Source organism: Triticum urartu, chromosome 1A, assembly GCF_056163025.1.
Source record: "Triticum urartu cultivar PI428250 chromosome 1A, HENAU_Tu73, whole genome shotgun sequence".
NCBI lineage: Eukaryota > Viridiplantae > Streptophyta > Magnoliopsida > Poales > Poaceae > Triticum > Triticum urartu.
In genome coordinates this window covers 127,009,652-127,081,740 of record NC_141873.1, presented here as the reverse complement: position 1 = coordinate 127,081,740, position 72,089 = coordinate 127,009,652, and the positions used below count along the sequence as shown (strand labels likewise).

Here is a 72,089-nt window from a genome sequence, read left to right as displayed (position 1 = left end):
GTGATTTCCATTATCGATTTTTCAATGTTTGCATTGGTTTTCCTCAGGTTTTTTCTCTTTCTTTCTTTTTCTTCATCTTTCATTGTTTCTTTCTTCGGCTTCCACCAGTTTTTTTTTCAGCACAGGATATTTCATGTATACATCAGGAATATTTTTATGCATGTTTAATTATGTTTAAATACATGATTAATCTTTTCTCAAATACTACCACCGTAAAGAAATAGTATATAACAGCATTTAGATCACTAAAGTAGTGATCTTAATGCTCTTAGATTTCTTTACGGAGGGAGTATATATTTTGATGCCTACCTTTTTAATACACATTATACATTTTCGTATACATCTGAAACATTATTTATATAGTCCGTACATGTTTAACATATTTTTTAGAATTCATTTTTTTGAATATATTTTTTAATATGTGTTAACCATTTTTTAAATACAGGATGAAACATTTTTCTGAATGGTACGAAATATTTTTCTGAATGGTACAAACATTTTCCTTAAACTATGTGAACATTTTTGTACATTGTATAAACATTTTTGTTAATTTCATGAACATATTTTTAAAATGTTTGAAGTTTTTAATGGTAGAAAATAATTTATTAATCACACTAACAATTTGTACAAACTATAAGATTCTTTAAGTTTTAAATTACATTTTTATGAAATGTATGAACATTTTTTAAATGTCACAATGTTTTTTCAAATGATATCATATTTTTTAGTTATGCTAAAAATACATTGCATTAACACTTTTCAAATTCATGGTTTTTAATTTATTTTAAGTAAATCTAAGTTTTGAAATATATGTAATCTTAATGTTCTTAAAAATATGAAAAAAAAAACAAAAAACACATAAAAAAACAAATGAAAAAACAGAGAAGAAAAATAAACTAGGCTGTCGGAAGCTACTTCGACCGGCCCATTAGTAGTGACTCCTAAGGCGAGACAAGCTTGTGTATCGCCATAAGCGAGACAAAGTCGGGCTCGCCGACGTGTTGGGTCCAAGGTTTTGGATTTCGGTCAGTCCTATTTGAATTTTTGGTTCGTTCTAGCCTTCGGCCTAGTCTACACTTCCCATCAGATGGTGTAAAAGGCCCATACAAAGCTCCCATACCTTATTTTCAGTTTCACCTATGTTTCCTCCTTGAGTGGAGGTGTCTTCCACGTGCTAGATGTGCTCGCGCCACCACGGCGAGGGGCACCAGGACGACCACAGGGTCAAAGGCCTGGGGACGCAGCCTGCGAGGCAAAAAGGCTCAATGGCCCTTGTGTGTCCTCTCCGCTAGTTGGGCCATGCTTGTTCGGGCGGCCAAAACGAGACCTTACGTGCCTAGCGGGGCGATTGATGATTCGGAGATGAGTACTGGCGTGAGAATTCTGCTAATTGAACTATTTGGAATTTGTAATGTATTTTCTCTATGAATGGTAGATTTTTATTAATTCAAAATATAGCATTAAGTGAATGCAAATACACAGTCAATACCAAAGCACCCACACACACAAAACTACACCGGCAACTAGCATAGTCATACATGATCGAAGTTATGCCATGGTGAATTAAAAAGAAAAGAATCGATCAAAACAATGATCAACAAGCTACAATAGTGACCATATCCGTGCCAACCATATCTTAAAATCACAATTACAATTCTTCAACAGCAATGCGTTCGGGAAGGGAACGACGCTCAAGCACCACTGTCGCCTAATCCAACCACCGAATGCGAGATCATGGGTTTTCACCGTGAAAAACAAGTTCGAGCAAATCTGAGCAATGCATTCAACAAAATAATGACACAAAAAACATCGTCATTGCCAGATATAATCAAATAGGGTCAGATATTGGATTTTCACCCTGTAGCTCGAGGCCAGTACTTGAGAAGTACCAACAAATCAAAGTCATCATGTACTAAACCGAGTTACTGATTGGAGTTTAAGCAACTTCGGATTCCTGATTCCGTGCATTTCTAGATTGCTCTATTGCCAAAATTGTGTCTCTTCGTGTAGTCTGCTTAATTGGAGTTATTTCTGTGTGTATAAGCAACTAATGGATCATTTTCCTTTCAATTTCATTGTGCTATATTTCATTGTTGCTTGAGTTCAAAATTTGCATGTTTCTGTTCAAATTTTTCTCATTTTTTGTTTAAAAAAATATCTAATTCTTGATTGTGCTTTTTGTTCGAGATTTTCTGAGAAAATCCCAAGAGGCCGAATTTCACCCATTTCATGGGTCAGTAAAATTTGCAAAGCGACTAGAAACAAACAAACATCTATTCTTTGATTGCAACTTCGGTGTGAGCAGTTGGAACTCAATCAATATCCATTGGGACAATGCATTAGGCTAGTCATATTGGGAGTAACTGTAAGTGCATCTAGTGCCACCCCTAGTTGGTTTTGGAGTATTGACGACAAACCTAGTTGAGGGACTAATGTGTTTGTGAGAATTGTAGGAAAACACAGGTAGAAGTCCCTGATTGATTCGGTTTACTACCAGAGATGACCCCTAAAAATGTATGAAGACATTGAAGACAAAGGTGGTATATGAAGATATTCACATTGAAGACTATGACAAAAGAAGACACGTTATGAAGCCTATGGAGCTCGAAGACTTAGATCTTTCGTAGTTCCTTTTATTTTGTGTTGAGTCATAGGAACCACCGTACTATTAAGTGGGGTCCAGGAGAACCAGTCAGAATGACTTAAGTGATGCCTAAATCAAAAACCTATGTCTTCGAGCGAAGACAATGAGAGCAAATCTTGCCCAGAGCCGGACAAGTCAGCTTTGCTTGTAGCCCAAGTAAAGTTGCCATGAGAGTTCGAAATCTGACCGTTGAGACACGTGTCAGTTCCTTAGTGACCCAGGGTCATTTCGGACAAATCAGGTCGGGTTGCCAAGTGGCTATAAATAGCCCATCCCCACAACCATAAACGGTTGGCTGCTCGGATTTCAGTGCACGGCTTTTGTCGTTTAAGAGCAACCCACCTCGAAGCCTTTGAGAGAAAATTCCTAGTGAGGAGAAAAGCCCTAACCACCCAGTGCCAGAGTAAATTGGGCATCACTTAAGTCTTCGTGTCTGAGTGATCTGAAGACTTATTACACTTGAGGACTGTGCATCCTCCAGACGGTTAGGCGTCGCGTTCTGAGCATCCAAGAGACATTGTGGATTGCCAGTGAACGAAGTCTGTGAAGGTTTGGAAGTCGCCTGAAGACTTACCACGAGTGATTGGACGAGGTCTGTGTGACCTTAGTTCAAGGAGAATACGGTGAGGACTGGGTGTCCTGGACTAAGTGTCCTTGACTGGGTGTCCGGGACTGTGTGTCCTAAGGTTTAAATACCTAGCCGCTCCAACCAGACGTACAGTTGTCACAGCAACTGGAACTGGTCCAACATATCATTGTCTTCAACGAGTCACTGGTTTCATCTTCACTTCCTTTGACTTACTGTTATTCATTGTGAAGTCATTGCATGCTTTCTTTATCATTTGTCTTCACAACGTGAATCCATGATCTGTTTGGCTTCATAACTTCTTCCTACTTGATCCTTATTACACTGAAGCTGTTTGTCACTGTGCTTTCACTCTATTGAATACATGACTATGGCTGGCCTAGTGTAATCTAACTTCCGCTGCATAGTAATAGGCATAATCTTCACTGTTTGTCTTCATAACTCCCAAGTTTTGAAGACTTTCTTAAAAATCGCCTATTCACGCCCCCTCTAGTCGATATAACGCACTTTCAATTGGTATCAGAGCAAGGTGCTCCCTTGTTCTGTGTGATTCGATTTAACCACCTGGAGTTTTAGCTATGTCGACTGCAGGGATAATCAAAGTCTCCGCTGCTTGCCCCGTCTTCGATGGAACTGAATATCCCTACTGGAAGAATAAGATGCGCATGCATCTTGAAGCCATTGATGTCGACCTATGGTATGTCGTCGAGAACGGCGTTCCCAAGGCTGGAGAAGGTGTCACTGCTGCTGATGTCAAGAAATTCATTCAACTGGACTCTACTACCAAGAATATCATCTGTGGTCATCTGACCAAAGGACAGTATGGCCGTGTGAGTGCCTTGAAGACATCCAAACTAGTCTGGGACTGGCTCTCCAAAGTTAATGAAGGCATCTCAACCCAGAGAGATCAAAGAATCAGTGTCCTTCGCAATCTCTTCAACCGCTTCAAGCGAAATGACAATGAGAATGTCCAGCACACATTTGACAGACTCACTGACATCAACAACGAGCTTTAAGCCCTCGGCGCCACTGAGATCACCAAACATGAAATCGTCAAGACGCTGCTGAGATCACTTGATAGTTCGTTTGACATCCTGGCCCTGATGATTCAAGAACGTCCTGATTTCAAGACACTCGATCCGTCTGACATACTTGAGAGGCTCAGCACACATGAGTTTCAGCTTTTTGAGAAAAGAGATATCTACGGTCCAAACTATGGGCGAACTCGCGCCTTGAAGGCAAAAGCTGTCTCCTCATCTGAAGAAGAATCTGACTGCAGTTCTGATGATCCTGAAGACATTGGAAGAGAACTTGCAATGCTAGTGAAGAAGTTCCAAAAATTCACCAAGAAGAAAGGCTTCAGAAAATCTTCACGATCAAGCTCAAGGAATGATGAAGCTTCTGCTCATGACTACAAGAAGAAAACATGTCACAAGTGCAAGAAAACTGGGCACTTCATCTCTGAGTGTCCACAGTGGGACATTGAGAACAGAAGGAAGAAGAAGAGCAAGGAATATGATTCTGACGACAAGAAGAAGAAGAAATACTCAAAGTCTTCTTCCAAGTCTTCATCAAAGTCTTCATCACACAAGAAGAGCTCATCTGGCAAGGCACGTGCGTTTGTTGGAAAGGAGATGGATTTAGAGGAGGAGTCCGCATCTGAAGAGGCAGAGGTGGAGTCTGAGGAGGAGTCTGATTCTGGCATTGCGAGTCTGGCTACAGCATACGTCGCCAAGTCCATCTTCAACACTGAAGATAATGACTGCATCACCGACACCGACGCAAATGACAAGAACGACTTCACTCCTACCTACTGCTTCATGGCACGCGGTGCCAAGGTAAACACACGCACTACTCGCTATGAAACATCTAGTGACGATGACTCTGAATGTGATTCAAAACCTAGCTACAAAACACTTGCTAAAATTGCAACTGAACAACAGAAAGCTATGGAACATATTCAAAAACTGTTAGACAGAAGCGATGATCTGTTGGGTGCTGAAATGACTCGATCTGAATCCTTAATTGAAGACATAAAAAACCTTCACGTTAAGTATCAGGAACTTGAAGATCGTCATGATACTCTCTCAACAACTCATGAAAAGCTTTCCTATGATTATCTTCAAAGGAAGCAAGAACTTGAGAAATTGAGGGTGGCTCATGAAGATCTTCAAAAGGAAAACGAGTCACTTCGCTCTGAACAGACCAGTCCCGCTCAGGAAGGATTTGAACCACCATGTCTTAAATGCATTGAGCGTGATAATGCTAATTCTGTTGCTGAATGTTCCACTGCTACTGCTGTTGCAATATCTTCAACTGTTGACGTGGTAACTAACCCCTCTGCTGAGGATACCACTGCTATTGCTAATGAGAATGCTATGTTGAAGACATTGCTTGAAACAGGGATGTACAAAAGTCTCAAAGGACATCAGACACTATGTGATGTCCTCAAGAAGCAGATCCTGAATCGAAACCCTAGGAAAGAGGGTGTTGGATTTGTGAGGAAAATCAATGCAGATGGCTCTTACTGGAAACCTGAGCAGTACCCCAAAACCACATGGGTTGCTGCAAAGGAACTTTCAGCAGATCCATCCAACTTATCTGGCTTCACTTGTGCTAACCCCATTATCATTGATGAATCCTTTGATGCAAACTATAAACTGTTTAAGAATCAAAATGGTGAAGTGTTTGCCAGGTACATTGGTACTAACTGCAGGAATGGACCGCCTATGAAGAAGATCTGGGTTCCGAAAAGGTGTCTGAAAAATCTTCCTGTGAATGTCTTCATAACACCTCACTTAAAGAAGACAAACCTCAGACCGAAGGCTTCATATGGTCCAAAGGCTTCATACAAACAGAGGACTCACCTGAGTCGCACTAACGCAAATATTTTGCAGGGAAACTATACTCAGGCATATGAATATGAGAGCGGTTCATCGAATCGTGTTTATGTGACCAAAAATTATTCTGCTTATTCCTATGAGTATTATTGTCCACCTGCTAGACTGTTTGCTAAGGCTTCAAAGCCAAAATTCTCAGATGCTGCACTTAGACTTATTGCTTCTAAGCCACCCTTGAAGATGTGGGTGGTTAAGAAAGCTTAACTCTCTTTTGCAGGGAAAGGTCTCCAGTAGAAAAAACAAAATCTTCTGAGCTATTGCTGGGGACCTTAAAAATCTTGTAGGGCGCAAGATAAAATGCCCGAATGGCATCATTATGTACTTTGCTCCTGAATCGCATGCTACTCTCCCTATTAGTCCTAATCTGGATCTAAGTTTTCATAACCCACTGGTTCGTCAAATGTTTATGCTTCACAATTCTCTTCGTGAAGCCTATCCCCCTAACTACACTGTAGGGTACGACACCAGCGACTTCAAAGTCTTCAGAATGGATTATTGACAGTGGGTGTACAAATCACATGACTGGCAGAAGAAGCCTTCTTATGGACTCAACTTTACGTCCATCCGACAAGAGCCACATCACATTTGCTGACACTGGTAAAAGTAAGGTATTGGGTCTAGGTAGAGTTGCAATCTCAAAGGATCAACACATGGATAAAGTCATGCTTGTTGAATCCCTTGGCTTCAACTTAATGTCTGTCTCAATGCTTTGCGATTTGAATATGATTGTAATGTTTGGAAAATATCGTTGCCTGGTGCTAATGGAATCTGACAAATCTCTAGTGTTTGAAGGGTATCGGAAAGGTGATTTGTACGTGGTAGATTTCTCAGCAGGACCACAACTTGCAGTATGTCTTCTTGCAAAAGCTTCAGAATGCTGGTTTTGGCATCGAAGGCTTGGGCATGCTGGCATGAGGAACCTCCACACCCTTGCGAAGAAAAAGCACGTCATAGGCATCGAGGGCGTCAAGTTCAAGAAAGATCATTTATGCGGTGCCTGTGAAGCAGGGAAGATGACAAGGGCAAAACATCCTTCGAAGACAATCATGACTACTACACAACCGTTCGAACTGCTCCACATGGATCTTTTCGGTCCCACTCACTACTCAACTTTTACTACTACTGCTTGCCTCTATGGCTTCGTCATTGTTGATGATTACTCTAGATATACTTGGGTACACATAATCCTTTACAAGACTGAAGTGCAGGATGTCTTCAGACGCTTCGCAAATCGAGCTATGAACAATTTTGGCGCCAAGATAAAGCACATCAGAAGTGACAATGCCACTGAATTCAAGAACACTGGCCTTGATACATATCTGGATACCTTGGGCATCACACATGAATTCTCGGCTCCATACACGCCACAGCAGAATGGCGTCGTCGAACGCAAGAACAGAACACTCATTGAGATGGCCAGAACAATGCTAGATGAATACAAGACTCCAATAAAGTTCTGGACTGAAGCCATTGATACTGCATGCCATACAATCAATCGTGTTTATCTTCACAAGCTTCTGAACAAGACATCTTATGAACTCCTAACAGGCAAGAAGCCAAATGTCAGTTACTTCAGAGTATTTGGCGCAAAATGCTGGATCAAGGACCCACACCACACCTCAAAGTTTGCACCAAAAGCACATGAGGGCTTCATGCTTGGATATGGAAAGGATTCACACTCCTACAGAGTCTTCAATCTCTTCCATCACAAAGTGGTCGAAACAATGGATGTATGGTTTGATGAAACAAATGGTTCACAAAGAGAGCAATTGCCAAATGTGCTAGATGAAGTCCCAGCTAGTGAATCAATCAAGCTTATGGGAACTGGAGAGATTATGCTTCTGAAGCTCATCCTGAAGAAGAACTCATCATCTCAGCACCTGATCAACATGAAGACAATGCTCAGCATGAAGACATTCCTCCAAACAACAACGCAGATCAGCAAGAGCAAAGTCTTCGCCTTATACATCCTCGTGTTGCAAATGAAGTACAGATTGACAGAATACTTGATAGCATCAATGCACCTGGTCCACTCACTCGTTCAAGGGCAACTCAGCTAGCAAACTTCTGTGGGCATTTCGCATTCGTCTCAATATCAGAACCCAAGAAAGTTGAAGAAGCCTTCATGGAATCTGAATGGATTCAAGCTATGCAAGAAGAGCTTCAACAGTTTGAGCTGAATAATGTATGGGAACTGATTAAGCGTCCTGATCCACGGAAGCACAACATAATAGGCACCAAATGGATATACCGCAACAAGCAAGATGAGCATGGTCAAGTTATCAGAAACAAAGCTCGGCTCGTTGCTCAAGGATATACTCAAGTGGAGGGCATTAACTTCGATGAAACATTTGCTCCTGTGGCTAGGCTTGAAGCCATACGCATACTGCTGGCCTATGCAAATCATCATAACATACTTCTATATCAAATGGATGTGAAAAGTGCCTTTCTCAATGGCAAGATTGAAGAAGAAGTGTATGTTGCACAACCACCTGGCTTTGAAAATCCAAAACATCCTGATATGGTATACAAGCTCAACAAGGCACTGTATGGCCTCAAAGAAGCCCCGAGGGCCTGGTATGATACACTCAAGTACTTTCTGAAGAGCAAAGGCTTCATACCTGGTTCCCTGGATCCCACTCTTTTCACGAAGACATACGATGGTGAACTGTTTGTGTGCCAAATATATGTGGATGACATTATCTTCGGCTGCACCAATCAGAAGTATAGTGAAGAGTTTGATATATGATGCAAGAGCAATATCAGATGTCCATGATGGGGGAGCTGAAGTTCTTTCTTGGTCTTCAAATCCGACAATAGCGCAATGGCATCTTCATATCTCAAGAGAAGTATCTCAAAGATTGCCTGAAGAAATTCGGTATGCAAGACTGCAAAGGCTTCACAACACCGATGCCAGCCAAACATCATCTAGGTCCTGACGACAATGGTAAAGAGTTCGATCAAAAGGTATACCGCTCCATGATTGGGTCTTTGCTTTATTTATGTGCATCTAGGCCAGATATCATGCTTAGTGTTTGCATGTGTGCTCGATTTCAAGAGGCACCAAAGGAGTCGCATCACTTAGCTGTGAAGCGAATTCTTCGATATTTGGCTCACACCCCAACTCTAGGATTATGGTATCCAAAGGGCTCAGAGTTTGATTTGGTTGGATTTTCGGATGCTGATTATGCTGGTGACAAAGTTGATCGCAAGTCTACATCAGGCACATGTCACTTTCTGGGACGATCACTTGTATGTTGGTCTTCAAAGAAGCAGAACTGTGTATCTCTATCCACTGCTGAATCTGAATACATTGCTGCTGGATCTTGCTGCGCTCAGCTTCTGTGGATGAAGCAAACACTCAAGGATTATGGCATTCATCTGAAGCAAGTGCCACTTTACTGCGACAACGAAAGCGCCATCAAGATTGCCAACAACCCAGTTCAGCACTCGAAGACAAAGCACATTGAAATTCGTCATCACTTTCTCAGAGATCATGTTGTGAAGGAAGACATTGATATCATACACGTCAACACTGAAGAGCAATTGGCAGATATCTTCACCAAGCCCTTGGATGAGAAGAGGTTTTGCAAGTTACGGTGTGAGCTAAATATCTTGGAATCCTCAAATGTCCTGTGATCAGGCACACATCCTAACACTTATGCATATTGATGATTTAGATGTGCAACACACGAAGTAACGTATATCTTCAATCAATGAAGACATACATTCTAAGTGTGAATACATTAATGTGGAATTTGACTTCAGAGCGCCATGATAATTGTGCGCCGTATCTGGGTCTAATACTTCCTATACGGTGGGTAACGCCACCACCAAACGTTCTATTTTGAAGTGTTTCACTCATGGCGTTACCTCGTAATGTCTTCACATTTGGTTTGGCTTCAATCTCAATATGTCTTCATGATTATCTTCATTGCGTTGATTATATAGATATATATATATGTACTGGTGTTCTGTCCTCTACAGCATTCACTTATAGCTATGTCTTCTTATTTGAATCTTTTGAACTAAGTGAATGTGATCGGACCCTTACCTCTCTATGCTTTCTATCTCAAACTCTATCTCTCCAAGTCATATGCATTCTGTTGAAACTGTCGAATGTCTTCACTGTGTCCTTGTCAGCTGAAGACACAGAGACAACCATAAAAGTCCGTTTTTAATGCTCATTCCTCCATATAAGATCCGGAGAAGTAGGAACGACCGCCCGACAATTTAGGCGAGCGTGGGACGCGGAACTGCCCCCAAAATACCGCATGATGGCCACGTGCTGTTCAGATGCGAATCGCCAGGGGCACCTGAGTAATAGCACAATGCCACCTCTGAGTCTATAAATTCACACTTACCGCAGTCATTATCTCCTTCTTCCACCCTCGCACGAACCCTAGCGCCACCGCTAGCTCTCGACGACGAAGCGCTTCACTGCCGCAACCTCTCCGACGCCGTTTTTCACGCCGACAGCGGACATCGCTCTCTCCGCCGTCACCGTAGGTGTCTTCCGTCGCCAAGTTAGGGCACAAAGGATCGAACTTCTCGGCCTCAACTCCCACTTCGTCTAGCAGTTCCAAGTGTGGTAAATAAAACCTCTTTTTACAGCCTCTCTTGATCCTATAGTTCAGTCACTTTCTGCCATAAGAAGTTTCTGCTCTCACAAGTTACATCTCTCTCAGTCTGCATCTCATAACCTACCTAGATATTCACTTGTGCATTACGAAGTAGTTCGATTCCTCACTTGTACTGATCTGTGGGTTCGTACAAATCTGGAACCAACTTCTTATCTATGAGTGAATGTCTTCGCACGATGAGGTCAATGTCTTCTAAACCAATTTATCTTCAAAACCTTCTGAGAATGCATATGACCTCTTCCCCTTCCCTCGCACCTTAATGCTGTCACAGGTACTTGTCCGTGGGAGAATCCTTTGGTTCTCATAGTCTGCATTCATTTGCAGAGTACTTGCAGCATCACATCAACTCTCCTGAAGCCAGTTCTTGTTGGTCAAGCAAAAGGAAGCCTTTGAAGACTTTGAACATCTTGAAGCCTTCCAAGTTAAGATTCATGGCTTCAGAAATAGCAGCAAGGAAGGGAGGCAGACAGAGACGTGGTGAAACGTCCAAAGATCTGCCTGATGAATTGGCAGAGATGTACAAAACTGATCCTGAAGAAAGCTATGGTCAGCGCAAGATACGAATCCAATGGATTCGAAGATATTGGGCAGAGCAATGGTTTCAATACCGCTTCGTCACTCAGGAGTATGCCGAAAAGTGCGCCATCAAGAGACCGTGGGGAGACGTATTATACAAAAATCTCGTACCCAGGTCCAGAGACGAAGCCATTGCTCAAGGCTTCTATCCATGCATGGTGAGAGGACCACAGCCAGCTGAAGCACATCCGTCATCACTTCTCTGGTGTCGCGATGACAATCTGTTCAAGCGCAACTTCCAATTTGCTCAGAACTCTACAAAGCAAAACAAGAAGAAGCTGGGATTAGACTTCAACCCTGGTCCCTCTGAACCAAGGGCAGATGGCACACGCGACGCCGATCCCAATATCATCGGGCCGTATGCCAATCTTGCAGGCCTCATCACCCGCATCCTAGTCCAAGGGACTGCCGTGAATGACCCTCTAGCAGATACTGAGTCTGATGACGCCCCTGCTGCGCCGAAGCCAAAGCAGAAGAAGCCAAAAGCTTCAAAGCCAGCCGCTTCTCCCAAAATCTCAAGAGCGAAGCCATTGGCAACTGCACCTCCTGAAGCCAGTGTGCAGTCTGAAGACTTATCACGAGTCTCCAAGCCCCAAGAAGCCAAGAAGCCTCAGCCACACACAGGCAAAGAGCTCACAGCTGCTGCCATTCTGCGCTGCGAAACCATTGATCTATCAAGCGATGAAGATCTTGGAGATGACGCTCTTGAGCAGCTCATCAAGAGCAAGGAGGAGGCTGAAATCTTCAACAATCTGCCTCTGTTTGATGTCGCCATCATCCACAACTTCATCGATGAATGGTTTGCCTCACCGGACATCAGCTTCGACGATCTGCAGCTGCCCATAGGCCTCAGCGTTGCCTTTCAAGGCGCAATTGCTTCAGAACTTGCAATAGCCTAGCGCATTGTTGAACTGAAGCAGAAAATTGATTTTGAAAAGGCTCAGTTCAAGAAGCACGTGGCCAAGCTCAGCATGCAAGAAGTGAAAAACTTCAAGATCATGTTGCATGAGCTGAAAGAGAACTTTCTGAAGATGCGTGCCGAAGCTCAAGGCTCGCGAGAGCGCATGAAGACTCTGGCTGATCGCTGCGTGCAGTCCTACAATGAGGCCGAAAAGCGCAAGGCACTTGGGCGTCCCGGCATTGACCCCAGGGTGGCCGCGAAGAAGAAAAAGAAGCCTGCTGTGCCTGAACCAGAGGCGCCAAGGTCAGAAACTGCTCCGATTGTCTTCCCCGCTGCAACGACTGGCTCGAAGCCAAAGAGTCGATCAACCGCCTCAGAACTCAAGAAGACACGGACTGCAGAGGCTGAAGCTAGGAAGAGGAAACACTCTGAAGCCTCTCCTTCTGACCCCACCATCAAGAAGCGCAAGACCAAGAAATCTCGGGCTGCTCCCACAGAGCCCTTGATAGTTGAACCCCTCTCCGTCCGCTATCCTGACGCAGATCGTCAGTTAACAGTGCATGAGCCTGCTTTCATAGAGGCTCCGCACGCTGAAGACATTCTAGCAGCCGACCCCAACGCTGCTGAAGACATTGGTCTCCAAGACAATGTCCAAGGTGATGCAGCTCTTCCTAAGCTTGAGACAAGCGAACTGATCAGCATTGGTTGTCCATTGACGCCAATCACACAAGATGCATCGTGGGCAGATCGCCCACAGGAGGAAGATAATGAGCCACAGCCCACTGCAACTCCACAGGCGTCGCCTACATTCCGTAGGATTCGCAAAGGGCCAAGGGCTCAGGCTGCTGACGACATTCCGGCTGCATCAGCCGAAGAGCATGCAGAAATACCACAAGCTCCAACTCCCCCGCACCAACAAGAAGCAGTTCTCCAGGAGAACGTGCCTGAGTTCATCCCTCCCACTACACGTGTGGAGGCTGCAAATGTTGAGGCTGCCACAAACAATGCCGAAGCAAATGTGGAGCCCTCCCCAACAACAGCTTCAGAAGACAATGAAGCTACTGCTCCTGAATCTTCTGTGTCTGAGTCTGCTGCCGGTCCCCAATTCAATTATCATGTTGCGCACAGGCCCCAGGTCCAGAAGCCGATCCCGCGACTGCCAAGGTTCCCAGGTCCTGCATCAGCTCCTGGATCCTTCAACATCAACAGCTTCAGGGCAGACAACACGTTTTTCAACAGCTCCAAGAACCCTTATTCAAGGGAACGGATTGTATCAGATAGGTTCTGGAGCTATCAACAACGCAGCTATTATTCATGCATCCTATACAATCAAGGCCGCATCTTTCCTCACAAGCGCCTTGAGGTTGAAGCTGTTGCTGGCCTGCCTAGCCTGGAAGACGCACTGGATTGCTTCAAGCAAGTGGGTCTGCTGCCGTTTATCACCGATGAAGAGCACTGGAATGAAGAGCTTCTGCTCCAGTTCTATGCCACCCTGCATATCAAAGGCTACAACAGAGATCCGAAGACTTGGGTCCTGGAGTGGATGACCGGCAATGTCCATCATGAAGCCAATGCTTTCGATATCATTGAGCTTACCGGCCTTCCCACTCCTGGCGAATTCTTTGAAGAAGGCTGCCAACCCCATGCTGAAGCAATTGAGAGCATATTTCAGTGTCCTGAGCCAAATATGAGTCAGATGCTCTCAATGATGAAGCCATTGCCTCAGGATGCACCCTATCCAATTGAGTTCTTCATTGAAGACTTAGAGTACCTGCCCAGAACCATATATCACATCGTCAGGCGGACTCTATGGCCCATTAAGGGGCACTCTCCATATGCCAAGGTTGAAGGTGCAATGAAGACTCTCATCTTCTGTATTCTGCATGGCAAATGCTTCAACGCACAGGATCTCTTTATACGCCAACTTGCAGCATCCGGCTCAGATCTCTTTGGTTTGAAGTTTTATGCTCCTTGGGTTATGAGGCTGATCAAGATTCACTCTGCAACTTCACATCAGCCCTCAGCCCGCAACTATCGGATCTTCTTGCCAGATGTGGACACCTCTGCTGAAGCAATATACCCTGAGCCTGCCAAGTAACCAATAAGTCTTCAAAATGCCGAACACCAGAGCTTCACTCAGAATGTCGAAGGTGTTGAAGCCATCTCAAGAGTCTATCCGATGGCTGGCACTACACGTGCACCAGCATCAACTGAAGCCACAGATAGCACAAACGCTCCAAGACCCAAGAAGCGTGCTCGTGTCCTCACTGACCGAGAGCTTCTTGTGGCCCTTCACCAAAAGCAAGATAGGCATCACGACTGGCTGAAACGTCAGATGAAGAGCCTCTTGGTGGATGTCAATCGTCTTCGAAACCTGGCCACCAAGAATGCCTTCGTTACGCATGAGACTTGCTGTCGTACGTGGAAAGGGCTCTCAATGATCTGCACTAAAGCTGAACTTGAAGAGGATGGCTTCACAGAGCGCTTCAAATTTGACACCACACCTCCTAGGAGGGCTGTGATGCGCAATACACCGTCACTTGAAGACTCTGAGTATTCCTCATCTGCTGCCACCGTCACTGCGAGGATCATTGATCACGATGATGATGCTACTTCACCACCACCCGCTTCAGCACCTCAAAGCTCAGCACCGCCAAACAACTCCACCGACCCTGCTGCGTCTGGGAACGCGTAGAAAACTCTATGTCTTCAAACCTTTTTGGTCATTCCTGACAAAAGGGGGAGAAGCATATGATGTTTATAGTCTTCAAGCGGGTCAATATGGGCGGGTGCCTTATTTTGTTATACTTGCTTCGTGTTTGCAACTCTCGTTTTACTTCATTTGGTTCTTTTGAGTTGTAAACACTAAAACTCGATGGTCGTCTGCTACTTGTTTTACCACTCCTTTTGCGAAGATAAATTCCGCATGTGCGACGATAAATTCCGCACTCATCTCATTCTGCAGACGTCCATTTTCCATTATGCATGTTATTATCTTCATATACTTTCACATGCATAGTAGATTGTCATCATAAGCTGAAGCTGATCTCCACAAGTACAACCTGCCATGTGCATTTGCATTCCAAAAGCAAATTAACTTATATGCACATCTTCAGGGAGAGCACTTGCAACTTATGATGACAATTCCTTTACAGACTTCACACTTTATATTCCCCGTTGAAAACTTCAACTAGTTTGTCATCAATCACCAAAAAGGGGGAGATTGTAAGTGCATCTAGTGCCACCCCTAGTTGGTTTTGGAGTATTGACGACAAACCTAGTTGAGGGACTAATGTGTTTGTGAGAATTGTAGGAAAACACAGGTAGAAGTCCCTCATTGATTCGGTTTACTACCAGAGATGACCCCTAAAAATGTATGAAGACATTGAAGACAAAGGTGGTATATGAAGATATTCACATTGAAGACTATGACAAAAGAAGACACGTTATGAAGCCTATGGAGCTCGAAGACTTAGATCTTTCGTAGTTCCTTTTATTTTGTGTTGAGTCATAGGAACCACCGTACTGTTAAGTGGGGTCCAGGAGAACCAGTCAGAATGACTTAAGTGATGCCTAAATCAAAAACCTATGTCTTCGAGCGAAGACAATGAGAGCAAATCTTGCCCAGAGCCGGACAAGTCAGCTTTGCTTGTAGCCCAAGTAAAGTTGCCATGAGAGTTCGAAATCTGACCGTTGAGACACGTGTCGGTTCCTTAGTGACCCAGGGTCATTTCGGACAAATCAGGTCGGGTTGCCAAGTGGCTATAAATAGCCCACCCCCACAACCATAAACGGTTGGCTGCTCAGATTTCAGTGCACGGCTTTTGTAGTTTGAGAGCAACCCACCTCGAAGCCTTTGAGAGAAAATTCCTAGTGAGGAGAAAAGCCCTAACCACCCAGTGCCAGAGTAAATTGGGCATCACTTAAGTCTTCGTGTCTGAGTGATCTGAAGACTTATTACACTTGAGGACTGTGCATCCTCCAGACGGTTAGGCGTCGCGTTCTGAGCATCCAAGAGACATTGTGGATTGCCAGTGAACGAAGTCTGTGAAGGTTTGGAAGTTGCCTGAAGACTTACCGCGAGTGATTGGACGAGGTCTGTGTGACCTTAGTTCAAGGAGAATACGGTGAGGACTGGGTGTCCTGGACTAAGTGTCCTTGACTGGGTGTCCGGGACTGTGTGTCCTAAGGTTTAAATACCTAGCCGCTCCAACCAGACGTACAGTTGTCACAGCAACTGGAACTGGTCCAACATATCATTGTCTTCAACGAGTCACTGGTTTCATCTTCACTTCCTTTGACTTACTGTTATTCATTGTGAAGTCATTGCATGCTTGCTTTATCATTTGTCTTCACAACGTGAATGCATGATCTGTTTGGCTTCATAACTTCTTCCTACTTGATCCTTATTACACTGAAGCTGTTTGTCACTGTGCTTTCACTCTATTGAATACATGACTATGGCTGGCCTAGTGTAATCTAACTTCTGCTGCATAGTAATAGGCATAATCTTCGCTGTTTGTCTTCATAACTCCCAAGTTTTGAAGACTTTCTTAAAAATCGCCTATTCACCCCCCCTCTAGTCGATATAACGCACTTTCAGTAACTTAGGTAGTAACATAGCGCATTTCAAGAAAATTTTGCTTATGTGGCATGTAGTTAATGAGGAGAGAGGTGCTTAGAGTAACATAATATGTTACTGTAATATAGTGCTTCCTGAGAAAGGTGAGTCTACAAGATAAAAAATGAAGTCATCTATGACACTACTACTATGTTACTTTGCACTACGAAGGTAGTAACTTAGACTAGTGTCATATGCACGACACCAGTATAAGTTATTCCCCACTATGATCAGCCTTAGAACTCCATCAATATGCTAGTCTGGCGAGTCCTCCGCCGAGATACCGCGTCGCGAAGGCCTGGCTGATTGGCCCGATCTGCTCCTCTGTGGACCGAAGGCCCGACGGAGGCCTGGATTGCGGCTAGTTGTTTTGGCCATGTCTGGAAAAATGGATCGGCGACCGCACCAATCACCGGAAAAATCCCTATGCACAGCCTCCCCTGGTGGCAATGACACCTAGCACCGGCGGAGCGTCACTGCCACCCAATGGTGCAGAGCTGCAGAACGTGGCCAGTTTGGCTGTTGGCGCTCATGGCTGGCATGGGGCATGCATCGGGCTCTCTACGGTCCACGACTTGGTGGTGGTGATTCAGATCTGGTCGGCCGAATGGTGATGGCTGCAAACTATGTTGCAGCGACCTCCTACGGCTCCACGACGGCGGTGGTCATTGAAAGATCTTCGGGAGTCTTCGGCTCAATATTCGGTGGTTGACTTCGGCGGTGAGATACAAATTATGGACGACGACTTTGACACATAGGGATGGTTGTGCAGCGGCGCCAGTCGCATCACATGTAGCTTCTAAGATCGCACAGAAGTGGCGGTGGCAACACTTGATGACTTTGATGGTGGTGCTACTCGAGCATTAGGTCGCGAGCTCCAAGGTGAAAGCCTAGGTCTGGCTCGAGTTGGTTATACCTGGCAATGGTGATGTTTTTACATTGTTACCTTGCTGAAGGCATTGCTTGGATATGCCCGGATTGATTCTTCAGGGTGAAAACCTAGATTCTAGCCTTGGTGGTTGGATCCGGTGACGGTGACGTTTGAGTGTCGCTCCCTTCTGAAGACGTTGTTGTTGAAGAACTTCGTCATCTGTGTGGTGCCATGAGATCGTTGGTGTGGTTATGGTGATTGTTGTAGTTTGTCTATAACGGATCTTATCACTTTGGATTTTTTTTCTTTTTCCTTGCCAGACGTATTTTTTGTGTGCGTGCATTGGTGTTGGCTATGTGCATTCTAGCTATGCAGGGGCCGGGGTGTGTGCTCTTAGGGTTTGTTCCTCTTGATGGTCCTTTTTGAGCCAATAAAATCCACCCTTTATCGAAAAAATACACTTGTGATGACAAGTTGTAGTATTTTGTCTTCCAAACCTTTCTTAGTACTAACTTTGAAGTCTTGAACCTTTGTTTTTCTTTTACAAGACTGTGTGCTTTATGGAGATGGATATTGCAGTTGTAATTGAATTTCAGTATGTGGATTTGTGCTTTATGGAGCTGCTTCTTATATGAAATATTGTGTGCCGCAACTTGATACATCTAATTTTTGAAGCCAAACTATGTGTGGGTTTATCAACAATTCTTGCCAAAATGACAGCCAAACATCATGATATGGGAGTCATTGCAATTTACAAATCCTTGTAGCAGCCAAACAAGTTTTTTGCAATTGGATTTTCATTTCAACCAAATGAAATCCTAACATAGATTTCATTTCGTTTCTACCACATGAAATGAGGAGTGTCAAACGAGTTGTAAAGAAAGTACAGTCCTATGTCATGCATCTCCAAATCCAAGCTTCTTCGATCTCACAGTAGAATTGGATCGGGCTGGTACTTGAATTCAGGCAAATCCTGGAGCCTGCAAGGAAAATAAATGCCACCCATTTAATCTTGTCTGTTTGGTTAAGGATTGCACCACATAACAATGAAAATACAGTGCCGTCCAAAACAGGTTAAGAACAATAAAATAGTAATTAAATTTAGACAGGTGTTCTTTTGCAACAGAGAGTTGAGGGCAATACATTACACGTACCTTTGCCTGACTTTGAGGATACCAGTGCCGAGTTGCATGGGTATGCCCATGATGATGCATTCACTAACTCCCTCTATCTGATCCTCGCGACCAGCGTACAAAGCGTTGAAGAGATGCTCCGAAGCTCTCTCGAATGAAGACAGCATCAGCACGCTGCTTTTCATCTTCGCGATGCCGCCAGCCGTGATGCCCAAAATTTCGCCCTGCGAAACCGGCAGCATATGCACAGTTATTAATCATCCTTGAGGCAGATGGATGGATGATTAAAATGGTGATCAGTGTAAGATGATTCTACAAACCTTGTATGTCATCAGGTCTGCCAGAAGCATCATATGTCTCAGATCAATCATCATGTTGTTATTTTCAAAGGTATACCGAATTTCATCAATGATAGATCTCCTTGCAGCTTCAATTCCAAGTGTTTTGTTCACTTCCAAAATGTGGTTACTTTTTGTTCTCTTAGCATCAACTCCAGGAGTACCCAAAACTTTCATGAGGTTTGTTCTGCAATAAAAAATTGTTTGGTTGGCATATTATCATCTCAGACTAGCATTGAAGAAGTCACAGTGATTCTTATAAACAACTTACAGAAGCAATAAATAAGAATCCTTACCCTTCAACCAACAGGTTGTATCTGTCGAAAGTTCCATCGCGTCTTAAAACAGGGTTGACAACAGCTCTTTCAACACTTGAAATGCCCTGCATTGATCAATAGGAAGGTCAGCTACATCATCATAATGGAAGAAAATTTACGTCATACTTCGTTTACCTTTACAATCAGTTTTGGAAGCATCGATTTGAGATTGTGCAGCTCAAGCTGAAGTTTGGACTTATCTTTTCCAGTTGGATATATTCTCAACTTGGCTTCATCGATGACACGAACATGCTGTAAATATGATATATCATAAATACAATTGCAGAGAAAATATTGGGCACATTACGCAACCACAGAGCTTTGTTTACCTCAGACTTTAACTTTATTTTTGGATCATTTAGTATTGAAAACTGCACAGTGTCAGAAGAGATTCCCATGTACCCTTCTGTGCGCTGCATATCGAGTTCAACAACCAAATATGGCTGGTTTGATTTTAAGACAATCTTTATGGCTGCTGCCACCTGTTGAACATAACAAGGTTTGTCGTCAAGTTGAGTGCTTCCTTACAAAAGTTATCTGTTATGCCGGGGTTTCAACCTCCTTTTCGAAGAAAAAAATGCACAGGGCATATAGCATGCGCAGATCTTTTTCTTCATTTTGAGTTCATGCAAAAGCACATGACTAGACAAACTAAAACATTCAACAATCTCGGCTCAAACCAACATATGCAAATTCACACATAATAATGCAAGACTTGTTATATTAAACTAACAAATTGTAAACATTATCTATACATAGCTCATAAAACACATACATGAATATTTTTATAATATATTTGCTAGACAGCCAAACAACAAATCGAAGATTTTGCATCCATAGCAAAGCCCAAAGATTGATGAAGTGCATGTATATTTAATGCCTGGGAGAATGTCAAATGACAATTCTTTGTAACTATGAATGCACTAAATTTATGTGACATGTTTAACAATACCCAGAGCAAAATGCAAGCACACAAACTTCCTTTAAGTGCATATACAAATTCAAAAGAATATAATTATCTGAATAACTTACCTCACCCAGCACTACTTTCTCAATTGAACGTTTCACTTTGGCTGCAAACAACTCATCCTGCTCAGACAAAAGTTCTGTGGTGATAATTGGTGTGCTTATCTTTTTAACAGCATTGATGATTTCCTTAATGCGGGGAACTCCAAGAGTAACATCTTTGTTGTTCTTAAGGAAACAAATCTTTGAAGGATATTGAACTGTAGTAGATTCAACGTCCTATATTTATATTTCTGCATTTTGTATGCCATAGAGCCCTACCATATCAACAGTAACCATAAAACTTCTTTGTATGTATTGTTGAAATTTTTTATCATACTCATTAGATAATAAATCATAGTAGCCCCCTAATGATAAGTTTCAGAAAATAAACTTCCGCATCATTAACATGCCACAATGACTATACCATTTTATTTAAATACAAAGTAAAGGAAGGATACTCATGCTAGCTACTCCTGCAAAATGGAAGGTTTTCAATGTCATTTGGGTCCCAGGCTCTCCAATACTCTGTGCCCCAATTGCCCCAATTGATGCTCCTGCTTCGATTATTTTTGAGTGATAACGAGATAAGCAAGTGTCCAAGAAAACCTGTGCCAGGAAAAAGGATATAATAATCATATAGCAGAACCACAGAAGAACAAAATGCACAAACAAACTGATAAAAAAATCCTTGTACCCTGGTTATTTAAAATTGTTCGTCACAAGAATGCCACTGTTTCTACCCACAGGCCGACTTTTATAGGGCTCTCATTGGTCAGCATTTGGTGGACTAGAATGAGATAGTCCTAAAGGTTGCAGATGTGCAGATAACTATAGACCATGACCTTAATAAAATGCCACTGTTTCTACCCACAGGCCGACTTTCGAAGGGCTTTGATGTTTTTAGAAATGCAGTCACTTAATAACCACAACAATATAACGTTACCAAAACGATCTACTTGATGGAACATTTTACTGCACAAAATCTAGTTTCATCTTGCAGATACACAATCATAGGCGACGTGCTTAAGATTACAGTAGTTTGGTAAAATAATGATGATTTAGTACATGCAAGATTTTATACACACCTGCAGTTGTTTCGCGGATATGCCAGAAATATCAGCAGCAACGCGTTCTTCAATGCTAGAGTCCCTCTTTCCCACACGATCTTCATCTAGTTGAAGCGCTCTCCTTGTGCTTCTAAGCATTTTGATGCGGTCCTCAAAGAATTTTGTTAACATCTCCTTGAACTTATCGCTACAACCACCAGATGAGGCATCTTGTCTGGAGAGCTTATCATTAAACATTTGCAAGATTAACTCTGGAGATAACGTGTCATGTCCCCTTTGCGGACATGTGGCCTACAAAGTTAAATCGTCACCGATCAATGCTCAGAGCACAAGGAACCCTTATCTTCGTCAACCTAAGAAAGTATTCATGCATGTTAAAACTAACCATGACTTTCATAAACAATTGGTCCAAATTTAAGGGACGACCACCTTTTCCTTCCATCTTTACAGGATCCATACCATCATCTCCATAGACAAACTGAACAATACCGCCGCTAGCGTTACGGACAGTCTGATCATAGAAAACTGAGAGATCTTCAAGACCCTTCATTAGTCTGCGGGACATATATCCAGTTTCTGCTGTTTTTACCTATGATTACAAATTTAAGCAACCATAACAAAAGAAGCTGAGATAGAGTACAAATTTGGAGACATGCAAGTATGGAACCAAAAGATGGTCTAAGTTTAGACATACCGCTGTGTCAACAAGACCTTCTCGTCCACCCATCGTATGGAAGAAAAACTCAGTAGCAGTCAAACCCGTATAGAAGGAATTAGCAACAAAACCTTTCGCCTGCCAATGAATGACATAATAATAACTTACCCGAAGAGAACATACATTTGCACTGTAAAAATATGCTGATTTCATGCACTGAATACAAATAAAATGGCAGTTGCCACGAGTAGAAGGTAAAAAGTTGCTGCAACAGAGATAAATATACATGTAGAATAATTCAGACTAAAAATTTCCTATCATGTAATAGCGTATGGAAAATACTACCGCTACTGCAAAACAAATGGCAACATTTATCAATATCATCGAGAGAACACAATGTTCGAAAATATCATCCAATGTACACGCCGTACAAGTCATCCTCAAAGTCAATGGGATATTTAAATTTATGCATCTTAGTGATGGTACTGAGCTAATCTTGACCTGAAAGTCCCCTTTCTACAAGATATCACGCAATAGAATTGACGGACCATCCTCAACAAGCAAACTTTTGCCTCACCATTCAGCAAAGTTTTAGGTGTCGTAGTATATGGCATATGAAAAGGAGCTGATATCAATTAAGGAGTGCTCAGTTAGGAAGTTACATAAGAACATAAGATGGCAGTGTGTGGTTTCAGTATGTTCATAACATTTGCAGAACTTCTTTTATTGGAACAGAATTAGGGATAGCCAACACAAGAAATGGTTGCCTGAGCAAATCATATTTTTAAGACCTGTTCTTACCGCAGGGGTCTTTGAATTAATAGGAAAGTGGGGAAGTGTTCGATCTATAAAACCGTTTGGGGCACGGCGTCCTCCAACTGATTGTTGTCCAACACATACAACCATCTGACTAATATTGATTGGAGAACCTTTAGATCCACACTGAGACATAATCAATGGGCTGTTCCTCCAGTGAAGCGTACTCATACAATCCTGAAAAATAAGTTCCAACTCAAGTCACTCAATACACAAGTATGGTGAAGTCAAAATGGACATACTGGGTTAGTCACTGGACTGAATTAATGCATCCATCAATTTTTTCACTAAAGCCTCACTTAAAATTAGGCTAGTGATGAGAACATCCATACAAGAGAATTTAACTCAGTAACACTGCATAGTTGTGATGATTTACCTCTAAAACGCACCTAAAGTGTGTTACCTTGTATTAGAGAAACCGCTAAATAAGGCGACAAGTACACAAAGCCACCAAGTGACTGCAACCTAACATAGAAGCTAAAAAGCAAGCAAGGAAAAACAAAACTGCCTAGCTAATAAAAACAGAGAAACAGAGAAGAGGTTTTCACATAAAAAAAAGGAAGGTTTGAATTTCAGGAGGTCTGGCATGTGCAAAGTTGTGATAATTTCCAAAATTTCTTTAACAAATATAATACTGAAAGGCGGTCATCCTTCACTGACACTATATTTTGAACTTGTATACTATATGCAATACAACAAGAAGGATCAGATTCAGATTAGAGATAATTCACAAGCTAATTAGTTAACTTACATCTCCGGCCGTTTCTCTTAAATTATTTAGAACACAAGATATCTGAGACTCCAGTGTTTGAGCTCTGTTGCAACCAGGTTGCGGTATGAGGTCACCTTTGGAATATAGGGTAATAAGCTCATGGCATTTTTCATACCCTTCATCTATTGTTATTTTCTTTTTCTGATTTAAACTTTCTCCTGGTTGGACATCATCCACACCAATTGAGAAACCATGATTCTCTATAAATCTTGCACTGCAGGTGAAAAGTATGCAACATGGATCAGAACAATATTTCATGCACTTCTTTTAGCGGAAAAAATTTCACATACTAATTTCACACAACAATTTGGCAACATGATGCGAGTGAGCAACTATAATTCAGAACCTGAAAAAATCCAATGAGACAGACAGATATATGAAGAAATTGGGCAAAGTTTTCACCAAGCATGATCTCTGAAACCTAAATGAGAGATATAAAATGGATAGACAACTTAAACCTAGACAGACGCCACCGCCCTAGTCCCAATCTCATCTTCCTCCCGTGATCCTCCTCTTTCCGTGACCCTAGCCGGCCACCGCCACCCTCCTCCCGATCTCTCTCTCCTCGCCACTCCCGGAGGCCACTGCCGGACAAGGCCGCGCAGCGCCCATGATGGGGGCGGCGGGGATTTGATCCCCAGCGGTCTCATGGGCCACCTATGGGAGATCCTCTCCGGGGAGGCGGGTGGTCGTCGCTGGACCATCGAGCGCGGCAGCCAGGATGGAGTCCCCTGGTCGGGCGGCGGCAGCGGTCGCCTCCATGGCCGGAGGGTCAATAGGGATCGGTCTCCGGCGTGCTCTCAAGCGATGGTTGGTGGTCATGGATCTGATCCCCGTTCAGATCCGTCGTGGTGTGGCCCTTGGCCAGCCAGCGGCGTGTGGAGGGTCGGTGAGGTGCGGCTGGAGGTCCTCTACCGACGTTTCGGCGGCTGCGTGCATCTTCACGGCGTGGCTCCACGCGGATGCAGTCAGCTGCGGAGTCAGGGTAGCACGGATGCCGGTGAAAATCATCCCAACTTCGGCCATGGCGGAGGATAGCGCCGTCTTTGACGTCGTTTCCTTGTCGAGGCGTCATCGTTGCAGTCCGTGTCAGCTTGCTCGGGCTGCTTCAGGGGAAAGTCTAGATCTGGGTCTCGCGGATCAGATGATATCACCGCTTTTGATGCCGTTTTCCTTTCTGGGGGCATCGTTTTGGAGGAGGTGCTGGCTGGAGGGGCCAAAAGGTGGAGTGGCGTTGCATGTACCGCATCGACCATAGTGGGTCTTGGCGGCGTGGCGCTGTTGAGTCCCGGCGATGGATGCATGTGGCTGTATGCACGCAGGGTGGTGACGTTGTCTGGCGTCGACGGCAGTTGGGCCTCGCAAGGTCAATGCATTGATCCCCTCCTGAAGATGGGACGGCGGAAGATGGTGGTGGCGGATTCTAGAGAGTGTGCATGTGGTGCATGCTAAGGGTCTGCTAGACTGGTTGGTGCTCTCAGCTCTCTGTGGGATGGCTTGGCGAGGCCATCGGGTTGGATGGTGTATGTTGGTGCCAGGTCAAGGCACATCATCAAGCTTGTAGGGGTGTAGCAACAAAGGTCGCCAGAAAGATGGCATGTATTTGTTCTGTCAGGTTCTATTGAATGGATAGAGTAGGTTACAATAGATAGATATCAACTAACTACCTAGCCTATCTCCTGGTGGACTCCTAGACTCCTGGTGCGGCGCATGAGAGAGAGGCCAACGTGACAGGTTGATAAGTTGTTTGACACCCTTTCTTAATCACAACTTCATCAAGTTGAGATTATGTTTGAAATCTTCAAAGCTTCTAGTAGGCAAAGGTTTTGTGAACCCATCTGCAATTTGATCTCTGGAGTGCACAAAACGAATCTCAAGTTGCTTCTTGGCAACCCTTTCTCTCACAAAGTGAAAGTCTATCTCAATGTGCTTTGTCCTGGCATGAAAAACTGGATTAGCAGAGAGATAGGTAGCACCTAGATTGTCACACCATAAACATGAAGGTTGAGTGCCTCTAACACCAAGTTTCCTCAAAATGGATTGTAGCCAGATAATCTCTGCTGTTGCATTTGCCAGTGCCTTATATTCTGCCTCTGTACTGGATCTAGAGACAGTAGCTTGCTTTCTTGCACACCACGATATTAAGTTGGGACCAAAAAATACTGCAAAACCACCAGTAGACCGCCTATCATCCAGGCAACCTGCCCAATCAGAGTCTGAAAAGGCACTGACAAGTGTAGATGGTGACTTACTAAAATTGAGACCAACATTAAGAGTGTTCTTGACATATCTAACAATCCGTTTTGCAGCAGTCAAATGAACTGTGGTGGGTGCATGGAGGAATTGGCAAACTTTGTTGACAGCAAAAGAAATATCAGGCCTAGTAAGTGTTAAATATTAAAGTGCACCTACCAGGCTTCTGTACCTTGTACTATCATCTGGACTTAGAGGCTGCCCTTCTGTAAGTGACAATTTTTCTGAACTTGACAAAGGAGTGGGTGAGGGTTTACAACCTTGCAGACTAGCTTTCTTTACCAGATCTGCTGCATACTTTTCCTGAGAGAGATGAAGTCCATCCTCATGTCTCTTTACCTCAATCCCTAGGAAATAGTGCAAGTCTCCAAGATCCTTAAGAGCAAACTCAGTGCTGAGATTCTTTAACAGTCCTGTAATGGCCTCATCTGATGAACTCGTGACAATAATATCATCAACGTATATGAGTACAAATATATATGTATTGTACTTGTTGTAAATAAACAGTGAGGTGTCAGACTTAGAAGGAGCAAAGCCAAGTGTTTGCATTTTGTGATTGAGGCGTGAGTACCATGTTCTTGGAGCTTGTTTCAACCCATACAGTGACTTGTCAAGTTTGCACACATAAGAAGGTTTATTTTTGTTCACAAACCCAGGAGGTTGCTTCATGTACACTTCCTCTTCCAGAACACCATGGAGGAACGCGTTCTACACGTCTAGCTGTCTCAGACTCCAGCCCCTGGAAACGACAATGGACAAAACAAGACGAATAGTGGCAACTTTCACAACAGGACTAAACGTGTCCTCATAGTCTATGTCATATCGTTGTTTAAAGCCCTTTGCAACGAGTCTAGCTTTGTAACGATCAATTGTTCCATCAGATTTTCTCTTAATTCTGAATACCCATTTGCAGTCAATAAAATTTTTACCTTGTCTTGGAGGAACCAAATGCCACGTTTTATTTTTCTGCAATGCTACAAATTCTTCATTCATAGCCTTCTTCCACTTTTTCATCTTTTAGTGCTGCTTCAAACATGTGCGGCTCACCTGGCTCACCTGTAGAACACACCATGCCATATTTTGTCACATGTTTATAATCAATAGACTATATTACTCCTTTTTGCAAACGTGTACGGCGAGGAGATGGTGCAGCAGCAGTTGGTGGCACAGACGATCCCACAGCAGATCCTGAGACAGCAGCAGCAGCGGGATCTGTGCGTGCTGGATCTTCTGCGGCGGGTGGTGAAGACGCAGACGTTGCTGCAGTCACAGAAGATCCCGCCCCGCGGAGCTCATCATGGGCGCATGATGGCAGGAGCGGGCCATCGACGCGGGGTCTCGCGCCTGTCGGGGCAGCGCCTGTCGGACGGCGCAAGTCGCGCCTTTTGTAGCAGATCGGCTGGGTCGGGAACCGAGACCCAGCCGCAGGACGCCGCGTGTCAACGTCTGGTTGGCGCGGGGCGGGGAAGGCCGCCTCCCCAGCCGCGGGACGCCGCGTGGTTGGCTCGAAGGAGTCGCGCGCTGGATCTCGTCCGACCGCACCTGGCGAGGCCGTTGGCGTGGATTCTGGTGCAGATCCACCTGGCCAGTCTGGCGACTCTGGTGTTACGGCATATTTCTCTCAAGATAGTTTTGGTGATTGATGACAACATGTTTGCGGACTAATCTTGTGCTTTGTATAATTCACAGATTCTCCCCTGGCACGAGACGCTTTCTTCCCCTCAGAGTGTATTTCAAGACGGTGTAGCTCTTTCGTTTCTTTCTCGGTGGACTAGTTGCATAGAGGGCACCGTACTATCAAGAGGGGGTCCGCTGGGGTTTTGCTTGGGTGAAATCATCACGTACACATCAGCTTCTCACCCTCTGTGCATCTCCATTCCATTGAAGAGATCTCTCCTCTCTTCCTTGTCTTGTCTGGGTCCAAGCGGTAGTACCGCACACCCAGCGGTAGTACCGCTGAGGAGCCAAGCGGTAGTACCGCTCCACAGCGGTAGTACCGTCCGCGGCTCCACAACAGTAGTACCGCCGGGGGCCTAGCACCTCCGCCTTGTCCTCAGCATCTTTGAGAGATTCTCTCTCTCTCGCGTCGCCCTAGTGGTAGTACCGCACTGCCTGCGGTAGTACGGCCGAAGGGTCACAAGCGGCAGTACCGCTCCACAGCGATAGTACCGCCCGTGACCCCGCTGCCATAGTACCGCTGGTCAGTCTGGCTCCTACCGCCTCGATTCGAGAGGTCTTTTTCTCATGTCGGGTTTTGCGGCACTAGTTGCGGCTGTAGAGGCGGTAGTACCGTTCCAGGAGCGGTAGTACCGCCCCTACCACCGCGGCAGTACCGCCCCTACCACCGCAGTAGTACCGCGTTTGGGTCTTTTCCCTACTAGTCTCCTCAGCGTGGCAGTACCGCTGGATGACGCGGCAGTACCGCTGTCCTGGCGGTAGTACCGCCCCCTCTCAGCGGTAGTACCGCCCTGTGTGGGGCTGGTTGGTGGGGGGCAACGGGATTGTTGCCCCCACTATAAAAGGGAGTCCCCTTCTTCTCTCTCACTTACCTCTTCCTCCCCCAAGCTACATTTATTGCTCAAACTCCATTAAATGCTCCAAGCTCCATTTTCGCCCGATCTATCTCTCTAGCCAATCAAACTTGTTGATTTGCTCGGGAGTGGTTGAGAAGGCCCCGATCTACACTTCCACCAAGGGATTTTCGATTCCCCCACTCATCCCTAGCGGATCTTGTTACTCTTGGGTGTTTGAGCACCCTAGACGGTTGAGGTCACCACGGAGCCATAGTCCATTGTGGTGAAGCTTCGTGGTCTTGTTGGGAGCCTCCGATTAAGTTGTGGAGATTGCCCCAACCTTGTTTGTAAAGGTTCGGTCGTCGCCTTTGTAACGCCCCGAGACCGATGTGCCAGGTGTCTTTCAGTTATTCGCTGTCGTTGCCATGCCATTTGCTTGCGTGTTGCATCTTGCCATGTCATCATATACATTGCATCATCATGTTTTTCAAAACTTGCATCCGTCCTGGTCTCCTCGTTCCTTCCGTTGTCCGTTCTGAGCCCAGACACACTTGCACGCGCCCGCGGCATGTCCGAAATATTATTTATAAGTGGCCGGAAAATGTTCTCGGAATGGGATGAGAGTTGGCGTGCGGTCTTGTTATAGTGTAGGTAGACCGCCTGCCAAGTTTCATCACAATCGGAGTTCGTTTGACGCCCCAACGATTAACTATAGCGACATTATAGTCGGTCTAACGTCGGACGTTTTCGGTCTCCGGAAACAGATGCCGGGCCCTCTCTCTCTCTTCTCCCCCTCGCAGTCTCGCCACAGCCCCCCTAATCCATCCTCCTTCCCCTCTTCGCTTCCGGAGTTGTCCGATGCGACCGCACGGTCCGAAACCCTCTCTGCTCAGTGCATCAAACCCCCTCGCGCGCGCGTCTGAAAAGTTGTCCCGGACCCGACTCGGGCAGTCGTCACCGTTGGATCCAGAACATCCCCAAACATCTACAAAACGTCTCTGTTTTCTTATTTGGACTCCCTAGCTATTTTATCCGCGATCGTCCGTTTGCGATCGTAGGGTCGAGATAGCCCCTAACCTAATATCCACCTGCTATATATGTATCAGTCCAACCCTAAAATCAAGGAAAGCTGTCCCATCCTTCCTCCTCGCGCCGCCACTTGCCAACTCCCACATCGGGATCCTCCCTGATCCCCTCGTCCACCTTGTTTTCCCCGTCGCTCCAATCAGGGCCTCCCCTGCCTTTCCGATCCATCCATCCTTCCAACCATCAGACAGCGCTCGATCCAGGTTGGATCGATCCAGGTTGGATCGAGGCCTCGACCTCGCAGGCCGCGCCCTCCGTCGACTCGGCTGCCGGCGACCATGTCCAGGACCAGGTCGCCCCTCTCCCTGCTCTCCCACTCTCCGTTTCCTTCCCTGGCTTCTCTCCTCTCTACCTCACCCCTCGTTCTCTCCTTGTACCAGGTACAGGAGTTCACCTGCAACCCCGCCAGCGTCAAGGAGAAGCTTCGTTGCCGGAGCACTGCCGCCGGTGGCCACCTCCATCAGAGATGCCATGGACGCCCGCCCTGCAGGAGCTTCGTCCGTTCCTCTGCCTCGCTGCAGTCGCCCTCTTCTGCGACGAGCACCACGCGCCGCCGTGTTTCTTCTGCAAGGCCAGCTCCACCGAGCCGAAGAACATCCTCGCGCCGCTGGAGCTCCATCCCCGCACCCAGACCCGCCAGATCCCGCCGTCCCAGCACCTCCTTGCCGTCCCCTCGCCTGAAGTTGCCGCGCCATGGCCCTCTGCCTCGCCTCTGTTCCTTTCGAAGGAGGTAGACGACGCGTCCGGCCGGCTTCGTTGACCCGGCCTCGTTCGGCCTCCCGTGCCAGATCGCTCGGCCTGCATACATCCGGGTGGGCCTCAGCCTGCTGCGTCCTGCATTGGCCTCTTCCACCGACCTGGGCCATAGCCCATGGTGAGAAATCCCCCTCCCAGCGCATGTTCCTGCTAGGCCCGCGACTGGATTCGGCCCAGCGTGTTTTTATTTCCCTGTTGCGATTTTAGCTTTTTATTCCTGAGACTGCAGTTTTACAGAAAAGACCCTCATGTTCATGCATATAATAACTCACAATTCGTGCATCGGTTTAAAATGATTTATATATGAAACTTGCTCAGAATTTTGTCTAGTTTAATAATATGTCATTTTCATCCATGTTTAAAATGTTTAAAATGTTGTTTGTTTAAATTTGCCCCTATGCCATGCTAAAATGGTTTAATTCATAACTAAATAACCGTAACTCGGAATTTAATAAACTTTATATGTAAATGGGGTAGAAAAATGCCTAGTTTAACATGGTGACCTTTATTTGCATGTTAAACAACTCTAAAATTGTGTTTAGGGCAGAACAGTACCAAATCTATAATATGCTCATGAGGAGTTTCCGGAATTGTTGTTCGTTGCTTCCGGCCTCATTTAACCTTGACTAGATAGGTAGTTTTCATTTGCTTCACCTCTTGCCATGCTAACAACATTTAATCTTGTTGGGTACATAAATGAGAGAGAACTAAATAAGTCACATGGTGTTTCGTCAATATGCAACGGAGTTGCATATTGAGCTTCACTTAATTTGTAGTATTGCTTGTGCATTTTTCCATGCCATGCTTCATTAAACCGGACATGCATCATGCTTGATTGTGCATCATGCCATGTTTATGTGGTGGTTGTTTTACTATGTTGTTTGCTTCTTTCCGGTGTTACTTCTTCGGGTTGGTTCCGTTAACGTCGCGTTTGTGAGGACCCGTTCGTCTACGTCCGTTTGTCTTCTTCATGGACTCGTTCTTCTTCCTTGCGGGATTTCAGGCAAGATGATCATACCCTCGAAATCACTTCTATCTTTGCTTGCTAGTTGCTCGCTCTTTTGCTATGCCTATGCTGCGATACCTACCACTTGCTTATCATGCCTCCTATATTGTTGAACCAAGCCTCTAACCCACCTTGTCCTAGCAAACCATTGTTTGGCTATGTTACCGCTTTGCTCAGCCCCTCTTATAGCGTTGTTAGTTGCAGGTGAAGATTGAAGTTTGTTCCTTGTTGGAACATGTTTACTTGTTGGGATATCACAATATATCTTATTTAATTAGTGCATCTATATACTTGGTAAAAGGTGGAAGGCTCGGCCTTATGCCTGGTGTGTTGTTCCACTCTTGCCGCCCTAGTTTCCGTCATATCGGTGTTATGTTCCCGGATTTTGCGTTCCTTACGCGGTTGGGTAATAATGGGAACCCCTTGACAGTTCGCCTTAAGTAAAGCTCTTCCAGCAATACCCAACATTGGTTTTACCATTTTGCCACCTAGCCTTTTCTTTTCCCTTGGGAGTCGCGCTCCTGAGGGTCATCATTATTTTACCCCCCCGGGCCAGTGCTCCTCTGAGTGTTGGTCCGAACTAGAGTCATGTGCAGCGCCCCCTCGGGGAAACTCGAGGTTTGGTTTTAGTTGTATGGAGCGCTCATCTGAGTGTGCCCTGAGAAAGAGATATGTGCAGCTTCTATCGGGATTTGTCGGCACATTCGGGCGGTGTTGCCGGTTTAGTTTTACCCTGTCGAAATGTCTTGTTGTACCGGGATACCGAGCCTGATCGGAATGTCTTGGGAGGAGGTCTATTCCTTCGTTGACCGTGAGAGCTTGTGATGGGCTAAGTTGGGACACCCCTGCAGGGATTTGAACTTTCGAAAGCCGTACCCGCGGTTATGGGCAGATGGGAATTTGTTAATGTCCGGTTGTAGATAACTTGAACCTTAACCTAATTAAAATGAGTCAACCGCGTGTGTAACCGTGATGGTCTCTTTCCGGCGGAGTCCGGGAAGTGAACACGGTTGTTGGAGTTATGCTTGACGTAGGTTGTTCTAGGATCACTTCTTGATCATACTTTTATTGACCGTGCTTTGCCTTCTCTTCTCGCTCTCATTTGCGTATGTTAGCCACCATATATGCTAGTCGCTTGCTGCAGCTCCACCTCATACCTTTACCTTTCCCATAAGCTTAAATAGTCTTGATCGCGAGGGTGCGAGATTGCTGAGTCCCTGTGGCTCACAGATACTTCCAAAATCAGTTTGCAGGTGCCGATGAGTCCGTGCAGATGACGCAATCAAGCTCAGGAGGAGCTCATTGAAGATCTTGTCCTTTGTGTTGTTTCGTTCTAGTTGATCAGTAGTGGATCCCAGTTGGGGTCGATCGGGGACCATTGTCGCATTTGGGGTTCTTCTTTTATTTTGGTTCCGTAGTCGGACCTTGATTGTATTTGGATGTTGTAATGCTTTATTCATGTAATTGTGTGAAGTGGCGATTGTAAGCCAACTATGTATCTCTTTCCCTTATGTATTACATGGGTTGTGTGAAGATTACCTCACTTGCGACATTGCTTTCAATGCGGTTATGCCTCTAAGTCGTGCTTCGACACGTGGGAGATATAGCCGCATCGAGGGCGTTACAAGTTGGTGATCAGAGCCTTCCCCGACCTTAGGAGCCCCATTGCTTGATCGTTATTAGCGACTGAGTTGTGTCTAGAAAAATGTTTTGAGTCATTTAGGAATTATATATCGGAGAGTTTAGGAATTCTTTTTACTTCCCAGTCTCCTCATCGCTCTGGTAAGGCATCCTGACGTAGAGTTTTGACTCATCTCTTCTCAAATTTCACTAAAAAAAATTTAGGATCACGCGGGTATCTTGAAATCGTTCCGATGGTTTTATGATGAGAACATTGTATTGCTGCCTCCTGTCAGGGGTTTTTGTGGAAGTGTCCCGGGGAGTTGAGCTCTGAGGTGTTGTCGTCATAATTTTATCGTTGCAATTCTGGAATACTTGAGTTTAGTACGCCGACATCGAAAATCTCTTTTATGCAGTTCGTTGGTGAGATAACCTCGACGCCACCCAGTACTGGGGCGGGAGTTCGGGAGTATTGCCATAACTTGTATAACGGATGCTTTTCGAGAGTTGAGGTAGATGATTTCCGAAGGTTTCTTGGTTATGTGTTGAAGGATGGATACAGCTGGATGTAGGATTTGTTAGTTTGGGTGAGATATTATGCTTCCCCTGTATCCCCAACACCTGATTGCATAACCGGAAAGGTTTGGGAGTTTCATAAGTGGGAATTCAAGTAGCTCTTAGGATATCTTTCCGACAGATGTATGATATGAAATTGGGGTTCGACGTCTAGTGGTCCGCCTATCCACGGTCGGTTTTACAGTGGTCTCATTGTGTCTTAAAGAGTCCTTGGCTATGCCGACTCGGGGACGCTTCGTATGTCATATGCACTGCCTTGTACATGATGGTGTTGTACGATCGAGCCCGTGTAGGCCCCACCACGAAAACTTTGGACGAAACCTCTATCATATGTTTGTTCCGGCTTATTTTGTAAGCCAATCCTTTGTTTTGTTTTGAGTTGTGGTATTCGAGTTGCTTCAATGTCAAGTGTTGATTTCATACCTTCCCCAAATGGTGTTCTCATACTCCGATGTGAATACTAATCCTTCTCGATAATCGAGATTGTTATGCCAATCTTATTCTACCGGGGTGTCTCTCTTCAAGTGGATCCGATCACTTCAACATTCACAAGATCAATTATCAGTTCTTCTCAATGTTGTTTGTTTCATCCGTCCCAAGCTGCCTTTGTTTTTTCCCACCCACCCAATCCATTTTCTTTAAGGATTCAGATTTCTTAATCAAGTATCCATCTTATTGATGCGAGGCCTTTTCATTCCTTTTCTGTCAATATCCTTATCCGATGATTCTCATGAAGATCCTAACGGAGCTTCAAGTTCGTCACTCTTCACTCGTTTTCCTCTCCGGTGGAACAAATTCAAGCTTTTGGCGTTGATCATACCCTTTTTCCTCGTTTTTAAATACCTTCTCATGCCGGTGCACCTCTTAATCATCCACTCCTTGCTATTCTTTTGTTCCAGAGTGCTCAAGATATCTCGAAGATTCATGTTTCTACTCTGCTTTCGTTCAAGATCTTTTGAGGATGTTTATCTCATTCAAGCTATTTAACTCAACCGGTGCAACCTCTCTTTCAAATCATTCAACGGTGTTTTATTTGAGTGGGCCCTAACCCACAGGTCTTTTCCCAGGATCTTACCTGACTCTTCCTATTTTCCCGGAGCTATCCTCAAAATTTCCTTTCGAAGTTTGACGTAAGTATGATTTATCATCAGTTAAATGTCTTTCTCCAAGATCTTTCAAATTCATTTCATTGTTGATTCAACTTTTATATTCTTCTTTATTCCGAAGTACTCAATAATTCTTGGTGGTGTTCCTCGTCGTCATTCTCGGATTTGAAGACCGAAGAAGAATTTCTCTCAATCTTGTTCTTGCCTCTTCAGGATTCATGGTGCTAGCTTTATACCATTCTCTCATAATTATTTTCGGTTGTGAGAATTCTTTTCACCTATCCGGAGCAATTCAGGAGCCTTTTCAGTTTGTTCATCCAGAGCCCATCATCTAAGATTTATTCATTCTCAGCTTTCAGCTATCATTCTCCAAATTTTACCGGTGTTTCGTTCAAGTGATCTTTAATCGGCTCGTGATCTCTTCGTTCTCATGTATCTAAATCCTCTCAAGTATACTCGTTCATTTCATAATTCTTCCCGGTGTTCCTCTATCTTTCCTTTGGTCATTTTAATTCTAACGGTGGTTCATTCAAGATTTCTCTTCCTTGTTTATCATATCAATTCATTCGTTGTTCCAAATCCCACCGGCGGTTCCATCAAGTCCTTATCAAGTTATCGATATCTCTCTTAATCTTTTCTACGAGAATAAGTAGTGTGCCAAATCCGTTGATTGTCATCAATTTAATTGGTGAAGGATAAGCATAATGTAATTCTTATTCTTGATTCACCTATATGGTTAATTCCTTTTTCCGGAGTGGTTCATCATACATATTATGGGTTTCAATAGCTCATCTTTCTTTCCCGGAGTTCCAAGCTCTCGCAATTATGTTATCACGGAGATCTATCTAAATCTTTACAAGGTTTCACCTTGTGCTTTCAACTTCTCTTTCTTTTCGTTGGATCATACTTTTGTTACCGGAGTTCTTCATGGGGGTTCTACATGATGGTTCTTCAAGGATTTAACTCCTTCTCGAAGGGTTCATCAAGATTCTTTTCAGAGGAGCTCAAGCATTCTTCTTCTTGTAATCCGGACTTCTATTCTTTCAACCGTATCATTGGAGATGGTATTATGTCATTCTTGATAATTTGAATTCATGTTTCTTGATTCACATGTTGTCATGAATGAGATATTTCAAATCCATCAATCTCGTCATTGGAGTTATCTTGGGTTATATTTCACCTAAAGCCTTCCCTAAGGATTGTTGCTATCTATGGTGTTTAGAAATGACCCAAGTTATTCATTTATCCTCCCGGTGAAATAAGTTTCTCGTCTCCTCGTTCATATCAATCCAATTCCTTTTTCCGTGAGTGGCAGGTTGTCACCTCATAATTTGAGTTGTATTCCATAAGACCATATCAACCTTATCATTTTCGTTGTTGGTTTTCCAACAACTCCGTTCAACCCTTCTCCTAAAGATGCCTTTTCAGGCTCTTTTGTAACAGAAGTTGGCATTGTCTTCTACATTCGTTTGTCTCAATTATCTTTACTCTACTCTTTCGTTCCGGAGGCATTGTGATGTTGCTCTCTGCAACCCATCTTCTTGTTTTGTCAGGATCGTGTTCTTTTCGCCCTTATCCTTTTAACCGGAGTGTCGTGCCTGCTTTTTGAATTTTTCCCATTCTGCCAAGTTTTGCCTCCCTCCTCAGACGGAGTGCTGCTCAAATTATATATCATTCTTAATCCTTCTCTATCTTGTTTTAACCGGAGTGGTTTCAATAGACATCTTGCCCTTCAACCTCAAGGTTTTCCGCAATATTCTTTGTCCCTCTTTTCTAACGGAGTGTTTTCAAATTTGTCATCTTCGTTATTCTTTTTCTCGAAATGGCTTAACCTTTTCAAGGTTTTTTGATCTCACTCGTTTGTCAAAGAAGCAACTTAGTTTTACCTCTTCTCTTTCTCTTCCGTTTTCCCTCCGGTGCCATTCTAGATCTCGGGACGAGATCCTCTCGTAGTGGTGGAGTGTTGTAACGCCCCGAGACCGATGTGCCAGGTGTCTTTCAGTTATTCGCTGTCGTTGTCATGTCATTTGCTTGCGTGTTGCATCTTGCCATGTCATCATGTGCATTGCATCATCATGTTTTTCAAAACTTGCATCCGTCCTGGTCTCCTCGTTCCTTCCGTTGTCCGTTCTGAGCCCAGACACACTTGCACGCGCCCGCGGCATGTCCGAAATATTATTTTATAAGTGGCCGGAAAATGTTCTCGGAATGGGATGAGAGTTGGCGTGCGGTCTTGTTATAGTGTAGGTAGACCGCCTGCCAAGTTTCATCACAATCGGAGTTCGTTTGACGCCCCAACGATTAACTATAGCGACATTATAGTCGGTCTAACGTCGGACGTTTTCGGTCTCCGGAAACAGATGCCGGGCCCTCTCTCTCTTCTCCCCCTCGCAGTCTCGCCACAGCCCCCCCTAATCCATCCTCCTTCCCCTCTTCGCTTCCGGAGTTGTCTGATGCGACCGCACGGTCCGAAACCCTCTCTGCTCAGTGCATCAAACCCCCTCGCGCGCGCGTCCGAAAAGTTGTCCCGGACCCGACCCGGGCAATTGTCACCGTTGGATCCAGAACATCCCCAAACATCTACAAAACGTCTCCGTTTTCTTATTTGGACTCCCTAGCTATTTTATCCGCGATCGTCCGTTTGCGATCGTAGGGTCGAGATAGCCCCTAACCTAATATCCACCTGCTATATATGTATCAGTCCAACCCTAAAATCAAGGAAAGCTGTCCCATCCTTCCTCCTCGCGCCGCCACTTGCCAACTCCCACATCGGGATCCTCCCTGATCCCCTCGTCCACCTCGTTTTCCCCGTCGCTCCAATTAGGGCCTCCCCTGCCTTCCCGATCCATCCATCCTTCCAACCACCAGACAGCGCTCGATCCAGGTTGGATCGATCCAGGTTGGATCGAGGCCTCGACCTCGCAGGCCGCCGCAGGCCGCGCCCTCCGTCGACTCGGCTGCCGGCGACCACGTCCAGGACCAGGTTGCCCCTCTCCCTGCTCTCCCACTCTCCGTTTCCTTCCCTGGCTTCTCTCCTCTCTACCTCACCCCTCGTTCTCTCCCTGTACCAGGTACAGGAGTTCACCTGCAACCCCGCCGGCGTCAGGGAGAAGCTTCGTTGCCGGAGCGCTGCCGCCGGTGGCCACCTCCATCAGGGATGCCATGGACGCCCGCCCTGCAGGAGCTTCGTCCGTTCCTCTGCCTCGCTGCAGTCGCCCTCTTCTGCGACGAGCACCACGCGCCGCCGTGTTTCTTCTGCAAGGCCAGCTCCACCGAGCCGAAGAACATCCTCGCGCCGCTGGAGCTCCATCCCCGCACCCAGACACGCCAGATCCCGCCGTCCCAGCACCTCCTTGCCGTCCCCTCGCCTGAAGTCGCCGCGCCATGGCCCTCTGCCTCGCCTCTGTTCCTTTCGAAGGAGGTAGACGACGCGTCCGGCCGGCTTCGTTGACCCGGCCTCGTTCGGCCTCCCGTGCCAGATCGCTCGGCCTGCATACATCCGGGTGGGCCTCGGCCTGCTGCGTCCTGCATTGGCCTCTTCCACCGACCTGGGCCATAGCCCATGGTGAGAAATCCCCCTCCCAGCGCTTGTTCCTGTTAGGCCCGCGACTGGATTCGGCCCAGCGTGTTTTTATTTCCCTGTTGTGATTTTAGCTTTTTATTCCTGAGACTGCAGTTTTACAGAAAAGACCCTCATGTTCATGCATATAATAACTCACAATTCGTGCATCGGTTTAAAATGATTTATATATGAAACTTGCTCAGAATTTTGTCTAGTTTAATAATATGTCATTTTCATCCATGTTTAAAATGTTTAAAATGATGTTTGTTTAAATTTGCCCCTATGCCATGCTAAAATGGTTTAATTCATAACTAAATAACCGTAACTCGGAATTTAATAAACTTTATATGTAAATGGGGTAGAAAAATGCCTAGTTTAACATGGTGACCTTTATTTGCATGTTAAACAACTCTAAAATTGTGTTTAGGGCAGAACAGTACCAAATCTATAATATGCTCATGAGGAGTTTCCGGAATTGTTGTTCGTTGCTTCCGGCCTCATTTAACCTTGACTAGATAGGTAGTTTTCATTTGCTTCACCTCTTGCCATGCTAACAACATTTAATCTTGTTGGGTACATAAACGAGAGAGAACTAAATAAGTCACATGGTGTTTCGTCAATATGCAACGGAGTTGCATATTGAGCTTCACTTAATTTGTAGTATTGCTTGTGCATTTTTCCATGCCATGCTTCATTAAACCGGACATGCATCATGCTTGATTGTGCATCATGCCATGTTTATGTGGTGGTTGTTTTACTATGTTGTTTGCTTCTTTCCGGTGTTACTTCTTCGGGTTGGTTCCGTTAACGTCGCGTTTGTGAGGACCCGTTCGTCTACGTCCGTTTGTCTTCTTCATGGACTCGTTCTTCTTCCTTGCGGGATTTCAGGCAAGATGATCATACCCTCGAAATCACTTCTATCTTTGCTTGCTAGTTGCTCGCTCTTTTGCTATGCCTATGTTGCGATACCTACCACTTGCTTATCATGCCTCCTATATTGTTGAACCAAGCCTCTAACCCACCTTGTCCTAGCAAACCATTGTTTGGCTATGTTACCGCTTTGCTCAGCCCCTCTTATAGTGTTGTTAGTTGCAGGTGAAGATTGAAGTTTGTTCCTTGTTGAAACATGGAGATGTTGCTCCTTGTTGGAACATGTTTACTTGTTGGGATATCACAATATATCTTATTTAATTAATGCATCTATATACTTGGTAAAGGGTGGAAGGCTCGGCCTTATGCCTGGTGTGTTGTTCCACTCTTGTCGCCCTAGTTTCCGTCATATCGGTGTTATGTTCCCGGATTTTGCGTTCCTTACGCGGTTGGGTAATAATGGGAACCCCTTGACAGTTCACCTTAAGTAAAGCTCTTCCAGCAATGCCCAACATTGGTTTTACCATTTTGCCACCTAGCCTTTTCTTTTCCCTTGGGAGTCGCGCTCCTGAGGGTCATCATTATTTTACCCCCCCCCCCCGGGCCAGTGCTCCTCTGAGTGTTGGTCCGAACTAGAGTCCTGTGCAGCGCCCCCTCGGGGAAACTCGAGGTTTGGTTTTAGTTGTATGGAGCGCTCATCTGAGTGTGCCCTGAGAAAGAGATATGTGCAGCTTCTATCGGGATTTGTCGGCACATTCGGGCGGTGTTGCTGGTTTAGTTTTACCCTGTCGAAATGTCTTGTTGTACCGGGATACCGAGCCTGATCGGAATGTCTCGGAAGGAGGTCTATTCCTTCGTTGACCGTGAGAGGTTGTGATGGGCTAAGTTCCACCTCATACCTTTCCCTTTCCCATAAGCTTAAATAGTCTTGATCGCGAGGGTGCGAGATTGCTGAGTCCCTGTGGCTCACAGATACTTCCAAAACCAGTTTGCAGGTGCCGATGAGTCCGTGCAGATGACGCAACCAAGCTCAGGAGGAGCTCGTTGAAGATCTTGTCCTTTGTGTTGTTTCGTTCTAGTTGATCAGTAGTGGATCCCAGTTGGGGTCGATCGGGGACCTTTGTCGCATTTGGGGTTCTTCTTTTATTTTGGTTCCGTAGTCGGACCTTGATTGTATTTGGATGTTGTAATGCTTTATTCATGTAATTGTGTGAAGTGGCGATTGTAAGCCAACTATGTATCTCTTTCCCTTATGTATTACATGGGTTGTGTGAAGATTACCTCACTTGCGACATTGCTTTCAATGCGGTTATGCCTCTAAGTCGTGCTTCGACACGTGGGAGATATAGCCGCATCGAGGGCGTTACAATTCAAGGGCACCAATAGTGGAATCACGGCATCTCGCATTGTGTGAGGGTGTGAGCAGAATACGGTGGCCCTAGTGGCTTCTTGGGGAGCATTGTGCCTCCACACCGCTCCAACGGAGACGTACTTCCCCTCAAAAGGAAGGAACTTCGGTAACACATCCTCGTCTTCACCGGATCCACTCTTGGTTATCTCTTACCTTTACTTGTGCAAACTCTTTAATGTTTCTTCCCGTGCTTGCTTGTATGCTTATTGTTATTGCATCATATAGGTTACTCACCTAGTTGCACATCTAGACAACCTACTTTGATGCAAAGTTTAATTTGGTAAAGAAAAGTAAAAATTGGTAGTTGCCTATTCACCCCCCCTCTAGTCAACCATATCGATCATTTCAATTGGTATCAGAGCCTCGTCTCTTTATTAAGGACTTTACCGTTCAAAGAGTATGGTTGATACCGTAGACGGTATGGAGGAACACTCCGGTGTGAATCCGATCTCGTCTACGGGAGATGGGGGAACGTCGGTCTCTCGTGAGGAGTTCAATGTGGCCTTGGAGACATTGAAAACCTCCATGACGACCGAAGTTGAAAGCATGTTTACTAAATTTCTTGAGGGGCTTAAACTATCCACCGCACCGTTGAAAGTGGGTAACCCCGCCAACAAGGTGACGGATGCTATCCCCGACAAGGGGGAAGCTAGTAGTGAAAAGGCTCCTTCTTCTAGTGGTAAGAATGGCACCGGCATCTTTGCCATGTGGAACCACCACTTGTTTATGGTGGACCGGTTCCTTCTACTCATTTGAATCATGCCGGTCCTCCCCCTAAGATTGTGAAAAATGAGGATTTTGATTCTTGGGTTTACCGCTTTAAATGTCATTTAAATCATGTGAACACTAACCTTTGAAGAATCATTGAAGAAGGGTTCTATCCACATGATCCAAGCAACTTCACTCCTCGGGAAGCCGCGGACAATCAATTCAATGAGAATGCTCTCTTCATCATTCAATATGCAATTCCACCCGAAGACCTACCTCATCTTCGTCCCTTCGCCTTGGCCAAAGATGCATGGCATTGTGTTGTCTCTCTCTACCGGGGAAGCGCAAGCATTCAACGCTCCAATTATGAAGTGATACAAGATGAGGCCGATGAGTTTGCAATGAAAGAAGATGAAGAACCTCGTGAGCTTTATCGGAGAGTAACCAAACTCACGGTCTCACTACGAGATCACGGGAGCAAGGACACGGATGACAATTGGATCAAGTGCAAATTCCTCAAGGCAATGATGCCCTATCACAAGGCCATGTCCTCCGTCATCCGTCAAAGACCGGACTTCCACACTTTGACCTCAAGCGAAGTGTTGGATGATTTTGTGGCCATGAACATTTTGGACAAGACCGCCGACAATGCGGTGCTCCGTTCTCAACGGGCAAAGAAGCCTAACCTTGCATCGAAGGCCAAGCTCACCGTGGAAGAAGAAGAAGAGGAAGAAGAGGAGAGCAACCCCGGAGATACGAAGTATGCATATCATAAACACATGGCACTTGCTTCAAGGCAATTTTGGAGCAAGAAAAACTCGAGGCCAAACTTTAGCAAAAACAACTCGAGTGGCACAAGGGGCAAGCAACGTGTAAGGACTTGCTACAATTGCGGCAACGTGAGTCATTTCGTTGCGGAATGCCCGTATGAGAAGAGGGAAGACAATGGTGGCAAACTCATCCGAAAGGACAAGGCCAAGTCGTTCCCCAACAAGAACTTCATCAAGAAGACTCCTCCCAAGGCCTTGGTTGTGCAAGAAGAGTACAATGAGGATGATGAAGATGATGAGTCGGTTGCCATGGCCTCCGTTGCCATTGCAACAACGTCACGGGTGTCTCTCTTCGACTCACCCAATGAGAGCATCACCGCCAAGTGCCTCATGGCTAAAGCCACCAACAAGGTAACCCCTAACATCAAAACTACCTTCATTAATCATCCTTCCCCGACAGATAGCATTAATGAACTTGAGGGAGCTAATGCGGAGGCTAACGAGTTTGAGGCCTTTATGGGAAAACTCAAGGGAAAATCCAAGAAGCACTTTGTTGCTCTCTTGGAACAACTTGGTGAAGCCAATGACATGATTGAGGCTCACGAAGACACCATCTCTAAGATGGAAGGGCATAGTCGTGACTATGCCGATGAGATTTCGGATCTTTCCAATGCTCTTGAGGAAGAGCGTGGTCTTCGTTTGGCTCTTGAGGAGTCACACAACGTTGATCATGCTAAGTTAAAGAAAGATTATGATCATGTCCTCATTGTTTCTCGTGTGCTAAATTCCGAGAAGGCCAAACTCGGGGTTGATCTTGCTAGACTCAAAGAGGAGTTTGATATACTTGACAAGGCCCACAAGGCCTTGAAGGGTATTCACGCTAGTCTCAAGGAGTCTCATGATCAACTCCAAGTGAAGCTAACTAAGGAGAAAGCAACTTTTCCTCATATGGTTTTAATTGATAATGCAAATGCTACTAACCCGTGTTGTGAGCATATACATCTTGTTGAGGAAAATGCTAAGTTGAAGGAGCAACTTGAGAGAGGTCTTGCAACTTGCATACAAGGCAAAAAGAATCTCAACGATCTCTTGATCAACCAAAAGGGAGGTGTGGCCAAGGAAGGGGTTGGGTACGTGCCCGACTCCAAGAATAAGAAGAAGAATGACAAGACCAAACGACCTCCTCCCCTCATGCAAACCTTTGTGGAGGAGGGAGAGAGTGCCCCCGAGGAGAAGAAGAAGAACAATGTCAAGAAGGGCAATGTCACCCCTCTCAACAAAGCCGGCGATTTTAACCCTTCTTATGTGTTATGCCGTGCTAGTGATGGGCATGTTTATGCCAAATTTGTTGGTTCTCTTCATGAGTACATTGAATGGTCTATTTGGGTTCCCAAGACCCTTGTTACTAACATCAAAGGACCCATTACAAAATGAGTACCTAAAACCAAGCATTGATCTCTTGTAGGTGTTTGCTTCCGGTGGTGGATCATGGTTGCTCGATAGCGGAGCTACAAATCATATGACCGGAAGTAAGGACTTGGTGGTGGACGTGCACAAAGTTCCATCTATGCCCACCAATGTCGAGTGGGGTGACGCCTCATCTTCTAAGGTATTGGGACCTGGCAAGGTGGTCATCTCTCATGATCTCACGATCGAGAAGGTCATGCTTGTTGAGTCCCTTACATACAATTTACTTTCCGTTCGTCAACTTGCAATCATGGGCTTTGCCACTTTCTTTGATATTGATACCGTGGCCCTCTTGTGGAGCAAGACTCTTAAAGTAGTCTTTATTGGGAACGTCGAGAACGGTCTATATGTGATTAACTTTTCGGAGCGACCCACTAAGACCGCGACGTGCCTAATGGCTAAAGTTGACGTGGGATGGCTTTGGCATCGCCATTTAGTCCATGTCAATATGAGATATTTGTAAAGTCTTCTCAAGGGGGACCATGTCCGTGTACTAACGAATGTTAGTTTTGTAAAGATCATGCTTGCAGTGCCTGTATCGAAGGAAAGCTACATTAGAAGGCTCACCCTCCCACGACTATCATTTATTCAAAGAGGCCCTTGGAGCTCCTTCACATGGATCTCTTTGGGTCCCCATCCTTCGATAGTCTTGGAGGTAGGAAGTATTGCTTGGTGATTGTGGATGACTACTCAAGGTACACGTGGGTGTATTTCTTCAAGAGGAAGAGCGAGACCCAACAAACCGTTATTGACTTTGCAAATGAAGCACAACGTCAACACAATGCAAAGATCTTGACAATAAAAAATGACAACGGCACCGAATTCAAGAACTACACCTTGGATGAATTTCTTAGTGATGAGGGAATCAAGCATCAATATTCTGCACCATACACCCCTCAACAAAACGGTGTTGCGGAGAGGAAGAACCGGACGTTGATGGATGCGGCAAGGACCATGATGGCAGAGTTCAAGTCTCCGTACAACTTTTGGGCCGAAGCCATCAACACCACGTGTCATGCATCCAATCGGCTCTACCTCCGCAAGGGCTTGAACAAGACTCCATACGAGATACTCACCGGTAATAAGCCCAACCTCAAGTACTTCCGGGTATTCGGGTGTAAGTGTTTCATTCTCAAGAAAGGTGTTCGGTTGTCTAAATTTGAGGCTAGAGCTTATGAGGGCATATATGTTGGCTATGCTACAAACTCTCATGCTTACCATGTCCTCAATAAATCCACGGGACTTATTGAGGAGACGTGTAACGTGGAGTTTGATGAGAATAACGGCTCCCAAGTTGAGCAAAGTGGCACTTGTGATGTAGGTGATGAAATTTCTCCCCAAGCCAGAAGAAGAATGGGTGTTGGCTTTATCCTACCCATTGAGAAACCCCTTATGGCCGAAGGAGAAGGACAAAGCTCCACGCAAGTGGAGCCATCACCAACCCAAGGCCCACACGCTTCCGAAGAACAACATGAAGGCTCTCATCCTCAAGAACATGACCAAGGGCAAGATCACGCTCAAGACGATGTTGACACATCAAGTGATGTCCAAGGTCAAGTTCTCTCCTCCGAGCAAGTTCAAGAACAAGAACAAGCCCATGACGACGCTCAAGATGATCAAGTGACCACTCCTCGTCTCACCCCCGAGGAGGAATTAGAGCGTCGTGCCGCCAAGGTTGCTTCCAAGCTCTCCACCAAGGATCATCTCATGACAAATGTGCTTGGAAACTTAAGAAAGGGGGTAAGCACTCGTAGACAATTAGCTAATTATTGTGAGCATCACGCGTTTGTCTCTTGTGTGGAACCCCACAAGGTCTATGAAGCGCTAGAAGATCCGGATTGGCTCAATGCCATGCATGAAGAACTCAACAACTTCGAGCGCAACAAAGTGTGGAGATTGGTGCCAAGACCAACCGGGAATCACAATGTCATAGGAACCAAGTGGATATTTAAGAACAAGCAAGATGCCCATGGGATTATCATTCGCAACAAGGCTCGTTTGGTAGCACAAGGCTACTCCCAGGTCGAGGGTATCGACTATGGTGAAACCTTTGCTCCTGTTGCTCGTCTTGAATCCATTCGCATGTTGATTGCATATACTTCTCATCATAACTTTAAGTTACAACAAATGGATGTGAAGAGTGTTTTTCTTAATGGTCCTATTAATGAATTGGTTTACGTCAAGCAACCCCCCGGGTTCGAGGATCCCTACTTTCCCGATCATGTGTATCAACTCGATAAGGCGCTCTATGGCCTTAAACAAGCCCCACGTGCGTGGTATGACCACCTTACCGAGTTGTTACAAGACCGTGGTTTTAAAGTTGGGCTAATCGACCCCACTCTTTTTACTAAGAAGGTCAAAGGGGAGTTGTTTGTGTGCCAATTATATGTTGATGATATTATCTTTGGTTCTCCTAAAAAAGCTTTCAATTAGGAATTTGCCGCTCTCATGACCTCAAAGTTCGAGATGTCCTCCATAGGAGAGTTGAAGTTCTTTCTAGGGTTCGAAGTGAAGCAAAGAAGAGAAGGAACCTTTATCAATCAATCCAAATACACTCAAGACATGCTCAAGAGATTCAAGCTAAGTGACGTCAAGCCGGCCTCCACTCCAATGCCCACCAAGTGCCAACTTGACTTAGATCCCAATGGTAAAGTGGTGGATCAAAAGGTATATCGTTTCATGATTGGATCCTTGCTTTACCTTTGTGCATCTAGACCGGACATCATGTTGAGTGTGGGAATTTGTGCACGGTTTCAAGCCGCACCTAAGAAAAGTCACTATGTGGCGGTTAAACGAATCTTTCGATATTTGGTTCATACCCCAAACTTTGGCTTATGGTACCCAAGAGGATCAAACTTCAAGCTTGTAGGGTACTCGGATTCCGATTGGGCGGGAGACAAAGTGGATAGGAGGTCCACTTCCGGAGGGTGCCAATTCCTTGGTTGCTCTTTGGTAAGTTGGTCTTCCAAAAAGCAAAGTTGTGTGTCTCTCTCGTCCACTGAGGCGGAGTATGTTGCCGCCGGTAGTTGTTGTGCACTGCTCCTATGGATGAGGCAAACTTTAAAGGATTATGGTGTCAGTTGTGACAAAGGGCCTTTTTGGTGTGATAATGAAAGTGCCATCAAGATTTCTCTCAACCCGGTGCAACACTTCAAGACGAAGCATATTGAGATTCGGTATCACTTCATCCGGGATCGCATTAGGCGAGGAGAGATCGAGCTCAACTATGTCAACACTCATGACAACCTTGCAGATATTTTCACGAAGCCCTTGGATGAAGCAAGATTTCGCGAGTTAAGGCATGAGCTAAATATCATTGATTCGAGCAATGTGGCTTGAACCCTTGCACACTCTACCACGCTCAATTTGTTGTCTAGTTTAGGTGTAGGCATGGAAATAGGGGGAGTGTTGTTCTCTCAATGAACTCTCCCTCCCCCCATTGTGCATAAATTCGATCAAGTCTTTTACTTTAGCCATTGTTGATGGTACTTGTGCTTCAAAGACGAGTTTTGTTCATGGGCCCAAGGTTAAAATCTTCGCGGCGCCATACCTTTTGACTCAAACATAAGTGGCCTCGGCCACCGCCCTCGTTTGAAGAGGTGTGTCTTGGTCTTTTTGCTGGCTCTTCTTTTCTCTTGCCGTTTTTGTCGTTTCTACGAGCAAAAGCCTTGTTGGTTTGGTTGCCATGGCGTGATGGGCGGTACTACCGCTGGTGGTGCGCGGTACTACCGCTCATGAGCGGTACTACCGCCCCCCAGCACGGTGCTACCGCTGAGGGACGGGACCAGGGGGTTAAGTCGGGGCAGGGGAGGTTTCTTCTCCCCCATACCCATTCACTTCGCCCCCTCTTTTCTCTTCCTCTCTCCAGCCTCCACTCGCCGCGGGAGGGCTCCGGCGGATCTCCGTCTCCGGGGCGTTCCTCTCCATTTCCTTTGGTGGAGTCGATCCTCACCCCGTTCTCTTGCCATGGATGCCGGTATTGCCCCGGTTCCTTCTTTCTTTTTGTCTCGTTTTGAGATCTTGTTTCTTAGGGGCAATGGTGGTTGCATCTCTAGATTTTGGGCTAAATCTAGGCTTGAGTTGGTTGGAGAAGGCAACTAGACTATCTCGATTAGAGTTTGGTAGGATTATTTTTGAATTTGGTAGGTCGGTAGTGCCGGATTTGACCACGGTAGTAGAAAACCGTTGTTTCACCGCCTCGTGCTGTAGGAAACTGTTGTTTCTCCGCCTCGAGCAGTACTACCGCTCTTTTTGGAGCGGTACTACCGCTTGACCTAGAGTGGTACTACTGCTCCCTTTGGGGCGGTACTACCGCAGGCATGTCACGATATTACCGCTGCATGCCAAAATCCATCATTTTCCTGCCTTACCTTGATCTTTTTTGTTGAGTTTGTTGGCTTATGCTCGTTCTTTCTGATTGTTTTGCGTGTTCTTGTGTTTGGCTCCAGGTGATGACCATTCCAAGCAGCAAGGTCGCTGTATCAACCCCGGACGTACTACATCAAAACGCTACCGCACCTCAGAGCCAGCCGGTGGTTCCTTGAGCACCCAACCGCCTCCAGCAAGTGCATCTGCAAGTATTCCTCCACCTCCTCAGCAATTCAAGCGATCCGCCAACAAGCCAAAGGGGAAGACTGTGACTGAGATGACCAACAAGGAGTTTTGGGAGAAGCGTCGCCGCAACCCCTATGCGGTGGACCAAGAACCCACTTTGGTCAACCGCCCGTTCTGGAACCGTTTTCAATTTGCCATCTACTTTGATGTGATCAAGGCCAAGAAGAATCTTTTTGTTGATGTTCGCTCCACTGACACTGATGCTATGGAGAAGGAACCAGAGTACTTTGGCGAAGCCCTTCAGATGTGCACTCAGTTGAACATTCTCAGAATCATGCAATTCAACAAGGACTTCGATGCGGATTTAGTGGCTCAATTCTATGCCACCGTCCATCTTGGGACGGATGTCGACAGGTGTAACACCCCGGATGTAACTTTTCCAATTTGTACTCCAACTCTTGCCGTTTCCGGTGTTAAGTTATTTTATTTTCTCGGGTTCGGGTTTTTGTCTCCGTGTGTTGTTATCGTTGTCATGCATCTCATCTCATGTCATCATGTGCATTGCATTTGCACACATGTTTGTCTCATGCATTCGAGCATTTTCCCCGTTGTCCGTTTTGCATTCCGGCGCTTCGTTCTCCTCCGGCGGTCATTTCTAGCTTTCTTCCGTGTGTGGGGATTAAACATTTCCGGATTGTACCGAGACTTGTCATGCGGCCTTGGTTTACTACCGGTAGACCGTCTGTCAAGTTTCGTATCATTTGGACTTCGTTTGATACTCCAACGGTTAACCGAGGGACCGAGAAGGCCTCGTGTGTGTTGCAGCCCAACACCCCTCCAATTTGGCCCAAAACCCACCTAAGCCTTCTCCATCATCTAGATCGTTCGATCACGATCGCGTGGCCGCAAACCGCACCTCATTTGGACTCTCCTAGCTCCCTCTATGCCTATTTAAAGAACCCCTCCGAATCCGGATCTCCCTCTTCCCCGAAACCCTAATTTTTTCCTCTCCGCGCCGGCCGGACACGTCCGATCCGCCGCCGACCAATCGTCGAGCGCCACCTGTCCCGCGCCCATCATCGCCGTCCCGCGCGCCGCCAGGCCCGCCGGGGCCCGAGGCCGGCCCCCACGGCCCAGCGCGCCGCCGCCCGCACCGCTCCCCGCCGCCCGAGCGCGCCGCCTCCTCCTCCGAGCCGCCGCCGCCGGAGCAAGCCGGCCCGAGCCGCCGTGCGCCGCCACCACTGCCCGCCGCCTTCGCGCCTCGCCGCGCGCGAGCTCGCCGCCGCCATCCGCCCTTGCTAGGCCGGCCCGAGTACCTCTCCTCGCCGGCGTGCCCCGCTCCTCTTGCCTGAGCCCATCGTCGCCGGAGCCGCCGCCTCGCCGGAGTTCTCCTCCCTCACCGGCCGGATCTGGTGGTTGGACCAGATCCACCGGTCCCCGATCCAAACGCCCGCGCTGTTCCCCGGATCTCCTCATCCCGGGTCCTCCTCGTCCCATTTCCCGCGAGGTCTAATTTCTTCTAAGTCCCGAAATTCTCAGATCCAAGTGCTCCTGTTCATGGCCTCATAACTTTGCATCCGTAGCTTCGATTCATGCATATAGCATATCAAAATGTTCATCCCAGAGAGTACATCATTTCATTCCATTGCATCATTTTCATTTGAGTTCATCTTGATGCCTGAAATGCTGTTAGAAGAGGGCTACTTGAGATAATTGTCAGATCTGCTACTCCATTTAGCTTTTTGTCATTTTTGCCATGATTATTGTGTGCATAATATGCCCTGATGTTCTACATATGTTTTGTTAAGGGTTTTGTCATCTTTTCAGAGGTGCAACCCATGTATTTTTGTGATGTGTGTGGTGACTAGCACAAGCTTGCAAAGTGGTGCACTTGTTAATTCTGTTTTCAGGGACTTAGCAATTCCACTAAGTCCTTGAGCTGTTTATCTCATGTTGCCATATGTTCATGTTGTTTCCTAGTGATCCATGCCTCTTTTGAGGATGATCAGTAAAGATGTTTTGTTAATCTTGTAGTGCTCTATCCATCCATGTCTTTGTTGGCAATTATGGAGCACCCTAGCTTGAGTCAATCGAGTTCTACTTTTACTACTTTGTGAATCTGGGCAGATTGTCAACTTTTTTGCAATTTTGTCGATGATGTTGTGGTTGATCCGTGCATGCTATGCTATTGTTCTTGCCATGTCTAGCTTGCATTTTGTGCCTTCTTGATGGATGTATGCTTAGCTTGTCATGACTTGCACCGTAGTGAGTGCATCGAGCTCGTAAACATGCCTACTTGATATCTGTTTTCAGCATGCTCCAGTTTTCAAGTCTGAAAACTGATTATGTTTTTGCTATGTTCACATGCTTGCAATTGTATTTTCTGATCCCTTTTGGCTCAAGGTCACTAAGGGACTTTTGTTAAGCTCTTTGAGTAGCTTCATGCCATGCTTTACTTTGCCATATTCAGGTCCTGTAGCATATAGTTTTGTTGCTCCGAAGAGTGCTACCTGATCTGAAATTCCAGACAAGTGTTAATTTCACTAAGTCTGAGATCTGTTTGTCATATGCATTTTTGCCATGCTTGTTTGAACCTGTTAATGGATGAATTGACCGTAGCTCAGTGCTAGACTTTTGTTAAGCATCTTGAATGCATCCCTACCATGTATTTTGTTGTCATGTTTGGGTGCTGTAGCATGTTCATCTCATTGCATTTAGATGGCTACTTGCTGTAAATCGCAGACCGGTGTCATTTTTGAATCGCTTGCCATTTCCAAACCGTAACTCCGATTCCAGCGTTCTTTATATCGTTTTCAAGCGATTTCATCTCATCTTTCCAGTGGCACCCTTGGATTTCCAAGTTGAGGCCAGGTTCATGCATTCTCTGTCACATCTTGCATTTTGCATCCCGCACCGCATCCCGCATAGCATATCATCTTTGCATCATCTTGTTTGGTCCTTGCACGTGGTTGATTGTGTCCTTGTTGCTTGTTTGTCTTGTTTGGGTAGAGCCGGGAGACGAGTTCGCTAACGAGGATCCCGTTGAGTTTGCTTTCGAGGATCCAGTCAACTCTAACAACTGTGCAGGCAAGATGATCATACCCTCGAAATCACTACTATCTTTGCTATGCTAGTTTGCTCGCTCTTTTGCTATGCCAATGCTACGATGCCTACCATTTGCTTTCAAGCCTCCCAAATTGCCATGTCAAACCTCTAACCCACCTTGTCCTAGCAAACCGTTGATTGGCTATGTTACCGCTTTGCTCAGCCCCTCTTATAGCGTTGCTAGTTGCAGGTGAAGATTGGAGGCCGTTCCTTGTTGGAACATTTATTTACTTGTTGGGATATCATTATATAATCTTGTTATCTTAATGCATCTATATACTTGGTAAAGGGTGGAAGGCTCGGCCTTATGCCTGGTGTTTTGTTCCACTCTTGCTGCCCTAGTTTCCGTCATATCGGTGTTATGTTCCCGGATTTTACGTTCCTTACGCGGTTGGGTTATAATGGGAACCCCTTGATAGTTCGCCTTGATTAAAGCTTTTCCAGCAATGCCCAACCTTGGTTTTACCATTTGCCACCTAGCCTCTTTTTCCCTTGGGTTTCCGGAGCTCGAGGGTCATCTTATTTTAACCCCCCCCCCCCGGGCCAGTGCTCCTCTGAGTGTTGGTCCAACCTAGAGTCCTGTGCAGCGCCCCCTCGGGGAAACTCGAGGTTTGGTTTTAGTTGCACGGAGCGCTCATCTGAGTGTGCCCTGAGAAAGAGATATGTGTAGCTCCTATCGGGATTTGTCGGCACATTCGAGCGGTGTTGCTGGTCTTGTTTTAACCTGTCGAAGTGTCTTGAATAACCGAGATACCGAGTCTGATCGGAACGTCTTGGGAGGAGGTCTATTCCTTCGTTGACCGTGAGAGCTTGTCATGGGCTAAGTTGGGACTCCCCTGCAGGGATTTGAACTTTCGAAAGCCGTGCCCGCGGTTATGGGCAGATGGGAATTTGTTAATGTCCGGTTGTAGATAACTTGAACCTTAACTTAATTAAAATGAATCAACTGAGTGTGTTACCGTGATGGCCTCTTCTCGGCGGAGTCCGGGAAGTGGACACGGTGTTGGAGTAATGTTTGTGCAGGTTGTTCTCTAGTTTCTCGCTCGCGCTTTGCCTCCTCCTCTCGCTCTCTTTTGTGAACCGGATAGCCACCATATTTTGCTAGTCGCTTGCTGCAGCTCCACATATATTTACCTTGCCGTACCCATAAGCTTAAATAGTCTTGATCGCGAGGGTGCGAGATTGCTGAGTCCCTGTGGCTCACAGATTACTATTACACCAGATGCAGGGCCTGATGATTCCGCTCCAGGAGACGCGCTTGAGCTCAAGTGGGAGTTCGACGAGGACTCTCAACGTTACTATGTTTCCTTTCCTGATGATCAGTAGTGGTGCCTAGTTGGGGGTGATTGGGACCGTGTCGCTTGTTGGTTTATCTTTTATTTTGGCGCCGTAGTCGGGCCATGAGTGTTTGGTTGATGTAATGTTATTTATATACTTGATTGACGTGGCGAGTGTAAGCCAACTATGTTTCTCCCCTTTATGATTTATATTACATGGGATGTTGTGAAGATTGCCTAACTTGCGACATATGCCTTCAATGCGATTATGCCTCTAAGTCGTGCCTCGACACGTGGGAGACACGGGTCGCGGCGTTGGCAGAAGATTTGAAGCCGCCCGACCCTTGGTACATGGCCACCCGTTGATCGAAGTTACTCAACATAGAGAAGAGTTCATCGAGAGATACCGGGGTGGTGCGGACATCGAGGGCAGAGACCAAGGGCTGCTACTCCATGTCGAGGCCGTGAAGGATGTAGCTGATGAGTTCGTCGTCCTGCAGAGGCTTGCCGGCGGCCGCCAGCTCATCGGCGAGGCCACGCATGTGGGCGAAGAAGGTGGCGACCGATTGGGTGCCCTTCTGCGCGCTGAGCAGGGCCGTGCGTATGTTATTGACACGGCTCAAAGACTGCGAGGAGAACATACCTGCGAGCGTCGTCCAGAGCATGCTCGCCGTGGTGATCGTGGTCACCTGCAGCAGGACCTCTTTGGTGAGGGTGCTGAGGAGATAGCCCAGCACCTGCTGGTCCTCCCGGACCCAGAGATGGTGGAGAGGGTTGGGCTCAGAGGTTTCCTTCCCATCCTTATCTTTGGTGGTGAGGAACTTGGCCGGCTCCGGTGTTGTGCCTTCGGCGTAGCCAAAGACTCCCGCGCCCCTGAGCTGCGGCGTCACCTGCGCGCGCCAGAGGACATAGTTGGTGCGGGTCAGCTTCTCCGTGACTTGGCCGCTGAGGTTGGTCTGGGAAGCGCCGGAGGAAGACATGGCTGGAGATTGGATCGCTAGATGGCTTTGGAGAGGATCGCTCTGATTACCATGTGCGATATGCGGAAACGCCTTGTCCTCGATGCGAGGGGGCGTGGTACGTGTTATAGGCAGGGGCGCAACAACCCTGTAGCGCATACATGAGATCTTACAGGAGACTTGGAGAGGAAGGGATAGAGTAGGTTACAATAGATAGATATCAACTAACTACCTAGCCTATCTCCTGGTGGACTCCTAGACTCCTGGTGCGGCGCATGAGAAAGAGGCCAACGTGACAGGTTGATAAGTTGTTTGACAAGCTGCATGCATCCTTGGATGCAGAGGCCAGGGGTTTCAACCTCCTTTTCAAAAAAAGAAGACAAGTTTACATGCTAAAAGGGAATAAAGAGGATGTCCTTCCATTCTCATTCTCCAATTGAGCAAGCACACAGGAGCAAATTACCGATACGGCACCAAATTACTAATAACCAAGAAAGATAACGTGAATTGTACAAATCATAAAACAAGCCTCACCTAAACTTTGCCAAACGATTCATACAGCTCGCTGCAGCATGAGAATTATAATCTCTTATAAGAACAGAGAACATGCCCTCGTTATTCCCATTACCTGCAGATAAAAATCCAATAAAACTTTGTTTGCTTCGAAATATGTCAAGAAATATGAAAATTCAAAAATTAGCACAGGCGAACAGTGATTTTTACAAACATGGATGACAAAAGGCACATCATTTATTATATGTGGTTTATGGAGTGCTTCATGAGACTAAAACATGTCAGAGTTATGGCTGAGTAACAAAATCCTAAAGAAGAAGGAAACATTCAAAGAACGCAGTACACATTGTTCTAGAATCTAGAATGACCTGGATACAGGATACCCATAATAAAATCGGTGCTCAGATACAATCATGCAATACTTTGTTTCAGACAGCAGATAACTTGGAACGTTCAAGGACCCATCCTAAGCTTTCTCAAATTACATCCTAAACTTTGCATAGAATTTCCCAATTTAATTTGTAATAGGCAAAAGATTATCATTGCAGAGTTAAGTTAAACTTTCTACAGAAGTGGAGCACGGTAAGGTGGACTAATCACAGGTTCGCTTCTTTAGCTGCTCAGGTGGGACGTGCATAGCTCATTTTATGAGTCAAGATGAAATAGTACCATTCCAACATCAAATAAACAATTTTCATTACTCAGGAATGTAAAACAATACGAAGCATTATAATGAAAAAGAAAAATACTGCTGTACAAACAGAACAGTTTATTAGGAAGATGCATACAAAACTACAATAGCAGTTCAGCCTTCTAACCCCAAGCAATGGTTCTTGAGATGAATCATGAAATCAGAAATCAAAATAATCTTATTAAAGGCATTTTTAGCAAAGCCATCACTAGTTTTCTCACCCAAAGTTTTCTTGCCAACTTGCCCACATAAAAGCTCACTGTTTCGGAAGTAGACAAAACCATCATTCGGACACATTGTCTCTTCCAAAACTGTAATTGCCTTTTTGTCACGTTCTTTAAGTTTCATGTAAATTTTCTCTTCAACGGTAAGATTCAGAAACACCTTTGTACACGCGTTAGGACGTACTAACACACTGAATAACTGCTTGCCCGTCCAAAGCTCAATAGGCTGCAAAAAAAGAACATGGTCAATATTCATACATGGGTCAAAACTTTAGTAAGAAGGCTAACATGGACAAACATGCATACGGAAAAAAAAGGATTTCACAGAGGAAAATAAAAATCGGGCTTCTCTATGTTATGACTCGAGCCATCAAAACAGGAATAGCCACCTGAAGTTCGAATTAATAATGACATGAAAAATCAATTGGAGGGTGAAAATAAATAGCATCGGTAACCTATGGACAAGTACCTCTGTTATTCTCAAATTTGGGTCAGGAGATATGACAGTCCTCCCAGTGTACTCAGTACGTTTCCCAGACAAGTTCCCACGAAATCGACCTGTCTTCCCTTTGAGTCTTTGCATAAGGCCACGATGTTGTGAATCAGAAAGAGAGGGGGCATCACTGTTGATATATTCAATAACTTGGAGTTGAAGGTCTTGCCAGGAATTCTTCAAAGAAACAAAGAAGAAAATTGTGTTAGAGTATCTCAACAGAAATGGCACTTTGATTAGTCGAATATAAGTACTACAACAACAACAAAGCCTTTAGTCCCAAACAAGTCGAATAGAAGTACTACCAGAGTGAAAATGATCACAATGCAAATTGTGCAGCATAAATACAACATCAAATTTATTTCTAAGTTTGTATAATCTAATTAAGAATGTGTAGAATAAATTATCAATTAAAATATCAGAATTACAGAACCCTTTGAATGGTGAAGTTGATGATGCACCAGCCACCAGCCAATACAGGAAGAACAATAGGAAGTCATAAGTCACAGTTGAAGTTATTAGTTCAAAATATTCAATTTTGTTGGCACAGTTTATCTATTTTCAACTCAGACCTTAAATCATTATATCCTGAACAGCACTTCCATAAAGCCAACAAAAATTTATACTGCGTCTGGAGCAGAACTCATCATCTTATCCAACGAAACAATCAGTTCTGGCCTTGGGAATTACATGAACATATAGAGGCAGACTAATTTCTAAAATGTAATGAAAAAGAAATCAGAGAACACAAAAGTCGCCCTCCACAGAGGTGAAAGAGAAATGGTACTAAATATAAGAGAATGTTGGAAAAACAAATGAAGTGCTCTGAGTTATCTTACAAAGCAATTCACGGGTGATTCGCCTTTTTTAAGGGCCTCTTTAATTATGTGATTTGCAGTAACAATATTCTTCAATATGCAAGTAATACTATCTTCATTGCTGCAAGAAGCAAAGACATTAGTGGCATTTCAATGGCACGTGGCTATGCTGAAACACCATTACAGAGAACAAACCTCATTTTATTACCACCAACAAAAACAGAAGGACGGATGGGCACAGGTGGCACTGCAATCTCTGTAATGATAAGTTTCTCGGGTCTGTCACCAAGGTTCAGCAGTTCACAGTCCTGAAGTATGACAAAACCAATCAAGCAAGAGAACCTATGTTTGATAAATTGTGGTACTCTACCGAAAGTAACAAGTACTCCTGTAACATGACAAACGACATCTACCTCATCAGTCATTCTTGTGAAAAGAGCGAGGACGGTTTGAGGGTCTAACAGGTGAACAGAAGGAAAGGATAGTTTTTCTTTCTTGTGTGATAAAGCAGACCGAAGTTCTTCTGTAGTTCTGTCCAAAGTTTTGCTACAGTCATGAACAATTGCCAAGCCTCCTCTGTCCTTTGGCCCCTTCTTAGTTACACCTGTACATGCAACCCAAAATAGAAGGTTAAGTTCTAAAAGCTGTCAGGTCAGGTGTTTATTACTACGTACTAGTATTTTTCAAGTGATGAGCAACATAAGAAAGATAAAAGAAGCATTAGAAGTAAGCTTGCCATTCATGTATCCACACCAGTGGCAACGGCATGGCCTGCATTTGTCCCTAACTTTACTCAGGATGACGCTTTTGTGCAGTACTTCTGCTCTCGGATTCCTCATCCTCTTCAAAAACTCTTGGCGGTCTTTCTCCGAAAGAAGAACCCTGCTGCAGCGCTGCAAAGGCATCGCATCGTGAGGAGTGGTTAAGGAAAGGAAAAACTAAAACATGATCAGACATATAAGGAAAAAAACATTGCCTTGCAGATGCACTTCAACACATTGACGGTACTGTTGAAGAATCCGATGTTGAAAACCGGAAGCGCAAGCTTGATGTAACCGAAATGGCCCGGGCACTCGGTGTATGAACCGTGGCAAGTTGTGCACTCCCCAAACTTGTTTGCAGCTCCCTGAAATTTGTCACGATATATCACAGAAATCTTCCATTGGCTCATTTATTTCACAAGGAAGACTTTTATTCATCGGCTGGCAAAAATTTGTTGAAATGTCATAACAAGAGCCCAGCCCTCTAATTACAACTATATGCCACACAAGTATTGTTCAGTAAGACAATGCATTGCACACACACACACACACACACACACACACACACACACAACACACACACAACACACACACAAGACAGTGGCATTCCTTTTACAGGAAGCAGTATATATAATTCTGAATTGTTCATAAACCCCTCACAGTGGCACTCCCCATATATATACTCTGTTTGCAGCTCCCTGAAATTTCTCAGGGTGAATCTCGCGAGCATTTCGTTTAATTTATTTCGAAAAATGACGACCTTTTATTGCAAAATATTGCGTGAAATGTCCCAACAAGAGCTGGTCCTCGGATTACAGCTATACCATATATGCCACGGATTGATCAATTAGTAAAGCATCTACTACATCTTACACGGACACAAAAGGTGGCATGCCCTTCATCGTGCGAAGCAACATAAATACACACACACACGCACACAGACAGACAGCCTCAAGTAGCGGAAAGAGCAGCAGCATACCATCCGCGTGTCGAGCAAACCGCCGGGAGCGGGCTTGCGGTTCTCGTCGTAGATCCAGCCGTTATAGACCTGCGCCTCCGCGGACTTGCGGACCTCGCCGCCGGACAAGGTGCTGAACCGCATGCTCTTTCTGAAGAGACGCAAATCATCCGAGCAAACAGCGGCAGAAGCGAAGACAAAAAAAATCCGTCAGTGAAATAGACTTGGGCGGCGGGAGCGAAATTGAAGCGAGCAATCAAGCAGCGGAAGCATCGATGCTTTTGGTTTGAGCGCATACGTACATCCTGTGAGTGCCGTCGTCATCCACGTACGGCTCCTTGGTGCACCGCAGCTTCTGCGCCTCCCCCTGCTGCTGCCACCGCGCCGCCGCCATCGGTCCGGCCTCGCCTCGCTTTTCGCTGGAATTCGTTGCCGCCGGCGGGGTGTGGGAACGGGATGGGTGGCGCTAGGAGGGAGAGGCAACGGCGCTCGCCTGCAGGAGACTTAAATAGGCAGGGAAGAAATGTGCGTATGTTTAAAGTTACGTTTTCTAGATACGAAACCGGAGCGCCGCCACCGCTCGATCTGAGGATTAGAGTTTTCTCCGAAGCCGCACGATGGACGATGAGAGCCGCGACGACGCCTTTAAAAAAGAAACGAGCTTCGCCGTCGCCCGTCCGTCCGAAGATAGAGCAGGTTTTTACCCCGGCCAACACTCACCGCCATCGAACACTACACCCCGGCAACCACGCCGCCAACACGGCCATGGTCACCGGGCAGCGCCAAGACACGGGCTCTGCCCAAGAGCACCGTGCATCACCACCAGGACCGCCTGTTAGAAATATGCCATAAAGACAATAATAAAATGGTTATTATTATATTTCCTTGTTCATGATAATTGTCTGTTGTTCATGTTATAATTCTGTTATCCGGAAATCGTAATACATGTGTGAATACATAGACCACAACATGTCCCTAGTGAGCCTCTAGTTGACTAGCTCGTTGATCAATAGATGGTCACGGTTTCCTGACCATGAACATTGGATGTCATTAATAACGGGATCACATCATTAGGAGAATGATGTGACGGACAAGACACAATCCTAAGCATAGCGCAAGATCGTGTAGTTCGTCTGCTAAAGCTTTTCTAATGTCAAGTATCTTTTCCTTAGACCATGAGATTGTGCAACTCCCGGATACTGTAGAGATACTTTGGGTGTGCCAAACATCACAACGTAACTGGGTGACTATAAAGGTGCACTACGGGTATCTCCGAAAGTGTCTGTTGGGTTGGCACGAATCGAGACTAGGATTTGTCACTCCGTATGACGGAGAGGTATCTCTGGGCCCACTCGGTAAGACATCATCGTAATGAGCTCAATGTGACTAAGGGTTGGTCATGGGATGATGTGTTACGGAACGAGTAAAGTGACTTGCCGGTAACGAGATTGAACGAGGTATTGGGATACCGACGATCGAATCTCGGGCAAGTAACGTACCGATTGACACAGGGAATTGTATACGGGATTGCTTGAATCCTCGATATCGTGGTTCATCCGATGAGATCATCGTGGAACATGTGGGAGCCAACATGGGTATTCAGATCCCGCTGTTGGTTATTGGCCGGAGAGTTGTCTCGGTCATGTCTGTATGGTTCCCGAACCCGTAGGGTCTACACACTTAAGGTTCGATGACGCTAGGGTTATTAGAAAGACTTGTATGTGATTACCGAATGTTGTTCGGAGTCCCGGATGAGATCCCGAACGTCACGAGGAGTTCCGGAATGGTCCGGAGGTGAAGATTTATATATAGAAAGTTGTCATACGATCACCGAAAAGGTTCGGGGGCATATCGGTATTGTACCGGGGCCAGCCACCCCCTTGGCCGCCGCCCCCCTCTAGATCTCATCTAGAGGGGGCCGGCCCCCTTCCTACTTCCCCTATAAATAGAGGGGCAAGGGGAGGGCTGCACAACACATCATAGGCGCAGCCCCTCCCCTTCCCAACACCTCTCCTCCTCCGTTAAGAGCTTGGCGAAGCCCTGCCGGAATACTGCCGCTCCACCACCACCACACCGTCGTGCTGCTATTGGAGATCTCTTCCTCAACCTCTCCCTCCTCGTTGATGGATCAGGCGCAGGAGACGTCTCCGCTCCGTACGTGTGTTGAACGCGGAGGTGCCGTCTGTTCGGCGCTAGGATCATCAGTGATTTGGATCACGTCGAGTACGACTCCATCAACCCCATTCTCTTGAACGCTTCCGCTCGCGATCTACAAGGGTATGTAGATGCACTCCGCTCCCTCTCGTTGCTAGATGACTCCATAGATTGATCTTGGTGATGCGTAGAAAATTTTAAATTCTGCTACGATCCCCAACAGTGGCATCATGAGCTAGGTCTATGCGTAGTTTCTATGCACGAGTAGAACACAAGTTGTTGTGGGCGTCGATTTTGTCAATTTACTTGCCATTACTAGTCTTATCTTGATTCGGCAGCATCGTGGGATGAAGCGGCCCGGACCGACCTTACACGTACGCTTACGTTAGACTGGTTCCACCAACTGACATGCACTAGTTGCATAAGGTGGCTAGCGGGTGTCTGTCTCTCCCACTTTAGTCGGGTCGGATTCGATGAAAAGGGTCCTTATGAAGGGTAAATAGAAATTGGCATATCACGTTGTGGTTTTGACGTAGGTAAGAAACGTTCTTGCTAGAAACCTATAGCAGCCACGTAAAACTTGCAACAACAATTAGAGGACGTCTAACTTGTTTTTGCAGCATATGCCGTGTGATGTGATATGGTCAAAAGGATGTGATGAATGATATATGTGATATATGAGATAGATCATGTTCTTGTAATAGGAATCATGACTTGCATGTCGATGAGTATGACAACCGGCAGGAGCCATAGGAGTTGTCTTAATTTATTTATGACCTGCGTGTCAACATAAACGTCATGTAATTACTTTACTTTATCGCTAACCGTTAGCCATAGTAGTAGAAGTAATAGTTGGCGAGACAACTTCATGAAGACACGATGATGGAGATCATGATGATGGAGGTCATGGTGTCATGCCGGTGACGATGATGATCATGGCGCCCCGAAGATGGAGATCAAAAGGAGCAAAATTATATTGGCCATATCATGTCACTATTTGATTACATGTGATGTTTATCATGTTTTACATCTTATTTGCTTAGAATGACGGTAGCATAAATAAGATGATCCCTCACAATAATTTCAAGAAAGTGTTCCCTCTAACTGTGCACCGTTGCTAAGGTCCGTTGTTCCGAAGCATCACGTGATGATCGGGGGTGATAGGTTCTAACGTTCGCATACAACGGATGTAAGCCAGATTTACACACACAATACACTTAGGTTGACTTGACGAGCTTAGCATGTACAGACACGGCCTCGGAACACAGAAGACCGAAAGGTCGAACATGAGTCATATAGAAGATACGATCAACATGAAAATGTTCGCCGAAGATGACTAGTCCGTCTCACGTGATGATCGGACACGACCTAGTTGACTCGGATCATGTATCACTCAGATGACTAGAGGGATGTCTATCTGAGTGGGAGTTCATTAAATAATTTAATTAGATGAACTTAATTATCATGAACATAGTCTAAAAATCTTTGCAATATGTCTTGTAGATCAAATGGCCCATGCTAATCTTGCCCTCAACTTCAACGCGTTCCTAGAGAAAACCAAGCTGAAAGACGATGGCAGCAACTATACGGACTGGGTCCGTAACCTGAGGATTATCCTCATAGCCGCCAGGAAAGCATATGTCCTTGATGCACCGCTAGGTGAAGCACCTGCTTTCCCTGCAGAACAAGACGTTATGAACGCTTGGCAGACGCGTAGTGATGATTACTCCCTGGTTCAGTGCGGCATGCTTTACAGCTTAAAACCGGGGCTCCAAAAGCGTTTTGAGAAACACGGAGCATATGAGATGTTCCAAGAGCTGAAAATAGTTTTCCAAGCTCATGCCCGGGTCGAGAGATATGAAGTCTCCGACAAATTCTACAGTTGTAAGATGGAGGAGAATAGTTCTGTCAGCGAGCACATATTCAAAATGTCTGGGTTGCACAACCGCTTGTCTCAGCTGGGAGTTAATCTCCCGGATGATGCGGTCGTTGACTGAATCCTTCAGTCGCTCCCACCTAGCTACAAGAGCTTTGTGATGAACTTCAATATGCAGGGGATGGAAAAGACCATTCCCGAGGTATATTCAATGCTGAAATCAGCGGAGGTGGAAATCAAAAAGGAACATCAAGTGCTGATGGTGAATAAAACCACTAAGTTTAAGAAAGGCAAGGGCAAAAAAAACTTCAAGAAGGACGACAAGGGAGTTCCACGCCCGGTAAGCAAGCTGCCAGTAAGAAGCCAAAGAATGGACCCAAGCCTGAGACTGAGTGCTTTTATTGCAAGGGAAACGGTCAATGGAAGCGGAACTGCCCCAAGTACTTAGCGGATAAGAAGGCCGGCAATGCCAAAGGTATATGTGATATACATGTTATTGATGTGTACCTAACCAGCGCTCATAGTAGCTCCTGGGTATTTGATACCAGTGCAGTTGCTTATATTTGTAACTCAAAACAGGAACTGCGGAATAAACGGAGACTGGCGAAGGACGAGGTGACGATGCGCATCGGGAATGGTTCCAAGGTCGATGTGATCACCGTCGGCACGCTACCTCTACATTTACCTATGGGATTAGTTTTAAACCTTAATAATTGTTATTTAGTACCAGCTTTGAGCATGAACATTGTATCTGGATCTCGTTTAATGCGAGATGACTACTCATTTAAATCTGAGAATAATGGTTGTTCTATTTATATGAGAGACATGTTTTATGGTCATGCCCCGCTGGTCAATGGTTTATTCTTATTTAATCTCGAATGTGATGTTACACATATTCATAGTGTGAATGCCAGAAGGTGTAAGGTTGATAATGATAGTCCCACATACTTGTGGCACTGCCGCCTGGGTCACATTGGTGTCAAATGCATGAAGAAACTCCATGCAGATGGACTTTTGGAGTCTCTTGATTATGAATCATTTGACACGTGCGAACCATGCCTCATGGGCAAAATGACAAAGACTCCGTTCTCCGGAACAATGGAGCGAGCAACCAACTTATTGGAAATCATACATACTGATGTGTGCGGTCCAATGAGTGTAGAGGCTCGCGGTGCCTATCGTTATGTTCTCACCCTCACTGATGACTTGAGTAGATATGGGTATGTCTACTTAATGAAACACAAGTCTGAGACCTTTGAAAAGTTCAAGGAATTTCAGAGTGAGGTTGAGAATCAATGTGACAGGAAAATCAAGTTCTTACGATCAGATCGTGAGGGAGAATATTTGAGTCACGAATTTGGCATGCACTTCGGGAAATGTGGAATAGTTTCACAACTCATGCCGCCTGGAACACCACAGCGTAATGGTGTGTCCGAACGTCGTAATCGCACCCTATTGGATATGGTGCGATCTATGATGTCTCTTACCGATCTACCGCTATCATTTTGGGGTTATGCTATAGAGACTGCCGCATTCACTTTAAATAGGGCTCCATCGAAATCCGTTGAGACGAAACCGTATGAATTGTGGTTTGGTAAGAAACCTAAGCTGTCATTTCTGAAAGTTTGGGGATGCGATGCTTATGTCAAGAAACTTCAACCTGAAAAGCTCGAACCCAAATCGGAAAAATGCGTCTTCATAGGATACCCTAAAGAAACTATTGGGTATACCTTCTACCTCAGATCCTAAGGCAATATCTTTGTTGCCAAGAATGGATCCTTTCTAAAGAAAGAGTTTCTCTCGAAAGAAGTAAGTGGGAGGAAAGTAGAACTTGATGAAGTATTGCCTCTTGAACCAGAGAGTGGCGCAGCTCAAGAAAATGTTCCTGAGGTGCCTGCACCAACTAGAGAGGAAGTTAATGATCATGATCATGAAACTTCAGATCAAGTTGCTACTAAACTTCGTAGGTCCACAAGGACACGTTCCGCACCAGAGTGGTACGGCAACCCTGTCCTAGAAATCATGTTGTTAGACAATGGTGAACCTTCGAACTATGAAGAAGCAATGGCGGGCCAGATTCCGACAAATGGCTGGAAGCCATGAAATCTGAGATAGGATCCATGTATGAAAACGAAGTATGGACTTTGACTGACTTGCCAGTTGATCGGCGAGCCATAGAAAATAAATGGATCTTTAAGAAGAAGACAGACGCGGATGGTAATGTGACCATCTATAAGGCTCGGCTTGTCGCTAAGGGTTATCGACAAGTTCAAGGGGTTGACTACGATGAGACTTTCTCACCCGTAGCGAAGCTGAAGTCCGTCCGAATCATGTTAGCAATTTCCGCATTCTATGATTATGAGATATGGCAAATGGACATCAAAACGGCATTCCTTAATGGTTTCCTTAAGAAAGAATTGTATGATGCACCCGGAAGGTTTTGTCGATCCTAAGAATGCTGACAAGGTGTGAAAGCTCCAACGCTCAATCTATGGGCTGGTGCAAGCATCTCGGAGTTGGAACATTCGATTTGATGAGATGATCAAAGCGTTTGGGTTTACGCAGACTTATGGAGAAGCCTATTTTTACAAGAAAGTGAGTGGGAGCTCTATAGCATTTCTCATATTATATGTGGATGACATACTATTGATGGGAAATGATATAGAATTCTTGGAAAGCATAAAGGCCTACTTGAACAAGTGTTTTTCAATGAAGGACCTTGGAGAAGGTGCTTATATATTAGGCATCAAGATCTATAGAGATAGATCGAGACGCCACATTGGTCTTTCACAAAGTACGTACCTTGACAAGATATTGAAGAAGTTCAATATGGATCAGTCCAAGAAGGGGTTCTTGCCTGTATTGCAAGGTATGAGATTGAGCACGGCTCAATGCCCGACCACGGCAGAAGATAGAGAAAAGATGAGTGTCGTCCCCTATGCCTCGACCATAGGGTCTATCATGTATGCCATGCTGTGTACCAGACCTGATGTAAACCTTGCCGTAAGTTTGGTAGGAAGGTACCAAAATAATCCCAGCATGGAACACTGGAAAGCGGTCAAGAATATCCTGAAGTACCTAAAGAGGACTAAGGATATGTTTCTCGTTTATGGAGATGACGAAGAGCTCGTCGTAAAGGGTTACGTCGATGCTAGCTTCGACACAGATCTGGATGACTCTAAGTCACAAACCGGATACGTGTATATTTTGAATGGTGGGGCAGTCAGCTGGTGCAGTTGCAAGCAAAGCGTCGTGGCGGGATCTACATGTGAAGCGGAGTACATGGCAGCCTCGGAGGCAGCACAAGAAGCAATCTGGATAAAGGAGTTCATTACTGACCTAGGAGTTATTCCCAATGCGTCGGGCCCGATGACTCTCTTCTGTGACAACACTGGAGCTATTGCCCTTGCCAAGGAGCCCAGGTTTCACATGAAGACTAGGCATATCAAGCGTCGCTTCAACTCCATTTGTGAAAATGTTCAAAATGAAGACATAGATATTTGTAAAGTGCGTATAGACTTGAATGTCGCAGATCCGTTGACTAAACCTCTTCCTCGAGTGAAACATGATCAACACCAGAACTTTATGGGTGTTCGATTCATCACAATGTAACTAGATTATTAACTCTAGTGCAAGTGGGAGACTATTGGAAATATGCCCTAGAGGCAATAATAAAATGGTTATTATTATATTTCCTTGTTCATGATAATTGTCTATTGTTCATGCTATAATTGTGTTATCCGGAAATCATAATACATGTGTGAATACATAGACTACAACATGTCCCTAGTGAGCCTCTAGTTGACTAGCTCGTTGATCAATAGATGGTTACGGTTTCCTGACCATGGACATTGGATGTCATTGATAACGAGATCACATCATTAGGAGAATGATGTGATGGACAAGACCCAATCCTAAGCATAGCGCAAGATCGTGTAGTTCGTCTGCTAAAGCTTTTCTAATGTCAAGTATCTTTTCCTTAGACCATGAGATTGTGCAAATCCCGGATACTATAGGAATACTTTGGGTGTGTCAAACGTCACAACATAACTGGGTGACTATAAAGGTGCACTACGGGTATCTCCGAAAGTGTCTGTTGGGTTGGCACGAATCGAGACTGGGATTTGTCACTCCGTATGACGGAGAGGTATCTCTGGGCCCACTCGGTAAGACATCATCGTAATGAGCTCAATGTGACTAAGGGTTGGTCACGGGATGATGTTTTACGGAACGAGTAAAGTGACTTGCCGGTAACGAGATTGAACGAGGTATTGGGATACCGACGATCGAATCTCGGGCAAGTAACGTACCGATTGACAAAGGGAATTGTATACGGGATTGCTTGAATCCTAGACATCGTGGTTCATCCGATGAGATCATCGTGGAACATGTGGGAGCCAACATGGGTATCCAGATCCCGCTGTTGGTTATTGGCCGGAGAGTTGTCTCGGTCATGTCTGCATGGTTCCCGAACCCGTAGGGTCTACACACTTAAGGTTCGATGACGCTAGGGTTATTAGGAAGACTTGTATGTGATTACCGAATGTTGTTCGGTGTCCCGGATGAGATCCCGGACGTCACGAGGAGTTCTGGAATGGTCCGGAGGTGAAGATTTATATATAGGAAGTTGTCATACGATCACCGGAAAGGTTCGGGGGCATATCGGTATTGTATCGGGGCCACCAGAGGGGTTCCGGGGGTCCACCGGGAGGGGCCACCTCTCTCGGAGGGCCTCATGGGCCGTAGAGGAAAGGGAACCAGCCGCAAGTGGGCTGGGCGCACCCCCCTTGGGCCCATGCGCCTAGGGTTGGGGGGAAACCCTAAAGGGGGCAAGCCACCCCCTTGGCCGCCGCCCCCCTCTAAATCTCATCTAGAGGGGGCCGGCCCCCTTCCTCCTTCCCCTATAAATAGAGGGGCAAGGGGAGGGCTGCACAACACATCATAGGCGCAGCCCCTCCCCTCCCCACCACCTCTCCTCCTCCGTTAAGAGCTTGGTGAAGCCCTGCCAGAGTACTGCCGCTCCACCACCACGACGCCATCGTGCTGCTGTTGGAGCTCTCTTCCTCAACCTCTCCCTCCTCCTTGCTGGATCAAGGCGCAGGAGACGTCTCCGCTCCGTACGTGTGTTGAACGCGGAGGTGCCATCCGCTCAGCGCTAGGATCATCGGTGATTTGGATCATGTCGAGTACGACTCCATCAACCCCGTTCTCTTGAACGCTTCCGCTCGCGATCTACAAGGGTATGTAGATGCACTCCTCTCCCTCTCGTTGCTAGATGACTCCATAAATTGATCTTGGTGATGCGTAGAAAATTTTAAATTCTGCTACGATCCCCAACACCGCCGTCCCGACATCCAAGACCTTGACACCACTGCACCCGAGACCCGCCGCTACCCCAACCAAAGAGACGAGCAGAAAAGGATCTGCCTTTGCACCCCTGGCCCACCCTTGCGTCGGGACCCAATAGGTCGGCCAACATTGGCATCCATCGACCCAACCCGTAGCCCGGAGCGCGAGACGAGATCGGTCTTGCAGCACCGTGGGGCAGGGACGAGGTCAGTCCTGCTGCACCGTGCGCGAGACGAGCTCGGTCCTCCTGCACCGGGCACGAGACGAGCAATGGACCGCAGCTGGGAAAGGGCTAGCCCTTCGAAGGGAGTAGCGACCGAGCGCCAAGGAGATGGAGTGAAGGCCAAAACGGTCCGATCGCAGACAAGCCGACGCCAAAGAAGCCGGCCGCCGCCGCAAGCAGATCCGCCAAGCCACCATGAAGCCGCCACGACACCGGAAGTCTACCACCGACGGACCTCCACACGTCGCCGCCCATGGCCGGAGCAACGGCCACATTTGGCCGTTGCCCTACCTGCGTCGCCCGACGAGCTCATAGCATCGGAGCCGCCGGGCATGCACCATCGCCGCCACGCGCCGCCGGCCAACCCCCACCACCAGATTGCTACCTCTTGATCACTGCGTTGGTTTTCCCTTGAAAAGGAAAGGGTGATGCAGTAAAGTAGCATAAGTATTTCTCTCAGTTTTTGAGAACCAAGGTATCAATCCAGTAGGAGATCACGCTTGAGTCCCACGCACCTACACAAATAAATAAGAACCTCGCAACCAACGCGATAAAGGGGTTGTCAATCCCTTCACGGTCACTTACGAGAGTGATCTCTGATAGATATGATAAGATAATATTTTTGGTATTTTTATGATAAAGAGAAATAAAGATGCAAACTAAGGCAATAGAAATAACTAAGTGTTGGAAGATTAATATGATGGAAGATAGACCCGAGGGCCATAGGTTTCACTAGTGGCTTCTCTCAAGAGCATAAGTATTACAGTGGGTAAACGAATTACTGTCAAGCAATTGATAGAATTGAGCATAGTTATGAGAATATCTAGGTATGATCATGTATATAGGCATCACGTCCGCGACAAGTAGACCGAAACGATTATGCATCTACTACTATTACTCCACACATCGACCGCTACCCAGCATGCATCTAGAGTATTAAGTTCATAAGAACAGAGTAATGCTTTAAGTAAGATGACATGATGTAGAGGGATAAACTCATGCAATATGATATAAACCCCATCTTTTTATCCTCGATGGCAACAATACAATATGTGTTGTTTCCCTTTCTGTCACTGGGATCGAGCACCGCAAGATTGAACCCAAAGCTAAGCACTTCTCCCGTTGCAAGAAAGATTAATCTAGTAGGCCAAACCAAACTGATAATTCGAAGAGACTTGCAAAGATAAACCAATCATACATAAAAGAATTCAGAGAAGAATCAAATATTGTTCATAGATAAACTTGATCATAAACCCGCAATTCATCAGATCTCGACAAACACACCGCAAAAGAAGATTACATCGAATAGATCTCCAAGAAGATCGAGGAGAACTTTGTGTTGAGATCCAAAGAGAGAGAAGAGGCCATCTAGCTAATAACTATGGACCCGAAGGTCTGAAGTAAACTACTCACACATCACCGGAGAGGCCATGGAGTTGATATAGAGGCCCTCCATGATCAATGCCCCCTCCGGCGGAGCTCCGGAAAAGGCCCCGAGATGGGATCTCTCGGGTACAGAAGGTTGCAGCGGTGGAATTAGGTTTCGTGGTGCTCCTGGATGTTTGGGGGTACGTGGATATATATAGGAGGAAGAAGTAGGTCGGTGGCGCAACGAGGGCCCCACGAGGATGGAGGGTGCGCCCAGGGGGGTAGGCGCGCTCCCCCTGCCTCGTGGCTTCCTTGATTGTTTCTTGACGCCCACTCCAAGTCTCCTGGATCACGTTCGTTGAGAAAATCACGTTCCCAAAGGTTTCATTCCGTTTGGACTCTGTTTGATATTCTTTTCTACGAAACCCTAAAATAGGCAAAAAAAAACAGCAATTTGGGCTAGGCCTCCAGTTAGTAGGTTAGTCCCAAAAATGATATAAAAGTGTAAAATAAAGCCCATTAACATCCAAAATAGATAATATAATAGCATGGAGCAATCAAAAATTATAGATACATTGGAGACGTATCAAGCATCCCCAAGCTTAATTCCTGCTCGTCCTTGAGTAGGTAAATGATAAAAGAAGAATTTTTGATGTGGAATGTTTTCTAGAATATTTCTCAATGTAATTTTTTCTTTATTGTGGCATGAATGTTCAGATCCGAAAGATTCAAGATAAAAGTTTAATATTGACATAAAAATAATAATACTTCAAGCATACTAACTAAGCAATCATGTCTTCTCAAAATAACATGGCCAAAGAAAGTTATCCCTACAAAATCGTATAGTCTGGCTATGCTCTATCTTCACCACACAAAATATTTAAATCATGCACAACCCCGATGACAAGCCAAGCGATTGCTTCATACTTTTGATGTTCTCAAAATTTTTTAATCTTCACGCAATATATGAGCGTGAGCCATGGATATAGCACTATATGTGGAATAGAATGGTGGTTGTGGAGAAGACAAAAAAGGAGAAGATAGTCTCACATCAACTAGGCGTATCAAGGGGCTATGGAGATGCCCATCAATAGATATCGATGTGAGTGAGTAGGGATTGCCATGCAACGGATGCACTAGAGCTATAAGTATATGAAAGCTCAACAAAAGAAACTAAGTGGGTGTGCATCCAACTTGCTTGCTCATGAAGACCTAGGGAATTTTGAGGAAGCCCATCATTGGAATATACAAGCCAAGTTCTATAATGAAAAATTCCGACTAGTATATGAAAGTGATAACTCAAGAGGCTCTCTATATGAAGAACATGGTGCTACTTTGAAGCATGTAAGTGCATCTAGTGCCCCTTGGTGATTTTGGTGTATTGAAGACTTATAGGTTAAGGGACTGATGCATTTGTGAGTGTACACAAGTCTATAAATATATGAGGAGTTTGATATTTACAGAGAAAGTCGACCCCTAAAAATGAAGTTCTTCGACTGAAGACTGTGGATTTCTGAAGACTTTGAAAGTGAAGAAATTGGTGTAATCCTGAAGACTTGGTATTCATTCAAGGAACATGAAGCATGAAGACTTTTGTTTTCGTAGTTTCTTTTTCTCCTTCTTGAGTCATAGGAAACACCGTACTGTTAAAGGGGGTTGAGGAAATACTAAGGAAAAATTTCCAAGTGATGCTCAACTCAAAATCCTATACCTATCAATCCCTTCGAGTGAAGCCATTGGAAATCTCATACAGTTCAGTCAATTTCTTCAGTGACAGAGACGAAGTTCTTTTGGTCTCTGAGGAATTTGTTCTGACTGAGGAGTTAGGAATTCGCCAGTGCGGATTGCCTACACAGTGAGGAACATGATAGCCCTGAGAAATTTGCTACTCAAAATTCCGACCGTTGTTGTGCTATGCGCCAGCTGTCCCAAAATATCTACCCACCTAACGGTCATATCATTGAAGGGCATTTATGTCTTATCATGTCGGGCTGCTCCCTAGGCTATAAATAGCCGCCCCCTACAACCACTAGTTGGTTGGCTGCCCCAAGAGAAACTGACACTTGTCATTTGAGAGCATCCCATCCTCCGAGGACTTTGAGTGAAAATCATCAAGTGAGGAAAACCCAAATCCAAACACCTACAAACCCCAAGTGATTGAGCATCACTGAAGAGATTGATCCTGCATGGATCCGACGCTTGTTACCTTTGAAGATTGTGCATCTTCCAGACGGTTAGGCGTCATGGTCTAGAGCATCCAAGAGGAAATTGTGGATCGCCGAGTGACCGAGTCTGTGAAGGTTTGGAAGTCACCTGAAGACTTACCACGAGTGATTGGGCGAGGTCTATGTGACCTTAGCTCAAGGGGAATACGGTGAGGACTGGGTGTCCTGAGCTGCGTGTTCAGGACTGGGTGTCCGGGACTGTGTGTCCTTAGGTTTAAATACCTAGCCACCCTAACCAGACGTATAACTGTCACAGCAGTTGGAACTGGTCTACCAAATCATTGTCTTCACCAAGCTACCTGGTTCCATTTCCTCATTTCTACGTTGTGTGCTTGTTCATATCTGTTTGAAGACTTTAACTAAAGACTTTCTCTATTTCCTCAGTTCAATTTCTTCAATCTATTTGTCTTATCATGTGTTATCTTGTGTTTACGCTTTCTGTACTCTGTGCTTGTTTTCATTTCTTCATGAAGACCATGCTCATGCTCTGTTATGTTTACTTCTGAGTACTTATTCCGCTGCAAGTAGTTCTTCACTCAGGAATTTCCTCACCCTGAAATTCCTCAGTGAAGAATTCATAAAAACCGCCTATTCACCCCCCTCTAGTCATTATAACGCACTTTCAATTGGTATCAGAGCAAGGTACTCCCTTGTTCTGTGTGATTTTGGTTTAACCGCCTGGAGTTTTAGTTATGTCGACCGCAGGTATGATCAAGGTTTCTGCTGGGTGTCCTACCTTCCATGGGATGGACTACCCCTACTGGAAGAATAAGATGCGCATGCATCTTGAGGCAATTGATAACGATATCTGGTACGTTGTGGAGAATGGTGTTCCCTCTGTCACTCCCACCATCAACGCTGCTGATGTGAAGAGATTCAAGCAACTCGACTCTCAAGCGAAGAATATCATATGTGGACATCTGAGCAAAGGGCAGTATGGCAGAGTGAGTGCTTTGGAGACAGCTAAGCTTATCTAGGATAGGCTGTCC

At 45.5% G+C, this 72,089-nt stretch overlaps 1 protein-coding gene and 1 pseudogene across 1 annotated transcript; one reads left to right on the top strand and one right to left on the bottom strand.

Moving 5' to 3' along the window:
- Positions 1 to 18,456: 18,456 nt before the first annotated feature.
- On the bottom strand, positions 18,457 to 58,409 carry LOC125553023 (DNA-directed RNA polymerase III subunit 1-like). The gene is made up of 23 exons (XM_087515574.1): positions 58,208 to 58,409; positions 57,927 to 58,056; positions 57,163 to 57,312; positions 56,923 to 57,079; positions 56,600 to 56,790; positions 56,382 to 56,494; positions 56,208 to 56,307; positions 55,345 to 55,545; positions 54,873 to 55,101; positions 53,982 to 54,075; positions 23,828 to 24,062; positions 23,062 to 23,253; positions 22,300 to 22,398; positions 21,991 to 22,194; positions 21,624 to 21,896; positions 20,997 to 21,144; positions 20,563 to 20,714; positions 19,860 to 20,012; positions 19,666 to 19,782; positions 19,510 to 19,595; positions 19,196 to 19,400; positions 18,897 to 19,099; positions 18,457 to 18,722 (listed from the first exon to the last, which is right to left on the bottom strand). Exons 1-23 carry the CDS (start codon positions 58,297 to 58,299, stop codon positions 18,671 to 18,673), a joined length of 3,576 nt encoding a protein of 1,191 aa, XP_087371700.1. The 5' UTR covers positions 58,300 to 58,409; the 3' UTR covers positions 18,457 to 18,670.
- Positions 24,225 to 25,311, top strand: LOC147990339 (uncharacterized; annotated as a pseudogene).
- Positions 58,410 to 72,089: the final 13,680 nt, after the last annotated feature.

What these genes read in the sequence shown, in the direction of transcription:
- LOC125553023 (XM_087515574.1), bottom strand. Translation starts at nt 58,299, where the DNA reads ATGGCGGCGGCGCGGTGGCAGCAGCAGGGGGAGGCGCAGAAGCTGCGG. An exon ending in GTTTGCTCGACACGCGGATG is followed by an intron (nt 57,313 to 57,926) that starts GTATGCTGCTGC and finishes GACAAATTTCAG; the next exon opens with GGAGCTGCAAACAAGTTTGG. An exon ending in AAGGTCTTGTTGACACAGCG is followed by an intron (nt 22,195 to 22,299) that starts GTATGTCTAAAC and finishes TTGTAATCATAG; the next exon opens with GTAAAAACAGCAGAAACTGG.